Genomic DNA, 71,256 nt, shown 5'->3' with positions numbered 1-71,256 from the left:
CCCACCAGAGGGAAAGAGACTCCACACAAAAGTTATCGAGGCAGAAAAGCTGATTAAAGACAGCTCACTTCCCTGATCTGTTGGCAATACCAGCTCAAGGGGAGCCTGGAAATGGTGCTGACCATGGAGGACTCAGCCCGAGCCCCCCGGGAATCTCCCTCCCTGCAAATAAAGGACTCGGTCTGAGGTCCATGGCTCACTGGTCCAGCTAGGCCCCTGGCTCTGGGCCCCTCAGTTAGGGTGACCACATCTTTCCCAGCTCTGGGAGTCTCAGGTCCATGGATACCGAGTGCATCCAAGTGTCCCTGGTAAGGGGAAAAATGTCCTGACATCTGCATCTCTTAGAAAGTCTTTAACAAAGCCGGCCTGTGTGAGCACACACCCACCCCACTGGTTTTCATGGACCATGATTCCCACCAGGTCCCGGTGGGAGGGAATCCAAACCACTCCCATCCCTCTAAAAGGGGTCCCCTGATCACCCCAGCTCACCTTTGACCTCTGCCCTCTCCCTGCCATGGCCCTTAAATCTTAATCATATACCTAGCCATTAATACAATATGGAATCAGAGAAACCCAGGAGAGAAACTACAGAGAGGAGGAAAAGTGACCCAGACCCTCATTCCTGGTCCAGTTTCTCCCACTGTACCAGCACCTCTTGTCATTGCTTCTCTGAGCCTCCCCAAGCCAGACCGTGGGCTCCTGAAGGCCCGGCCTCCACCTGCCCCATCCCCTACAATGGACTGAAGCAACCGGGAGACTCTGCTAGTGCCCATTGAAGGACTCCCTGACCACTGTCCCACACTACCCTCCAGCGAGGACAAATGAGAAACCCAATGGACAGAGAGCGAGGTAAGCCCGGCCACCACGATCCTGACCTCCCAAACCATTAGCCCATTGTGTCCGAGGACCCAGGACGGCGTTCTTCTCCCGCCTGGCTCTCAGGAGGCCCAGACTGACCCTGTCACCTCTTAATCTTCCATGTCCAAGAGTGGGGACAGTGCCGTGGGAAATCACAAGCCTCCACACCACTGGCAGGGAAGTGAAAAGTCACTCCTTTCTGCCTGCTTCCGGGTCTGCCTCACCAAGGCCTGTACACATAAAGGGAAGTCTGGAATTCTAGTCCTAAAATGGCCAATGCACAGTGAAGGACGACGAGAACCATCTCTTACCTTTGAAGGAGAGCTGGACCCTGGGGGTGGCAAAGAGGTAGTCCTTGGTGAGGGCAGCAGGCCAGGCCCCGGTCAGCAGGGAGGCCCAGAAGAGGAGGACAGCGGCGGGCATGATGGGGTGCATCCGAGGGTGAGGGAGGCAAATGTGGCCCTCGGGATACCTGGAGACAGAATCTGCATCAGGATGGACAGACAGCTCCCACCAGAGAGACAAATGGGGTTCCCCCCCCCCGCCACCACGGGGCCAAAAGGATAATCTCCCCAGTGGGAGAGCCCCCACCAATAGGGCTGTCTTAGTCTGTCCCCTCTGGACAAAAGACCCTTTCGAGTATCCCCAGCACTCCCCAACCTGTTTATCCATCCTCACCCCAGCAAATCTAGTCCGGGGCTAAGGATCTAGGGTCTGAGTCTCTCTAGAAGGCCCCCAGTTCTCCCTATCTTCCCCACCTCGAAATAAAAGGAGGGTCTGGCCTTTTGTGAAGAAGCCCAAACCATTCTTATCAAACCAAAGGAATCAGGAGGGTACCCCTCCCCCACCCTTGACAAAAGGGGCTGTTCCCCTTCCAGCCAGGAAAGAAAAGGAAGAGAGATGGGGCCATTCCCGGCCACCTCAGCCAAGCATCTCCTCCCAACTCAAAAAACCTGGATTTGATTATTGAAGGGAGTCGGGGAGGGGATGGAGAGGAGGGAGGAAGGGAGAGAGACAAGCAGTAGCTGGGGGCGGGGGGAGGCACAGAGAGAGACAGACTGACAAAGATACCCGGCGAAATAGAAGAAGGGGAGAAAGGGGAGCAGCAGCAGAAGAAGTCAGAGCCCGAGAATGGGGGAATCGCCTCCAGCTGCAGCAAGAGAAATGCAGATCAGAGGCCAAGGAGAACTTCCAGGCTAGGTCAGACTCTCTGGGCACAGCGAGGAAGAAGATGGGCTGAAGGCGCAGGGGCCAAGGGACGGGCTCCCCCTTGCCATCGAGCACCTGTTCTTTTCCCAGAGCCATCCCAGCCAGTGCCCCAGCACAGCTTTCTCCCCGGCTCATCTCCCCCACTCCCCAAACCAGCCCCACTTCAAATCTGTGTTTTTCAAATATTGTCTCCCCAGCAGGCTGGCTGTTTGGGGAACACCGCCCACACCAGGTGTCCAAGCAGACTGCTTCCTAACCAGACTGTGCCGATTGGCAGAGGCACGGGTGCCAACTCCCTCCCCCTGTGGGGAGGGGGCACTTGGCATGGAAAGCCAGCCCAGAACTGGAGCCTGCTCAGCCCCACGTTCTCCTGGCAGGACTCCAGGGATTAGACCCTGACCCTCAGGGTGATTACAGGGAAATCTATCAAGAGGCCGGAAGGCAATTCGTGCCCCTCACTTTACAGATGAGGAAACTGAGACCCAGGAAGCAGGGTCAAATAGATAAGAAACAGCGGGGATGGGGGATTTGAACTCAGATTTTCAGATTCTACATATAATGTGCTCGCTTCACTAGTCTAGCCTTTATGCCCAGCTATTAAATGAATGAGGCGTCAGGAAGGCAGCTCCCTGCCTCCGTATCTGTTTTAATCTTCACTCAGATGGTGGGGGTCACCCACTGAATTGCTAAGTACCGAGCTGAGGACCAGGAGGGTAGGGTGGAGCACCGGAGGGCATGGCCAATGCTGGTACGGCCTCCAATAACCCGGGTCACATGTGTGTGCCCGCCTTCCCAGCCAGCACCCAGTGCCGGGTCTACCTCTTGCCAGGGAACCTTAATTCAGGAATAGGCTGCCAAAGTGCCTGTTCAGGACTGTGTGACCTCAACTAAGTCCTTTTCCTTCTTCCAGACTTAATTACCTTGTCTCATAAAACAAGGGGCTTAATAATATGGCTTCCACTCCTGCCCTTCATCCAGCTTCGGTAATGAAGTTTCTGACAAAGTGTGTCACTGAAACAGAGCCTTTTAATTAATTAAATTAATGAGATGTGAGGCATTCTACAAATGCCCCAATTCTGGTTAAGAAAACAAACAAGAGGGTTAGGCTAAATGATCATTAAGAGCTCTTTATTCTGTTGCATTCATTGGCATTGGGGTTTGTAAACCTGGGATCTGCCACTCACCAGCTCTGGGTGACTCTGGGAAAATCACTTCTCTTGGAGCCTCGGTTTCCTTCTTTGTAAAAATAGAGGATGGATAAATTGAATTCTTAAAGATCATCTATTTCAAGCTAGAAGGGGCCTTGTGTTGGCCATGCAGGTAAACCCTCTCATTTTACAGATAAAGAAACCAGGCCCCCCTAAAGCTTAAATCTGTGTGCAAGCCCTGAATTGTCAAGGTGCATAATGCTGACCTGAGTTAGAGGCCTGTCCTCTGGAGTCCTTCCTTGTGGCAGAGGGAAGGAAAGACGGAACAATAGGAACTCTGAGCCTTGGGCTCCTGCCTCTTAGATACAAAAGATTCAGAACATTATAGCTGGAAGAAAACTCTAAAACTTTAGTCCTTGGTTTTACAGGTGGAGAAACTGAGGCCCAGAGACAGAGCAGAATCGGCTTAAATTCAGGCACTGAGTTGGCAGAGTTGGGAATCCTCAAACTCCCTAAAAAATATCCCTAAAAATGACCCCTGGCTTATCAAACTCCTCTTCCCTGTTCTCTGGGACACTGCTCCCCACAAAAATACACGCAGGGAAACAAGATCTCGGTTCACCGTGAATCTATTTGCTGAAGTGGGTACCTCAAAGTCTGTCCAGAGCTGGGTGAACGAGAGACCGCCGAGCAGAAATCAAGCAGACAAATACCAGATTGGAAGTGAGGTGGGTCACTGGCTCCCTAACTGGCCACAAAGCCATCTTATACCTCAGTTTCCATGAATGTAAGCTTCCTTTCAGCAGGGATGGAAAGGGTTAAGATATACAGAAATTCTTAGAAAGATCGGAGTAGAATAGGTGAAGACTTGGGAAACAGAGAGCCCTACCACCCTTCTCCTAACCCCCAACCCACCCCTCAAAACACATACTCCTAAGCAGCTCTGTCCCTTTAAGCAGGGTGGAGGGAGGTGGGATGGGGCCACCCGTTCCAGAGCAGGGATTCTGTGTGTTTCTTTAACCTGTCAAATTGAGACAAGTTGATGAAGCTGCATTTTATCCTGGGGCTGAAGCCAGGGGCCCTCAGCAATCCTGACAGGGACACCCCTACTCCCCCACCCACTGCACTGAACAGGCTGCCTGTCCAGCCCCCACCAGCCTGGGTGGAGATAGGAGGAAGAGAGAGAGAGAGAGAGAGAGAGAGAGAGAGAGAGAGAGAGAGAGAGAGAGAGAGAGAGAGAAAGGAAGAAGGGAAAGAGGAAGAAGGAGGCATTGTCTGCTGTCCCTCTTCCTTGCTTGCTGTTTGTCTCCTATCTCCATCTTGACCCCCTTGGACCAGATCAGGCCCAGACCCATGCCTGCCCCTGCTCCAAGGCCTCCCCCGCTTCCGCTGGGCCCGTTAGGTTTCTCTAAAACCAATCCAGTTGGGTGGGCTGGGGCCAAGGATGCTCTCTCTGCTCCTGCCGCCACCGCCTGGGAGCCCGCCTGAGCCCGCTAGCTAGTGAGTGAGCGAGCGGGTGAGGGAAGGAGGGAGGGGAGGGAAGGGAAGGAGGCAGCAAACAAAGAAAAAGAGAGCTGAAGAGCTGGGGGAGAGGGGGCAGAGGGGAAAGGGGGGGCTAAGCCCAGGAGGAGGAGGCAGAATCTAACTAGGCACACACAGGGGCCAAGGACGGGACTCAACAGGATGGGCTGGCCCAGCCGGTTCCTGGAGCAGCCACCGCTGCCCCCGCCTTCTCAGGTGTGTGTTGGGGGGGGGGCAACAAGGTTAATGGGAGGAAAGGCCCAGATTTACCAGGGCACTGCCAACCTAGGAAATGCCCCATCCAGCTTGAGAAGGTTCTCTGAGCAGATCGACCAGCAGAAACTCAGAAAATCATGAACCACCACTGGGTGCCAGCCTGTCCTTTCACCCACCTCACCAGACCTCACTGGTGATAACCCAGTGCTGCTGGACTAGAAGCCTAAGATTGAACCCCTGGAGAAGTTATCTGGCTGAGACAGAGGGTAGCAGCAAAGGACAAAACCCAAGCATCTCTAACCTCGCATCCCTTCTTCCCCAACCAGTACCAAGAATCTTGATGGGGATCCAGAATTCTCCAGAGAGGCATTGCCCAGCTACGCAGGGAATTCTCCCATTCCTCCCGTACCTCCTACCTCCACCTTACCCACTCCCTCCTTCTTCAGAATCTGAAGCCCCAACTTCATACCTGAATTCCCAATTCCCTGCACTCACCCACTCCACACAGGTCCCCCTAAGCCTAGACTCTCCCCCACAGCTCTACTTTAGTCTGGAAAAGGCCCTACTCAGCCTCCTCAGCTCTAGGGACGCATTCCTACATCTGCAAAAGAATTGGAGCCTATGAAGTACTAGAGAAGCAATCTCATGTGCCTTCCTGTCCTTCCTCCCTCCACAGAACATCTTCCCAGCAATGGAACCTCAGAATTACCTTCAGTCTTCCTCTAAGCTCCCCTAAACTGATGGCAGCATCCCTAAGTTAAGTGGCCAGACACTAAGAATTCTATTGCCTCCCTATTTGTCAGGAGGGAGATTTTCCCACCAGCTTAGGGTCTTCCTCATTAACCCTTTCCTCAAACCCAAAAAACTAGGTCTCCCCATCTGCTCAGTGACCCACTACCAGCTTCTTCAAACCTCAGTTTTCCTATCTGTAACACGGAAAGAAATAGCCACTATTTCTTTAGGCTAGCCTTGGATTGTACCAGAGGATAATTTCTATACTTGTAGTTAACTGCTATTATTGAAGGTTTAGCATCTTTCTCAAATCCTCCTCTTCCCCTCCCTCCAAACCCCTCTACAATCAAATCCTTCAATCTAATCTGCCCTGGCCCCACCCAGAAAAGAAATCAGTGTGGTATAGCAGAAAAGAGTTGGTTTTGATCAGAATACTTGGGGTATAGACAAATCAATGCATCTTTTTTTTTTTTCTTAACCTCAGTTTCCTTAAATCTATAAAATGGAGCCTTTAAACTAGAAGAGCTCAAAGTCCCTTTCAGCTCTCAATTCTGTGAGAAGCACTGCTTAGACCAGCCTCACATTTCAGAGTTGGAAGGGACCTCAGAGATTAGCCGATTCTACTCGCTTTCGGCTCTTTCCTCCTCTCCCAGGCCCAAGGACATCTCTGGCCCTTCCAAGTTTCTGGGGTCTTCCAGAGATGGGTCTGGAGGTCCAGCATGTCTGAGTCTCTTCAGTTTTACCTACCCCTCTTCTGACCACCATTTCTCCCTCTGCATGTGGGCATGATGTAGGCAGGCAGGATGGAGATGGAGTTATGAAGGAGTTAATTGGCCAGCAGTGAAGCTATTTGAAGAATTAAGTGTTATTTACCCAGCCGGCCTGCTCCTTCTCCAGCCCTCCCCCATTCTTTCCTCTCCCTGACTGATAGAACAGGGGTCTGTTGAGCTGTCTGTCTGTCTCTCTTTGCTCCTTCACTCCCTCTTCTCATCTTCCTTCATCAGACTGTGGACCCTGACTTTCTCAGGAGTCCCAGACAGGAGATTTTCCTCTTCCCATTTCACAGACTGGGCCTCAAGCTGATAGCTTGAGCAAGCAAGCAAGGGCTCCTGGGTCATCTTCCCAGAGATTCTGCCATCACCACTTCACTCCTTAATCAGCTTCTTCCCCGAGGTCTGGATTGTGAGAGTCCCATTCCCTCCATGTCTGGATTCCTTCCCCACTTAGCACCCCCTCTCCCATTGATAGAAATAGCCTTGGTCTCCCCAGCCCTGGGGTCTCCCACTAATTATACAATCACAGAAATAACAAACAGGCAGATGTGGGAGCAAAATTGGCAGAGATGTTCAGGAAGTCTGTTGGGGGCAGAGTGCAGAAGGGATTCTCCCATCATTCCCACCTCCCCCCACCAATGTATACATACACACACATCATAGTGCCTAGTTCCCCCTCCTTTCTAAATTAAGTTGGGGGTTTGTGTGAGAGAGGAAATGGAGACAAGATGTTTTAGAGCTCTCTCCCCCCCCCACTACCATCTTTTTCTGATGCTTAAACTAGGTCCCTTTTCTTCCCCCCCCTCACAGAAAAGAGAAAGGGATTGCTTAGGGAGGTCCCAAGGAACTGGGCCAAAAACCCTGGGAAGTTTCACCCAATATCTCTCTGCTTCCATTGTCATCAATTTCCCCAACACTTTTTTTCTGCCCAGGTCTTCCTCACCTACCCCCCTTTCCCACTACCTAGTAAAAGCCCTAGGCAGTTTCACCCAATGTCCCCCACTTTCCATGGTCACCAATTTCCCCAATACTTTTTCTACCCAGCTCTCTCCCACACATCCACCTTTCCCACTACCATCACATTTCACAAGAGGAAACTGAGGCACAAAGTTGATTCGTTCCCCAGGAAGATGTGGGGGAGGTGGTGGGGAGTGGGAGAAGAGGTTTCACCAATAGGGAAGTGGAGGTCTGCGCTGGGGGAAAATGTTCCGCCCCTTGGGGCTCCTTTCTCTCGAAGCACGGGGCTAGCCTGGGTGGGGGAGGGGCTGTTAGAACCCACAGCCCCCAAGGTCCAGGGTAGAAAAGTTGCTGCTTCGGCACCCAATCACGCAGAGACTAAGACGCTTCTGCACCCCCCACCCCCAGCCCCAAAGTCCACGATTGAGGTCCTCAAGGAGTTAACGATGCGTCTACTCTGGTTTAAATGAGGGGCGGTTCACGTCACGCCCCCCTCAAAGGGCCCACCTGGTCGAGCCCTTCTCAGTTCACTGAGTGTTGGGCGCGCGGGGTCTGTCCCCGTCTTCCGCCTGAGCCCCGCACTCTCGCCTTTAGTCCTACCCCCCCCCCCCAAGCAGGAGTCCTGGCCCAGTACTTTCCCCAACGCGGGCCCAGAAGGGGGTTGGGGGACAGACTCAAAGGACTTCAGCAGAGTTGGAGCGGGGAGGGGGTGCAATTAGCGGCCCCCCAGTCCTGCCCACTTGGGGCTCCTGCAAGAGCCTCCCCCGTTTCTGGCCCCACTCACCTTTCCCGAGGCGCAGGCGGCGGCGACGGCGGCGGCTCCCGGGCTCGGTGTCCGGCCCTCTCAGCCCAGCCAGGGCTCCCCACCAGCCCCCCCCAGCCGAGCCCCCCGCCCTCCCCCCAGCAAGGCCCCGCCCCCGCACCTAGCGGCCCCCCCGGGCCATGCCCGCTAGGCGCCCAAGTGCTCCGGCCCGCTTCGCTCCGGGCTGGTTTCAGTGGCTGCCCCAAGAATCCATGCGGGGCGCGGGGCACTGGCTAGGGGCGCGGGGCAGAGTCAGGGACAGCGGCACGAGGCGGGCCGGCCACGGGAGCCGCCTCCCCCGGGACGGGCTGACTGCGCCCCCTGGACCGCGCGCCTGGGGCGCATTCCACCTGGGCGCGGGCGGGCGGGCGGCTGGAGCCCCAGGCGGGGCGCTGGCGGGCCACCGGGGCTCGGGCTGGGGCCGGAGCTGGGGCTGAAGTCGGAATCGGAGACGGGGCCGGGCCGGGAACGGGCCGGGGCTAGGGCTGGGGCCGGCCGCGACGCTTTCCTGCCTGGGCTGCCTGGCTGCCTAGCTGCCTGGCGAAAAGCGAGCGCACTGAGCCCGGCTCTCGGCGCGCAGGCAATTGGCCTCTCAATGCGGGAATTTGCATAGCCCGGCCCAGCCCGGCCCCACCTCCCGGGGCGGGGAGCCACCCGGCCCGGCCCGGCCCCGGCCCCGCGCTCCCCGCCCCCTCTCCACCGCCCTCTCCACCTGTCCGGCCCGGCCCTGCGCCCCGCGCACCCACCGCCGAGCAGCTCAGGGGGCCGTCGCCACAAAGGCGCCGGGTGAGGGAGGGGCGGAGTCGTGCCCTCCCCCGGGTCTGCATCGGGGGAGGGGAGCCCAGGCCCTTTTTTTTTTTTAATTAAACACACACACACACACACACACACACACACACACACACCTCAGCTTTTAAAATATATTTTAAACCACGCAAGCCCCCTGCCCGCCACCCCCGAGCTAGGGGCCTGGCCCCAGCCCCGAAACGGGGTGGCGTCCCCTCCTCCCCTCCTCCCCTCCATCCCAACCAAGCCCCCCAGCCCCGCGACCGCTTTTGTTCGGCGATAATCATCCCTTAATCTCTCCCTTCGGCTTTGTCTCCCTTATTTATATACTTGAGTCTAGTGTTTATCCAGGGTCTAAACTCCCCCGGGGAGGGTGCGGGAGGGAGGAGGGGGAGGAGCAGCGGCTGCAAGGGGAGGGGAAGAGGTGAAAAGCTGAGGGCTAGGTGTGAGAGAGGGGGGGAAAGGCGAGAAGGGGAGGAGGGAAAGAGGGAAGGAGGGAAGAAGGGAGGAGGTGAGCCGGAGGCGGAGGGGGGAAGGGGAGAGAGAAGAGAGGGAGAGAAAGGAAGATTGGAAGCAGAAAGAATGGGGAGGGAAAAAAGAGGAGATGGAAGAGACGAGAAAGGATGAGAAGAGACGAGATGAGGGAGGGAAGACGGGCAAAGACAAGAGGGGAGGAGAAGGAACGGGGAGAGTTATCGCTACCCCCTTGTCCCCCCCCCCACCTTCCTAAGGAGGAATTGGACGTATCCTTGGCGGGGGGGGGGGGGGGAGCAGCCTCCTTTTCCCTGGTTTATTCCCTCAACCCTAGTGGTTAGCAATGGGGAAGAGTAGGATTGGAAGGCTGAGGGTTTGAACCAATGCCTCCAGGGGCCGGAGGGAGGAGGATGTCCCTTGGGCTTTGGCCTGGGCCCGAAGCAGCGGGATCGAGCCTGCCTGAGGGCTCCGGTGTTCAGTAGATGGCAGTGTTCGCCCTGCTTCCTGGCAGGCCCTGGGGGGGGGGGGGGGGAAGCCATCCGGGACAGGCCAGAGGGGAATCCGGGTCGGGACTGCTCCTAGGGAGGGAAGAGCCGGAGCTCCCCTTGCGCCAAACCCAAAGAGATTTCTAAGCCCCTTCTCTGATGAGCCCTTCCCTGGCTTTGAGTCCTGGGTTCAGATTTTTCTTTTTGACCCCCTTGAGAATTTTTGTTCCTGGAGATCTCAGTTAACCCATCTGTTAAACAGATCCATGCTCTTTGGCTAGTTTCTCCAGCGGAGTCCAGGAGGAAGGGGAAAGGGGTTCTGCAGTAGAGTGAGATCGTGTGTCCGATCTCCTCTAGGGAGAGAGGGAAAGTGAGAGCAGCAGGATTGGCAAGACTCTTATGTTATTATAACCCCAAACCAGGCGGGACTCGGGCCCCTCCTGTTCAGAGCACAAAGGCCCAACCCCCCTCCCCTTCAGCCCCAACTCCTTGGCTCCAACCCCCAGTTCCCACCAAAGGGAAATTGGTTTCCCCATTCAACTCCTCCCAGAGTGAAGAGGAGACTGCTGAACTGCCCCAGAGTAAACAGCAGAATCACCTCTCCCCACTTCATTTACACTTTAGAGGTTGTGTGGGGTGTTTCCAGGAGGTTCAAGGCTCTTTTCAGGGTTTCTAGTTCATCTTTTTTGGTGCTCACCTGTCACTCAATTCTTACGGAGGCTCCAAAAATCCAGAGTATGGGCAGCAGCCCAGGAAACCTTCCGGGCAGACTGGCTAAATTAGGCTGAGGGTAACCAAAGGGATGGTTAGTTAGGGGAATGTCTACCCCAAGTTTGTGAAGACTTCCCCTGGCAAAATGGGAGGATGAGAACAATTCATTCCAAGTGCCTTGAAGGCAGCGGGGGACCTCTTGGAGCTTATTCAGACAGCAAAGATGCCCAGGTCATACACTGCACCCTGGACATTGATTGGCATCTTGCCACTAGACATGAATGGCTCTGGAAGAGAGAATGAGGCTAATGACTGTGGAATTCTGCCTCCCTTAAATCCAATTCGCTGGAAAGTCAAGACATTGTCCTCTTTGAAAATGAATAAACAGGAGAGGATGAGATGGTCCATCCAGCCTTAAGGTTGTTTGTTGTTCATGACCTAAGGACTCATCGATTCCCCATCCCAGTAGCTGAAGTAAAGAGGTGCATCTCAGTGATTAGCTCAGAGCCCCAGAGACCAGCCCTAAGCAAGAATTTGTCTAGCCATGGACCCATATCCAGCCCACGACTGAGACTGTACCTCAGATCAACTATGTTGAGTCTCTAAGATCCTATGGAAGCAACAGGATCACCTCGTCCCTTGGAAGCTTGGTTTGGGGATGAGCTGTGGGAGGAAGATAAGGAATTTTGAATACCAGCCAATCAGAATGACTGATCCTTTGCTCTGAGTCTGGTAATCTGATCTCAAACAAATAACTTCTGCTCCCTTGTGCCAATCTCAAGGTCACAATGGCACTGGGGCAGTTCTGCCCATAGAAACCTAGCATGAAGGGACTGGTCACCCATCACACCTAAGGTATTCGGGAGATATTCCCCTCTTGACACCCTCTCCAGCTCGAGGCCCTTTAAAGTGGCAGAAAGAAAACTCTGACACTTATCCCATGACACAACAATGAGCAAGGATAGCCAGACAATTTTTGACAAAGGAGAGATCACCATCCCCACCACCGTCTGCACCATTATTCCCCGTTGCCTTCATCATCACTGTTCTCTTCATTGCCACCATTCTCTGTGCTTCATTTCTCCCACTTACAAAATGGAGTCATAGTAACACCCATCTCATCTTTTCATTGAGGGAGGATGTAAGGGCTCAGGAAACCCCTAAAGGAAGCCAAAGGATCAGAGTGTGACCTAGATGTTCAAGACTCAAATAGATCTCTGATCTCATCAATATGGTAGCTCCTGGCAGGGCCAAGTATACAGATCATAGCCCAGCCTTGCCTGTTCAACCTATAAATTCACTCCAGGAGTTAGTATTAATCTTCTTTCTTTTCAACTATCCCATCTGTTCCCTACCCTTCTCCAGGTCCTTATCAGCTTTAACCTAGATTATTACAAAAATCTCATAATTGGGCTTCTCCCTTCCAATCTCTTCACTTTCCAGTTCATCTTCCACTCAGCTAACAGAATAATCCGTGAGTAGCCACATTACTTCTCTGCTCAGGAAGTTTCAATGGTTCCCTATTGTTTTTGGAATAAAATACAAACTCTTTTGTTGGACATTTAAAATCCTTAATTTCTTCTGCTTACATTTGCAGACGTATTCCATATTAGTCTCCCTCATTGTTTAATTGCATACAACTCTTCATGGTCTCGGTTGGGTTTTTTTCTTAGCAAAGACACTGGAGTGATCTACCATTTTCTTCTTCCACTAATTTTATAAATGAGGAAACTAAGGCAAACAAGATTGAGTGACTTGCCCAGGATCACACAACTGTTAAGTGTCTGAGGTCAGATTTGAACTGAGGAGGAAATCTTGACTCCAAGCTTGGAGCTCTGTGCACTATGGTGCCACCTGCCTGAACTCCTCTTGTAATACCAGCAAAACTGGCCTATTTGGTTTGCTTAGTTTAATATTCCCCACATGACACAGCTCATCTTTTCCCTCTGAACCTTTACCTTTGTACTGACTACCTCTCTGTACCTAGAATGTTCCTTTTCCTCTCTTAAGATCTTTGGCTTACATAAAGGCTCAGTTCAAATGGACTCTTCTCCAGTGGCTAGGACTTTCCCCCATAAGGCTGCCTTCTAACTACTCTGTATGTATCTTGTGTGTGCTTGTTTGCACATGTATTGTACCTCCCACTAAAATGTAATCTCTCTGAGGGCAGGAGATATTTCTGCTTTTTTCTTAGTGTCCTCAGTGCTGGGTACAATCTTCAGGCTGTTTCAGCCCCAGCAAATTCAGTAGACAGCACTCAGTCCTCCCCAGTAGATATGATCATTTCAGATCTGACACATCTTCCTGGAATAGGGGGAACAGTGGCAGCTGGAAGCTTGGGACAGTGTGAGGATTAAGGACCCCTAGGCTCTACTCTCAGTGAGATTGTCAGGGCCTGTTTTCCTGCTCTATGGGGCTGAAAGGATAATACAGCTGTAATGAAGGCTGGACCACCCCCAACCCCCAGCTCCAGCCTGGCTCTGGGGATTCCCATTGATTTTTTTTTCTTCATGGCTTCAGATGTGTAAATGATGGTGGAATGGACAGCCTCCTTCTCTCTGGTTCCACCTCTCCTTCCCTGCCCCCTTCCTTTCTGGCCTTTGAGCCCCTCTTTTTTTCTGGCAGCTGTGAAGTTCAGAGTCATGGAAATGCCACAGGGACCCCAAGGCCCTGACTAACCATCCCCCTCCCACTTCAGAGTCCTCCGAAGCCCTGAGGAGAGGTTGTAGAAAAGTAGAAAAGGGGTCACATCAGAGCTTCTGCCCTGATTGCTCCCCCAGCTCTCCCCTCCACACACAACAGGGAAGGGGAGATCTGATTTCCCCAACTGAGTGGGTGGCAGCTTCTCCAACAGACAGGACTAGAGATACCCCCCAATGACTACTAGCCCATCTCTCTAGCTTAGGGTGTTCCAGGCCCCACCTGTACTTTCTTGCCACACAAGGAGTTCTCTTGCACTTAAGCCATGAGGCTCATAAAGGGTGGAAAACCCAGGTGCCGGGGATGACCAGGCTGAAGTCCAGTTCCATTACCGGTGGTCCAGCCTTCATCTGCTGAAGGTGAAAAATTGTCAACTACCTCTCAGCTGGCCTCCTAACCTCCCCCTCCCCCATTGTTCCTAGGCTTGGGATATGAGAAAGGATTCAGCTGAAAACTTCTTTGAAATGTCCACCGAGCACACAGTGGGGCTGGGTTTTTTCCATCTCTTCCTCTGTGCTGTTATTACAGCTGGGGAGGAAATGACAGAGCCCCCATCTTTCTCTCTCTCTTTTTTAATAATATGTGAACTTTCAAAGTCTTCAGACAGGCCTTGCTGACCTGCTGCTCCCAGCAGAGACAGGAGAAAGAACTGTACTAGACTCCCGAATTCAGAGGGGAAGGACTATCTCCAAATTCCTGAGTCTCCTCTCCAAAATAGGAGAAATTACAAAAGCTCTGGGTTAAGTGAGCAGTCAAGAGCCAGAATAAAAGAAGAAGCTGTTGGGAGCTGCACAGCCCCTCTCAATACTAGCTTATTTACAGAGAGAAGTTGCTTTATCATGGTAAGAACCTATATTGAGTCCCATTTTTACAATCGGATAAACTGAGGGTTAGAGAATTTAATGACTCATGCAGGATTATGCCAGTGAGTATGGGAGACAGGATTCCAAACAGGATCGTTTTCAATTTTGTTTTTTGAGGGTTAAATTACTTGCCCAATATCACACAGCTAATAAGTCACACAGCTGAAGCCAGGTTTGAACCTGGTCCTCCTAACGCCAGGGCCGGTGCTCAAGCCCCTGTATTACCTAGCTATTCCCACCATCGTGTTCTTAACCCCATGGCTGGATAGAAAGAATTTCAGCAGCTAATTCATATATAAAGGGGAGACCAAATGCAATATATCTATCTAACAGTCATCCAGCTCTGCCTGAAGACTTCCAAGGGGGGAAAACTCACAACAAGTCAGCTCTAATTGTTAGGGAGTTTCTCTTGAGTCTCCTTGTAGCTTCTCTTTGCTCTTCCTTCCATCCACTGGGACTCAATGAAACAAATCTAGATCCTCCTTCCAGTCTTTTAGTTACCTGAAGACAGTTATGGAGTTCCCCCTTAAATCATCTCAGATTGAACATTCATGGTTCCTCCAACTGTTCCTTCAATCAAGGCCTTCACCATGATAGATGCCCTCCTCTGGAAGCTCCCTAGCTTTTTGGCATTTTTCCTAAACTAAAACACCAGAACTGAACATGATTCTCCAAACATGATCTTTCTAATGCCATGATTCTTTCCTTAAAGACTTGAAGGAGAAGAGAGAGGGCCATACATCCAGAGGAGATGAGTTAATCAGGATCATTCCTTCCTAATTCCCCAAACTCTAAGCTCTTTCCCTATTTCCTAACTTAGGATTTGAGATAAGTAATGGAAAGAGTCTTGTCCTAGAAGTTCCTTCACTGTCCTTAGCTGGCTCAATTTCAGTTCTATGTGTAAAACAGAAGATTAGACTAAGGTGACTCTCTAAAACTTCCTCCAGCTCTGATATTCTGTGATCTTTCATATGGAAATGTTGTTCTTGGCGGAGCTTTCTCTTTCCATCCTCCTGTCCCTCATGCTCAGGGGTGCTAAGTGTGATGTCCCAGGGAGTAGGGATGGGCGCCACCTGGCCATCTTCCTGAGCTTTGTTCTTCTGGGTTATGTCTCCAGGAAGAGTGCTTGCAGGATGGTCTATTAGGGACTGCTCTTGCTCTAGACACTTCAACGTGGTGAACTTCTCAGTAAGGATTATGAGTGAAGCCAGAGGAGAGTAAGAAGATCAGAAAGCCTCTGGAGCTCTGAGCTTCCCCCAGGATTATAGGATCATAGGATTTGGCACAGAATGGAACCTTAGAGATCACTAATTCCTTCAGGGTCAATCTGGAAAAAGAAGTAGCAGGTCTGAGAATTAAATGGAGCTCTCTGACTCTAAATCCAGTGTTCCTACAACTTCACATAGGGGAGGTGAGAGAGGAATGGTGGAGGGAAAAAATCCTGGCTAAGGAAAGCCAATTAGCCAGCCCTCTCTCCACAACTCAGTAAGAGAGATCCCGCTTAGCTAGGGTGGGCTAAGAAGGCTGCCTAGAAGACAGGGGACTCAAAGGGCTTCTCAGGCTTAAATAGAAAGGAGTAAAGGTATTCTAGGTCAGGCAATCAGCATGAGGAAAGGGAAGGAAGGCTGGAATGAGTCTTGCCAGAATATTTAAGAAAAAATAAATAGACCATCCTAGCTGCAATTGGGGAATTATGAAGCCTAACAGTGGAACACCATGTTGGGCCTAGGTAGACCTTAGTCAACATTGTCTAAAAGGCCTTGAATACCAAACTAGAGAATTGGAACTTCCTGCCTCAGGACCCTGGGGACACTTGAAACACTGCTTTCCAAGCAATTCAGGGAGGAGGAATTGAGAAATACTTAACCAAGTTCCAGAGTTCCCCAATCATCTTCTTCCACCTATCCCTCCCCCAACATGCATCTTGGACAGAGGAAGTAGCCAGACCAATATGTCAAGGCTCTGTAGAAAGAAATGAACACATACACACTTTATCTCTCTTCTTTGCCCCTGCTTACAGGTTGGGGCAAATCAGCTTACCAGGGGTCATTGGAGATTTCAGCTGTAGGCCCAGCTCAGTAGGCAGAAACAGGCCCTGGCCTGCCCAGCATTCTTCAATGCTCAGAGAGGGCTCATATTTCCCTGTTCTTCAGGTTTTTCTGTCTCACTGCCTTAGTTTCCCCTCCACCTTCCACATGGCAGAGCAAGCTCCACCCTTGACACCCTGAGCAACCACAGATGCTAAGATCAGGAAAGGCTTATTGGCCAGTGGTTGATATGTTTCCAACAAGGAGAAAAAGGAAGAAAAAATGAAAGAAAAACAGAGAGAGAGAGAGAGAGAGAGAGAGAGAGAGAGAGAGAGAGAGAGAGAGGAAGAGAGAGAGAGAGAGAGAAAGGAAGAAAAGGAGGGAAGAAAGGAAGGAATAAAGAAAGAAAGAAGAAAGAAAGAAAGAAAGAAAGAAAGAAAGAAAGAAAGAAGAAAAGAAAGAAAGAAAGAAAGAAAGGAAAGAAAGAAAAGAAAGAAAGAAAGAAAGAAAGAAAGAAAGAAGAAAGAAAGAAAGAAAGAAAAAGGAAAGAAAGAAAGAAAGAAAGAAAGAAAGAAAGAAAGAAAAGAAAGAAAGAAAGAAGAAAGAAAGGAAAGAAAGAAAGAAAGATAAAAGAAGAGAAAGAAAGAAAGAAAGAAAGAAGGAAGGAAGGAAGGAAGGAAGGTAGGAAAGGAGGAAGAAAGGAAGGAAGGAAAGGAAGGAGGAAGAAAAGAAGGAAAAGGAAGGAAGGAAGGAAGGAAGGAAGGAAGGAAGGAGGAGGAAGAAAGGAAGGAAGGAAAGGAAGGAGGAAGGAAGGAAAGGAAGGAGGAAGAAAGGAAGGAAGGAAAGGAAGGAGGAAGGAAGGAAGGAAGGAAGGAAGGAAGGAAGGAAGGAAGGAAGGAAGGAAGGAAGGAAGGAAGGAAGGAAGGAAGGAAGGAAGGAAGGAAGGAAGGAAGGAAGGAAAAGAAGGAGGAAAGAAGGGAGGGAGGGAGGAAAGAAGGAAGAGAAGAAGAGGAGAAAAGAAGAAAGAAGAAAGAGGAGAGCTATTGGAAAGGATAGGGGCAGATCCTTCATTCAGAACATTCTTGTAAGGAAAGATTGAGGATGTCCCACTCTCACTCTAGTTACCCTCCTGGCACCTGCTGGAGAAGACTAAGTACAGATCCTCTAGTCAAATTATTGCCCTCTTCGTGGGGAGGAAACCCATGGAGTTGATAACAGGCTCTGAAGAGCCCAATGAGCTAGAAAAGTCCTTAGAATATATGAATATAGACTATCAAATCTAGATCTGAATTAGATATAGAATGTCAAAGTTAGAAGAGAGAGCATAGAACACAGGTTGAAGGGCTCAAGTTTGATGCTCATTTTATTACTCCTTCCATTAAAAGGAGGCTGATTGCCCAGGGTTACAGAGGGAGTTGATAGTAGAGTCAGAACTAGAACTCAGATCTCATCTCCAAGTCTAATCAATCATTCAAAGAGCTTGAATTGAACTTGGAAAGAATGAAAGGATTGTCAAAGCCCTGGTAAGGAGAGACTGCATTCCAGGCACTTGGGTCAGTCAGCCAGAATTGAAGCCTTGGGTTCATGGGACAGCAAGAAAGCCAGCTTGACTGGACCATAGAGTGGGGCAAAGGGGAGTCATGATGCCTCCCTTTTATTCTAGAGCAAGTCTAGAAAGGGCTTTATTTTTAATAGTATTTTATTTTTCCAAATACATGCAAAGATAGTTTTCAACATTTACCTTTGCAAAACCTTGTATTCCAGATTATTCTCCCTCTCTCCCACTATTCCCCTTTCTCAAGACAGCAAGCAATCCATATAGATTAAACATGTGTGATTCTTCTAAACATATTTCCATATTCATCATACTGCACAAGAAAAATCAGACCAAAAGGGGGAATAAACCAGGAGAGAGAGAAAAAACAAACAAACAAGCAAACAACAAAAAAATGAAAATACTCTTCGATCTAAATTCAATCTCCATAGAGCTCTCTTTGGATGTAGATGGCACTTTCCAACCCCAATCTATTGGAATTGCCTTGAATCACCTCATTGTTGAAAAGATCCAACTCTATCAGGGTTGATCATCACATAATGGTATTGTTACTGTGTACAATGTTCTCTTGGTTCTGCTCACTTCACTCAGCATCAGTTCACATGAGTCTTTCCAGGTTTTTCTGAAATCAATCTGCTCATCATTTCTTATAGAACTTATATTCACATAGCACAACTTAGCCATTCCTGGGAGGGTCTTTAAATGCCAAACAGGTATTTGTGCTTGATCCTAGAGACAATAATAGGGACCCAGTAGAGGGAGTTTATTGAGTAAAGGAGTAAATTGTCAGCTCAATGCTTTAGCAATATCACTTTGACAGTTGCATGTGGGGTGGATTGAGAGGACAGAGACTTTAGACGATTCCTGTAATAGTCCCCAGAAGAGAGGTACTAAGATTTTGAACTAAGGTGGTAGCCATATGAGTAGAGTGAAGGGGACCTAGGTATAATGGGTGGGTTTAGTAACTGATTCCACATGAAAGAAAGGGAAAGTGAGGGGTCAAGGGTGACTTCCAGGTTGCAATCTGAGTGAATGGAAGAATGGTGTTACCTTAGGAAAGTCAGGGAAAAGAGCAAATCAGGAGAGGTGTTTGGGGGCATATTTCTAATCACCCCAGCATACTTTCTCATTGGGAGAGGGTATGGCACCCAGCCTGCAACCTGTCATGTGACTTAGAGATACTGGGAAATGAGGGGGTTTTGAGGGAAATGAGGGCAGATTTGAGGCAGAGAGGAGAGGGAAACCTTTCCCCTTTTCTTTGGAAAACTTGGTAATGGGAATAGTCCAAGCAGAGTTTAGGCAATAGGAAACCTTTCTCCCTTTAAGTTGGCTAGAGGAGAGAGTACTAAGCCTGGAGTCAGGAAGAGCTGAGTGACCCAGGACAAGTCCTTTAACACTGTTTACCTTTTTTTCTCATCTATAAAATGGGGATAATAATTACAGGCTGTTTGGGGACAAAATGAGTGATATTTGTAAGCCTTATCTATTTGCTAACTGTTATTAAAAGAAAAAGGGAGATGCTCTGCTAGATGTACAGAGCAAAACATGGGAATGAGGATGACTGGTCTTTACAAGATGATTTAAGATTTAGGAAGAGCTCTCCGTTCGATATCTCTTTTGAATGTTACCATGACCCCATCGGATAGACACAACAGGCATTTTTTATCTCATTTACACAGATGAGGAAGTCATAACTCAGGGGGTTAAGTGACTTACTTGCCCACAGAAATAGTAAGTGTCAGACCTGAGATTTGAACCAAGGTTTCTGCCTCCAAGCCCGCTTTTCGATCTTGAATGTTGATGGGGGTGGGTGGAGGGAGTGACCCTCCAGTGACCCTCAGAGCCCCTCTATATCTCTAGCCAGACTGGGACTTTGCTCCTGCTGGGAGGGAGGCAGGAGGCTGGGGGTGACCTGTGTTGGTTTTTCAGTGACCCGGGACAGAAATCGATGGCTGAGAACATCCTGTTTAGAGAGAAGCTAGGAGGGTTGGCCCCATATTCCTTCATTTCCACCTCTGCCCTGGTGGGAGGGCAGTAATAGGAGGAAGCCTGGCTAATATTATTCCTCTTCATCACCAGTCCTAGATTCCAGAAATTTTCAGTCTATCTTCCCCGATGGGATGGCTTCCAGAACTTGGTCCTTAGGAGAGGTCTGGCACTAGACACCTCCCCAGAGGAAAGAGAGACTGTGTCTTTGACTCCTGAAACATTAGTGCTGTGTTTGGCATTCAGGGCTCAAGATCAGCCTGCGGAGATGGGGGGGAAGGGCCCAGGGGGGAGGATGGTGAGAAATCTAGTCAGGCTACCTCAGGCGCCAACCCCAGACAGAGGGACAAGAGGCCTTTGTCCCCAGACCAGCCAGCTGGGGAAGATACAGCACAAATCATTATTCCAGCCAATGAGGTGGGGGTCATGGGGTGTCAGGGTTTGGCTACACATCTGGCCGGACTGACCTTAGGCTAAGTGTTTGGAGTTTAATATCTCAGAGCAGAGTGAGGGAACCCCCCCAGTGGTAGGAGGGCCCTCATGTCTGACCTCCCTCATGTGGGCTTCCTAGCTGGAGCTGGAGTTAGAGGCTCCACCTGGGGTGGAGTTGAGGAGTATGGAGACATAGTAAACCAGGTCACAGCTCATGGGAGAAGGAGGGAGAAACATGATCCAGACTCATTCTGGAGCTAGGACCAGAGCCCATTCTAGAGCCCATGCCAGAGCTTATTCTAGATCCAAATTCTGGATTATAAGAGCTCCTTCTGGAATCAAGTCTGGGGAAGAATCCAGGACGAATTCTAGGGAGAGGTAAGGGCTCAGCCTTGAATTAGGGTTAGAGCTGAGCCTAATGCTGGGGCCAGTTTCTCTAGAACTTTTTTCTCTTTCCCTTCCTTTTGAAGTCCTGATGAATTGTCCTGAATTCACAGGGTTTGCCTATTCCCCCTATATGCTAGGCCATGTATTCCTGAAGACGGTCCCTGGATTTGAAAAGAAGGGAGAAGCTGATATCAGTAAGAAGCTATCTTGTTAGATGGTAAGACTTTATAGATGATGAGGGCCATTAGCTGACAGGGGTGATTAAAGGTGGTCATGGACTCTCTATGCCATTGGACAAAGGATTGATCTTCATCATTCCATGCTACAATGCCCTGGCTCTGGTGTGGCCCTCAATTCCACCAATCTTGGGGAGGGGGAACCTGTGAGGCTTCCAGGAGAGGGTGCAGGACTTTCTCAAGTTCACATTCCACTACCCCTTCTCCCATCTTGCTACCTCAATTCTTTCAGTTCATATGGTTTGAAGTCTTAAGAGTGAGGATGGAAAGAGGGAAACTCCAGAATCCCATCAGAGCTTCTGGGGGTGGGGGGATCTGATAACTTTTAGCGCAGATGACTGTGTTCCATGCTGAGGAGCACAGATTCACTGGGATCCCATGAGGGGACTAATCAGGAAAAGAATTAAAGGCCCAAACACCTAATTTTTCCCTTTTTCTCTTTTTCCTCCCCTACCTTACCATTTCTACCTATAAGCTAAATTACAGTGTACTCCACATTTTCCTTTGAGTGAACTCATTGAATCTTCTCACTATCCCCATGACTCAAGCAGAACAGATAAAACCATCTCCATCTTACAGATTGGGAAACTGAGGCTAAGCAAGGGAAGACAGTCACTTGCTAGTAAGTAATAGAAGTCAGACTGCATCCAAATTTTCTAACTCTCTATTACTTATCAGACAAAATGAAGAACTCCTCAGTCTGAGATTTAAAGGCCTTTAGAGTACGGCTTCAACCCAACCTTTCCAGGGAACTGATATGTATGTAAATATGGAAAGGTTGGTTGAAAGAGGGGAAAGGAATGAGTACTGATATAGCACCTACTATGTGCCAGGCACTGTGTTAAGCCCTTTACAAGTGTGATCCCATTTGTTCCTCACAATAATCCTGTCAGGTAGGTGCAGGTCTCATCCTCACTCTATAGTCTGGGAAACTGGAGCAAACAGGATGAAATTACTTCCCCAATAGTAAATGTCTGAGGCCATATTTGAACTCCTGGAGATGAATCTTCCTAATTGCAGGCCTGGTACTGTAACCATTGTTCCACCTAGCTTCCCTATCCATTCTGTGGAGGGCAATCAGTTCAGCCAACAAACATTTATTAAGCACTTAATCTGGGCCAAACATTTGCTAAGTATGGGAGGTCCAAAGAAAGAAAAAATCCCACCATGGTCTTGCCCTCAAGGAGCTCATCTTTTGATAAGTGAAACAACAGGCAAAAAAAATAACTATGTATCTGCAAAATAAAGACAATGTAAAAGGGAGGAATCTTAGAGCAGTTTAGAGTTTAGAGTTCTTTCTACTTCTCCTTTCTACCTCACTTCTGTTTGCTCCACGGGGGATGAAGAGGACTGCTGCTTTCTGGCACTTTGCCTCAGTTTATAATTCTGGAAAAAAATGGAAATGAAGCCCCCTAGAAAGGATCCTGCTAAGAGACATTTGTCTGAGAGAACCAGGAATATTCCATCTTCCAAGAATTAAGGGCCCAGCCCAGGCTTGACTAGATCTGGTATGATCTAGTAAGGCAGTAACAGAGCAGGCAAGAAAAAGGTAGCAGGAAGGAGACATGGACATTTTTTTCCAGTTCCATCTCCTTGATCTTTCCAGTCCCTAATGACCTCAACCTTACCTGAAGCTCCATCCAGCAATATAAGCGTGAAGCAAAGAGGACCTGGGGCTGTTCTCCCTCTGTGTCCCCCAAAACTCAGAAGGCTGTCTCCTCTCCCTTCCTGTCTGTCCCCTCTTCCCAGCCCATAGAGAGAACTGGCCAAGGGGATCCCTGCCGCAGCCCAATGTCTGGCCGCAGCCCACTGAGGCATGCTGACCATCCGGATAGCACTTTAGAGTATTAATAACTAATAACCGTGCTTAGGCAGAAGACTAAAAATAGTCCGGACGGCCCTTTTGAGCCACCGCAGCCGCTCAGGCTCCTCTCAGATAAGCCTCTTTATTAATATTAAGTCCCATCAACAGTGGCTAATAACACTAAGAGCTTCAAGGGCTACCCTGGCTAAACAAAGCCTGTGCTTGCAACTGCCCACTCATCACCTGCTTGGCACCTCACAGGCACCGCTCAGCATGGAAGCATGAGCACCAAGGAGAGAGGATTTGGGAGGGAGGATCGCTCTTGCTGAGGGACATAGGAGGAGGGAGGGAGCCAGGCTACTCAATAACCTCACTCTGCTTAGAGTGAGAAGGGCTCTATTTCAAAAGCCAAGACAGGATGTTTATTATTCATAAAACTAGCTAGGAAGAAGTAGCATAGTTTAATGTATAGAGCACTGGATTTGGAGTCAAGAAGTCCTGGATTCAACCCTTTGACACTTCTCAGATATCTGGCCAGGGCTAAGTGTTTATGTGCCTCAGACAGACCCTATAATTTATGTACTAAGTCATAGGTAGGTTGAGGATTCCTTCCTGAGGAATTACTTTACAAGTCATTCCCAAGGAACTTAAAATCCTCATTTCATATATGACAAACTAGCAACTTAGTTTCTTCATATATGAAGAAACTAAGTTGCTAGTTTGTCTAAAGTCACAGAAAAAGAAGTGTCAGTGGTAGGATTTGAACTTAGCTCCTATTTCTTAGGAGCACTGCTTTATTCATTTCCTACTCATAAAATTAGCAAAGAGTCCATAAAATGGAAATGATTAGTTCTGGAGGGATTATGGAGAGACAGGCACAGTATATACATACATATATACATGTATATATATATATATAGTAAGTGAAGCTATGAATTGGCCCAACCACTCTGGAAAACTATTTGGAATTATGCTAAGAAAGTGATTAAAGGGGCAGCTAGATGGCACAGTGGATAAACCACCCTGGAGTCAAGAGGGCCTAGGTTCAAATATGGCCTCAGACACAATGCTTACTAGTTGTGTGACCTTGGGCAAATCCCTAGCCATATTGTGGAGGGTTCTAAATTGATTGGCCATCAGTTCAGCCAACAAACATTTGTAAAGCACTTAATATGAGCCAAGCACCTTGCTAAGTATGGGAGATCCAAAGAAGGAAACCCAATTGCCTCACAAAAAAAATAAGCAAACAAACAAAAACCAGAAAGAAGACAGTAACTAAAATGCCCATACCCTCTGAAAGAGATACTTTGTGCTAGGCATATGTCCCAAGGATATCAAGGAAAGATCCACACATGCCAAAATATTTATAGCAGCACTTTTTGTGGTAAGAATGAGCTGGAAACAAACCTCCACTAATTGAATGGATCAATAAATATGATTCTGGGGCAACTAATTGGTGTAGTGGTTAGAGCACTAGCCCTGAAGTCAGGAGGACCCAGAGTTCAAAATTGGCCTGAGACACTTAACATTTCTTAGCTGTGTGACCCTGGGCAAGTCACTTAACCCCAATTGCCCCAGCAAAAAAAAAAATAAACTATGATTCATGAATGCAATGAAATATAGCATGTAATGGAAATAGATTCAGAGTAACACAGGACAATTTATATGAACTGATACAGAATAAAGTACGCAGAACCAGAAAAACAATATACATAATGACTAAAACAATTCTCTGTACTGACTAATTATAAATGTAACAGCAACACAATCAAAGCTAAAGCTAGGAAATTTTGTTGATGAAGCTCAGTCCCAGGAAAATATAAGAAAACACATCACTCTTCTTTGCAGAGGTGGAGGATCACTGGTGTGGAATGTCACATACACTGCCAGAATCATTCCATGCATCAGTAAATTTTGCTGAATGGCTTTCTTCTTCTTTCCCAACTTTTAATTCTTTGGTAAAAAGAATGACTCTCTGGGTAGGGAAGAAATGAGATATATATTCAGAAAGAAGTTAATGTAAAGACAAAAGATATCTACCAACCTAGTCCAAACTTTACAAATACAAACTATAACATTCAGATAGACAAAGATTTTTAGTAATCCCCATGTGACATTATAACTTTTCTTTTATAATTTGTCACTGAGAGGACAGCTAGTGCCAGAAGTGGGTTTTGAATTTAGGTCTTCCTAATTCCACAAGAATCTGCTTTATTATCTTGACTCCTCCCACATAAGGTTCTATTATTGTTGTTTTCATGTTGATAGTAGATCAAATAGATAGAGTGTAGGCCAGTAGCCTCAGATACTTACTACTTAATCTCTGTTTACCTCAGTTTCTTCTTCTGTAAAATGGGGATAATTATGGCACCTGTCTCACAGGGTAGTTGTGAGGATCAAATGAGATCATTCTAAAGTACTTAGCAGAGTGCATGGCATATAGTAGGTGCTATGTAAATGCTAGATATTATTATTATTATCATAGTCAATGTGTATATTCCTTTTTTGTTTATTCTTTCTTCACTCAATATCATTTCATATGTCTTCCCGTATTTCTTTGTAATCTCCAAATTTGTGGCTCCTAGAGGCATCATAATATCCCTTTAACAGGCATCTACCACTTTGTCCATGGACTCAGAAGGACCCAATTTTCCACAGGAAAGATGAATCATCCCCCCAAAAAGCCTGCCTCCTCCTCCCTGTCATGAAAGTGCCAAGGAGAAAAGCCCAGGTGCTGGGCTTGCTTTCAAGACTGCTGGCACCATGGTGGACTCCGGAGGGGAAACTCTGATAGGCCAGAGCCCGGGGCCTAGACTTAATTATTTTCAACGTGGTGCTAATCAGGTCATTCCTTGTGAAAAGAATAGATCCGAGATCCCAGGAAGGGGACACTGGTAGGTGATGAAGGCAAGTTTGGAGGGAATGAGGGCAGATGATTCGGGAAAATGTGGAAGGAAATGGAAGTAATTAGGAGCAGGGCAGGGTCTGGTGGGGTAGAGAAGTGGGGGACCCATCTGTACTGATTGGTAGCCCCATTATACAGATAATAACAATAGCAGGCATTTATACAGGCCTGGAGGTTTGCAAAACACTTCACCTAAATTATCTTAGTGCAGTAAAAAAGAGCTGCTATTATTCCAATTACAGATAAGGAAACTGAGTTCAAAGTTCCCAAAGAACTTCATGTACATGACCTCACTTTACTCTCAATACAACCTAGGTACCATAAGGTCTTACCATGCCTATTTTACAGATAAGAAAACTGAGGTTGAAAAGAAATCCTAAGTGCCTTAGGGTTTTCCAACATTCTCTATACTCCAGTTACCTCTCCAGATAAGGAAAACGACTCCAGAAGAGTAAATTAGGAGGCACCATGGAGTAGTACAGCCAAAAGAACTCTGGCTTAGGACTCGAGGGATTTGGGTTTGTAGACCTGACTTTGGCCCCAAATTCTTTGTTCCTTTTAGCTAAGTTTCATTTACTCTCTGGGCCTCAGTTTTCCCTTCTGTAAGATAAGTTGGATTTGACCACAAGAATCATAGATTTAGGTCTGGAGGGGACTTTAGAAGGTTTAGTCCAATGAGGAAACCAAGCTGAGAGGGGGAACCTTGCCCAAATACCTTGGGTAATAAAGGGCAGAATGATCATCCAACATATCTTTTCTTGGTGAAACAAATCAGTTAAGTGACTTGTTCAGGGTCACACAGCTAGTAAATGTCTGAGTCTGGATTTGAACTCAGAACCACCTGAACTTCAGGCCCAGTGCTCTATTCACTGCACCACCACCCAGCTGTCCCCTCAGCTAACATTTACCAGGCATTGTGTTAAGTGCTGGGACTGTATTAAGCAAATACTTGCACCTAGATTCTCTGGTCCAAATCTTGTACCTTTTCACTATTCCCACACAGTCTCCCATGATCTCCACGATCTCTTTGGACTCTGGTTTTGAAGGTTTACATTTTAAGGACTTTCTCAGCCTTTCTGTTTGTTTGTTTTCCAGACTTGCCCAAAGTCACATAAAACATGGGGCAGAGCTGACCAGCAGCCCAACACTCACCTGTTTTCCTGCTGAGTCCAAATCAGCCACTTAATTATTAGCTTTCCTAAACATTTCTGTGTGCCCAGCCCTGGTTCAGCACCTCAGGAAGGAGCAGCCAGGAGAGAGCACAAGACAGATGGGGGGGAATGTAGGTTCTACTAGAGAGTTCCCAACTAAGGGAGACAGGACTTGCCTCGAGAGACTATGGGTGGGTTTGGGCGCCCTAGGAAGGAGAGCAATGGGGAGGCAAGGACTGCTTCCTCGAGGAGGTTACCATTGAGCTGGGTCTTTCAGGGCACACCAGAGGAGGAGGACATATTGGAGTTGGGATAAGGAACTGCATTTAGAAATGGAGGTTTGGGTTCATTATCAAAGGGCTAAATTGTTAAAGGTAGAATGTCAGGGGAAAGTATTTTTCGGAGAAAGAAGAGGTCACAAGCATTAAACCAGGATATAAAGGTCTTTTTCTGCAGGTTCCCCTCTAGCTTTTCTCTATCTCCCCCCAAATCCTTCTGCTTTTCATCTCAGCTTTGAGGGGGAGGCCAAAAGGATGCCACAGTGGTCCCAGGGAGGCAGTGGTTGGCAGCGATCTATCAGGGGCAGGGATGTATGAAGCCCTCCAGTCGGCTCAGCGGGGTGGCAGCCGAGAAATCTAATTGAATTGTACTAACATCATTAATCCGCAGGGCCCCAGAGGAGGGAGGCATCTAAATTGGCATCAGGATACATGCCGAATCACTCCTGCCGTTTAAGTGGTTACAGCCCTCTCTCGTTACAAATGAGGGCATTCTGGCTGGGGGCCAGGGCGCTTGAGTTCTGCTCCTCGCTGGGCCTCTAGATCGCTGGGCCGCTTTGTGTCATGAGCCTACCCTCTCTGCACCTCTGGGTTCTCTGCTCTTTGCTGAGAAGGGGATGGGGAGCCTGGGAGGACTGGGCTGGAGGGAGGGAGGAAGGGGGGGAGGCACAAGGCAGAGCTCGAAGTTGGTTTGGGTTTTGTTGATGGGGATTTTATTTCCAAACAACTCTGGGGAGTGCTGGGCAAAGCATTGTGGTTTGGTCAGGGGGGTTCAACTTGAGGAACTTGGCTGCCCTTAACAATAACCTCATTGAATGCGTTTAGGAGCCTCTGGGGTGCCCTGACCCCAGTATGGGCAGAAACCTGGTCTCTGGCTCCTGAATGAACTCTTCCGGAGGATCTCCCTCCCTTTTCCCTTATTAGAAGAGCTTGACAAAACACTTTATTTATTAACATTTATCTATCAACAAGGTAAGTATAAGGTAGGTGCTATTATTATTCTTATTTTACAGATGGGGAAATCAAGTCACAGGTAGCTTGTAATTTAGGGCTACACAACTAGTAAATTTGAACTCACATCTTTCTGACCCCGTTGCATCTCTTAGCTGCCCATCTCTATACTCCTTCATCCCCATGCTTAGGAAGGAGAATAAAGAGCCCTGTGCAGAGACATAGTAAGACTTAGGGAGGTGCAGCCACCTTGGGAAATGGTACCACCAACCCTACCCCTGACTCCCCCCAGGCGCCAGGGGAGCCCTGTCCTAGATTAATGAGGCGAATGTTTTCTTCCGGAAAGAGGCCACAACAATGAGGTGGAGAACTCAGCAGGTAGTGCGTGCTCTGTTATGAGAGGTAATGTCAGAAACCCAATGACCAATGGCCAGGGGTGTTACAGAGAATATTCCTTCTCAAGCAAAGATTCGGAATAGATGTACTCCTCTATAAGCCTTTCTCTTGAGCTGGAAGTATAATTCAGTCAAAAGAATGCTGAATTTTGGGGTCCAAGGTCCTGGATTCAAATCTCAGCTCTACTACCTCATTAGTTGAGTGACCTTGGGCAAAGGATTCCATTGCTATGGGTCTCACTTTATTCATCTGTGAAATGATGGTTTGGGGGTAGACTGGAAGACCTCTCAGTTCCCTTCCAACTTTAAATTTTGTGATCCAATGATCCTGCATCCACACCCTTGGCTACATTTCCCTCTAAAGTTGCTTTGTTCTTGGCAGCAAAAAAGGTGTTCTCCCCCCCACCCTCACCCCCACCCATCTTTCTGTTTTGGCCCTGGAAGGGATAGGGCCCATGCCATATTTTCCCAAACTTCTCCCAGTGCCCATATAGGAGCCACATTCCAGTGTCTGGGTGAGAGCCTCAGGGGGACGAGGGACCCCATTCTCCTAATCCGGCTCTCAGCCTCTCAGAGACCCATTCAGGTCAGGCTCAAGTCCAGCATCCAAGATCAGGGTTCTGAGCTTTGGTTCTGGCCAAGTTCTTTCTACCCCCAAAGCCCACAAGGCAGAGACCCCACCCTCCCCTTTTGAGTGACTAGTTGTTTAGTCTTGAATACTAAGGCAAGCTCTAACAGGGCCTTTATTTCCCAGGAGGAAGGGAGAAAGAACAGGGAGATCAAGGGATAAAGAGAGTGAAGGAAAGGAGGAGACGAGAATGGTTTTATATCTACAAATCAGAAATGCCTTCATGGGACTCCAAGGGTCATCTAGACCATCCTCCTGCTTCCATGAGTTAAACCTCCCAAACATGTCAGTACTAGTGGGGTAGAAGAGACATTCCTGTTGCTAAAAGCTCTCTTAGCAGAGCAAAAAGAGAGGTGGACAGAGTGTGGATACCTGGGCTTAAGTCCCAGCTCTGCCATTGACTATGTGATCTTTCCCCTTCTAGACCTTAACTTTTCCTGTCTGTAAAATGAGAGCTTTGAACTCATTACTCTCTAAAGGCCCCTTTTTTGGGTTTCTGATTCTACAGCCAATGGAATCCAGTGACTCCCCTTAATGTTACACATGAGGAAACTTAAGATCCAAGCATATGACTGGAGCCATACAGCGAGGAGGTAGCGGATTTGGGGACTTGAGTCCGGGTCTCTTGAATTGTAACCTAGTCATCTTTCTATGATACTATGATACCTTTCTCTATGGGGACCAAGACAGGTCTCTAAAAGTGCTCTCAAGCTTCTGAATAATGGTGGTCTTTCAGTGCAATCTTCACATTGTACTTTGTAAATTCCCTTCATCGACGCACCCACCCTCTCTCTCTTCTGACTTTGGAAAAAACTGAGGTCCAGAATAAGAACTAGCCCCACTCCAGGGTGGGGGTGGGCTGGAGATGGAGGACAAGGGACCCAGAAGGGAGCAGCTCAGCCAGCCAGTTCTGAATCCCAGTGTCTCCATACCTGTTCCAGAAGAAGTTCCCTATACCCCTTCTAGTCTTGGGAACATATTCCTCGTCTCAGTCAAGTGAGCTCAAGGTAGAACCAATCCTTCGGTTCTATTCTAGCATTCCCCATTATAAGAATTTGTGTCCCAGCAGGTTTGGGGGCAGGAGACTCAGGCTTCCATTCTGGCTCAGCTGGTGACTAGCTATGGGAAGACACTTTTCTTTACCTCCTTTCCTGAGAAGAAAGAGTTTTAGGGTTAGAATGACCTCAGAGGCTACCCAATTTCAACTTGTCTCTGATCAAGAATCCTCCCTAGAACTTGTTGGGACTGTTGTAGGGGATGATTCTTGCTTAAATGTAGGATGGACCAGGTAACCTCTGACACTGAGAGTCTGGGGTCCCTCATAAGTGCTCTACAGTACTACTCGAAGACCTCCAATATACACATATATATATATATATATATATATATATATATATATATATATATATGTTCCTTTGTGATTTCCAACCATTGGTCATTGAACTTTTTTTCATCAAACATCTCTTAAGCATCTATTCCCTCAAGGAGGGAAGACATACAAGACTCAGTCCTATTCCTTATAGTCTTGTTGTGGGTGGAGGAACAAATCCTAGCAATAATGTACAATATCACTTCTCAGGCAAATGAAGAGCTTAAACTAAATGGTCTCTAAGGTAACATCCAAGTCTAAATCCCATAGTCCTTTTGTCTATATGGCAGAGCTTATGAGGAAGTTCTCCCAACTCAAGCCAGGTAGGAATACTGCGTCTCAGCCTGCCCACGCTCTCCTCCTCTTTCTCAAAGATGCCATAGACAGTGAAAGCATTGTCTGTCTTGCCAGGGACATCTTCTTCCTTCTTATTGACTGGATTTGTCCCTATTTCGATTTGTGGCAGAGGATTGGGCCACCTCTGCAAAAAAGGGGATGAAAGGCATTTTCTCAGCTTTCCTCCAAGGCCAATTTTAGTCATTGTAATAATACAGCCTTAATTATGTCAGCTTTGAGATTCTTTCCATTTCAAGGTTATATTATATATAGACCCCTTTCCTAATTCTGCTTACTTTGCTCTCTATCCACTTATATATTCTTCTTCTTGTGCCTCTCAGCATTCTTCCTATCATTGTTTCTGACTGAATGATAATAACTCATTGCATCCATGTGTATCTTTCTGGGTATCATACTGATGCTAGCCTTTAGAGAGCTCCATAGTCTGACTAATCTCCCTTTTGAGCTTTTCCTTATTTTTTCCTTCATGTACTTATATTCCAGGAAAACTAGATTTCTTTATTTCTTTTTTCCCCTGAGGCAATTGGGGCTAAGTAACTTGCCCAAGGTCACACAGCTAGGATGTATTAAGTGTCTGAGGTCAGATTTGAACTCCTGACTTCAAGGCTGGCGCTCTATCTACTTCGCCACCTAGTTGCCCCATGGACTTCTTTCCATAACCAATTTCTGCTTTTGTCCTATCTTAATCCTTAGGATATGATAGCAGCCCCAGGCTCCATTAGTTGCCATCATCCTACTCTTTATTCAGAATTCAGGTACTAGTTCCTCCTCAAAGCCTTGTCTGATCTCTCAGCAGATATTTCTGACTATAAATATAAATTCATATTCCAAACTTCTTCCCTCTTGCTGGTCCCTTTCAGGAGAACCCAGGAGATGGATGTTCAACCAAAGATTGCATCTCAAGGGCACCTCCAAGGGGTAGGAATAACAGGCCTTTCAAGGAGCCTAAGAAGGTCAATTTAGATGTGGGGACAGGTGAAGGAGAACTATGGAGTTGGAATTCCTGAGCTAAATCCTAGCTTCTTCCTTTGGCCAAGAAGATGGGCAGCTACATTGTCCCGAGGTGAGGGTGTGGGGATAAAGCACCAGAAGACCTGAGTTCAAATTTGCCCTTAGACATTTACTAGCTGTGTGACCCTAAGCAAGTCACTTAACCTCTATTTGCCTCATTTACTTCAACTATAAAATGGGGGTAATAATAACAAACCTCCCAGGGCTATTTTGAGAATCAAATAAGATAATGGTAGGAACTTAATAAATGCTTGTTTTCTTCCTTGTCTTAACTCTTTTATTCTGACTATGAGATCTTAAGCCTGCTCCTAATTTCCCCTTCATTTGTTAATTGCACCACTATCTCAATCATTTAATGCTCCAGATCTTTGATTCTTCCCTGTGCAGAGGCCTTCACATCTGATCAAGTCATTGGCCAAATTTTGTCCTTTCTACTTTCCCAACATCTGGCATCCCTCTCCTTTCCCCTCTTTCCCATGCTTTACCATCCTAATTCAGGACTGATCACCTCTTGGGCTTGGATTCTTTTATTCTATTTATTTAAATATTTTATTGATATATTTGTTTTTACTTCACTTTCATTTCAAAGCACTGAATAAAATAATCCATAAAGTGCTTAGCTTATCACATCATAGGCACTTAATAAATGCTTGTTTCCTCCCTCTTCTTCCTCCTTCCTCTCCTACTGAACTAGCTATTCTTGTAACAAGAAATTTTAAAAAGAAAGGGAAAAAAAACCCACTTCAGCAAAAATAGCCAACATATCAAGCAAGTTTTACAGTGTGTGCAATGTTCCACACCCACAGTTCCACCTCTGCCGAGAAGAGAATGAAGGGCACTTTCTCAACTTCCTTCAAAAGCCAGCTTTAGTCACTGAATTGTACATCTTTCAATTATGTCAGCTTTTAGATTCTTTCCATTATATGATGTAATCGATGTGCATGGATCCCTTTCCTGATTCTGTTCACTTCTCTCTGCATCCACTCATGTAAGTCTTTTAATGCTTCTCAGAATTTTTTCTATTCATTGTTTCAGATTGGATGTTAATATATATCTCTTTGCATCCACATGCCCTTTCTAGTTACTATGTTTTGTTGCCTGATGCTGACCTTTAGAAAGCTCCAAAATCTGACTACCTACCTTTTGAAGCCTTCCCTGGTCTTCTTCATGTACTTATGTTCCAGGCAAATTGTACTGCTTTCCATGGTCAGTTCTACTTTTGTCCCATCTTAATTCTTAAGATAGACTAGCACATACCTCATTCTCTCAACCCCTGCTCCAGCCGCATCAGTTGCCATCATCCCTATTCTTTATTTGAAACCCAGGTATCATCTCCTTCTTGAAGCCTTATTTAAATCTCTCAGCAGAAAATGTGCTCTTTCCTCAGTCTTTCTTAGAATACTCTGATTTGCTTCTTTGTCTCCACTATCATGAATTGTTTATGTAAATTCCAATTACCCCTTAATAGACTGTAATATCCCAGAAGAAAAGTACAGCTAGTCAATCTTTTTATTTCCAAATGGGCACGATGCTCGGATACATCAGGTTCTTTTTTCCAAAAAAAAGCATATTATTTTTCCAAATACATGCAAAAATAGTTTTCAACGTTCAGCTTTGCAAAACCTTGTGCTATAAATTTTTCTCCCTCTCTTTCCTCCCCAAAACTGTAAGCAATAGGTTAAATATGAACAATTCTCTAAACATATGTCCATATTTATCATGCTATGCAAGAAAAATCAGTTCAAAGGGGGAAAACCACAAGAAGGGGGGGGAGCAAACAAACAACAACCAAAAAAAGTGAAAATGTTATACTTTGATCCACATTTAGTATCCTTAGTTCTCTCTCTGGATCCAATTGTCTTGAATCACCTCACTGTTGAAAAGAGCCATCTCCATTATAATTGATTATCACATAATCTTGTTACTATGCACAACGTTCTCTTGGTTCTGCTCATTTCACTCAGTATCCATTCATGTAAGTCTTTCCAGACTTTCTGAAATTAGTTTGCTCATCATTTCTTATAGAACAATAATATTCCACTACATTCATGTCAACTTATTCAACCATTCCCCAACTGATGGGCATCCCCTCAAATTTCCAGTGTTTTGTCACTACAAGAAGGGATCTATGAACATTTTTAACTAACCCCCCTCAAAAAAATGGTGAAAATACTATACTTCAATTCACATTCAGTCTCTGTTATTCTCTCTCTGGATGTAGATGGCATTTCCCAACCAAAATTTATTGGAACTGATACATTAGGTTCTTAATGGATGTTTGTTGAATGGCTCTTGGAGTAGGACACAGGATGTGTAGTCAGGATGTCCTGTGTTCTAATCCTGCCTTGGACACCACTACCTGTGTGGTCCTGGGCAAGGCCCTCAACCTTTCTCAACTTCGTTTTCTTCATCTGTAAAGCAGTGGTAATACTAGCCCCTGCTTCATAGCTGTGAGGATTGAATGTATATTCAAAAAGGTTTGTGAATCCTATATAAATACTTGTGATCACTATTCAGATCTGGAAGGAATCTTACGAGACCAGTGCAGTCCCCTTATTTTAGAAATTAGGAGTCAGGGCCAAAGTCACATAGTTAAATGGTCTGTGGCTAAGTTAAGTCTTGAATCAGGTGCACTTTAATTCTTTCTTCCCTATACTAAACTAAACCCCAAAGGCCTCCCAGCCCATCTCCCTGTCATCACTCTGCCTCTACTTTTCTCCCTTTCCACTACTTAGCTCAATGGTGGCCAAGCCCTGACAGCCTTCTCCTTTATTAGGAGGACTCAGGACAGTCTAGCTCTTTCCCATATTTCTCTTTCCCCATCTGTCTGTCAAACTAAACTGTGGGTATCCTGATAAATGGAGATAATCCCCAGGGCCCAGGGGTTCCCCCATAACATCAGGAAGGAGGAGTGGAAGAGAAGGCTGGGCCCAGAAGTTGCTGTGGCCTCAGGATAAAAATCTCCCTATCAGGTCCATCCCTCCCTTTTCCTAAGCAGAAAAATGCTTCCCTTCAGGGTAAGATTGGGCTGGGCTGGGTTAGAATGGTGGGGGGGGGGAGTTGGCAGGAGGAAGGAAGGAGGGGTAGAGGTGGGAAGGGTGGAATCCTGTACTGAAGGGTGGGGAGGAGGGAGCCAGCGGGATAATGTCCAAGGAAAGGGTACATCTGCCCCCCTCTCCCATCTCCTCCTGGAGCCTCCCTTTCCCTTCTTGAACTTCCCTCCCCTTTTCTGAGTTTTTATTTTTCCCAGAGAGTTTTCAACCTCTCAATGAATGTGAGTCCCAATTTATCATAGAGTCCTTATCACCTAATTGAGCCCCTCATCACTTCAATGAGCTTCCTAGGCCTTTAATGAACATCCATCCTCAATCTTCATTGAGTCCATGTTCTGGCCCCGGAACCCTTCCCCAGTACCTGTGCCCACTGAGCTCCTTCTTCCCTCCCACTCTCCCACCCCCATCAAAACCTGCTCTCTGCTCAAAAGCCCTAGGAGAAGAATCTGATGAAGGAATTCACACTGAGGCGTTAATGTGCTATCTCTCCCAAGGGTGTGTGCACTTTAACAGCTGGGAAGGCCTTACCCTACAGGAACTGTAGTCTGATGGGGGAGTCTCAGGCAAAGACTAACCCAGAGAGAAAGAGAGAGGGTGGAAGAGATGTCAGTTGCCTGTCAGATCCCAGGCACTCCCTTGGCCCTGGATGGCTTTGGGGGAGGAGTGGCCTTTCTGGTAAATGTCATGGACCCATGGACCCATGGACCCATAGACTAAAGGAGACTAGGAGCTACCCTGACCCCCCAGATGGCCACCCATTTGGCATGGAGGCTGCTTATTCTGATAAACTGGCCCGAGGGAGGGGATGACTGGGCTGAGGTAGGTTTGTTGGGTAGTGTAGGGTTTTTTCGGCCTCCACTCAGCTGCTGCTCAGATCTTGGCTGAAGCTGCTTCTCGCATCTTAGAATAATAAACCAACATTAAGAAGGCATTTGTCACTGAGGAAAGGAGGCAGCCGGGGCCCAGATGTCATAAACATGTGTGAGGGGCCAAGCCTGATGGGAAGGAATTTAAAGGGGCAGGGGAACTAGTTAAAGTGAGGGGGTGAAGGAAAGAAGGGAGGGAGGGGAGGAGGGGATGAAGAGGAAAGGATGGGCAGTTCTCTGCTTTTCTTCCTGCAAAGGGTGGGTGGTCCAGTGGTTAAGGAGCTGAGGAACGCTGCTTCTGCTCAGCCTCACTGTTACCCATCCATCCCCATCCCCCCAGTCTGCCTTGTTCTCCCCAACTGCACAATGGGGACATCTGGTTCTTGGGTTGGAAGGGAAAGGAAAGTCTGGCTTGCTTCTTCAGAAACACATGTCTATTCTTCTCTGGGGGTGGCGGGCAAGCAGGGCCATAGGCTTCTTTTGATAACTTTATTGATAGTCAATAAGGGACTCCAGACCTCCCTTCCAAAGCCCTCAGGCCACCAACAATATTCCCCTCCCCTGGAGTCTTTGGATGCCAGTTTTAGGATTTAGAATCTTAGAGAAAAGCCCTGAGCTCTGGTATAAAGAGGACTTAGGGGTTTCTTAGACAGGATTTAAATCCTCCCTCTAGCACTTACTACCTATGTGATCCTAGGGCACTGCTTTGTCAGTTTCCTGATTAGTAAAATGAGGGGCTTGGCATCCATGTTCTTCCAAGGTTTAATGTTGTTCGTTTGGATCTGACTCTCCTTGACACTATTCCGGGATTTGTTTTTGTTGTTTTTGAAAGGTACTAGAGTGTTTTGCCATTTCCTTCTCCAACTCATTTTACAGATGAGGAAACTGAGGCAGACAGGATTAAGTGTCTTGCCTAGGGTCACCCAGCTAATGTCTGAGGCCAGATTTAAATTGACAGACGTGAGTCTTCCTGACTTCAGACTTAGTTTGATTCACTGAACCACCAAAGTATTACAAATTCTAGTTCTCTGAGCTTCTGATCTAGACCAACTTTACTTATTTTTCAGGTGAGGAACTGAGGATCAGATGAGGAAGCACATGACAAGACATGGAAGAAGTCACACAAGTATAAAGTAGCAGAGATAATTAAGGGGAGACTTGATTTAAAATAAACAATTATGATATAAAGGAGAATGTAAGGAGCAAAAGGGAGGTGCAAAAGGTTTTGGGAAAATCTGAGGAGGGAAAAAGCACTTTGGGCTGGTTATAGAGAACTTCATGGAGGAAGCAGCATCTGAGTAGGTAGAGAAGCTAGGGTAGTTCATTCCTAGTCTGAGAAATAGTGTGAACAAAGACAGGAAGATTGAGACTGAAGAGAGAAGAACAGAGTCTTGGGGGATAGTTATCAGTACAGTTCAGTGGAATGGTCAAGAATAAGAAGTGTCAAATGAGGATCATGTCACCCCAACTATACAGGTTCTAGAGGAAGTCTGAGGCCCACTAGCCTTCAGATAGAGGATGAGAAAACTTCAGGAAGAGGGGGAGGAAGAAGCTTAAAAAATATCATGGATTTGAAGAAGCCATAATAAAAGAGGAAAACATAGCTGGGAGTGGAAGAGGGGGGAGAAATGGGAAGAACAATAGACCCTTGGGGGTTGCTGGGGTTGGGAATAGAGGGAAGTCAACTCAGAAGAGAATAGCACATACATTCTCCATTTCAGCCCAAATGGCCCTCTAACTTTCCCTAAATATGGCATCAATCTCCCACCTTCAGGCCTTTTTGTGGCTGTCTTCCCATGCCTCAATGCCTTCATCTCTGCCTATGAGAATCCTACAAGTTCTTCCAAGTTCCTCTTACATGAAGCCCTTTGATCCCACTACAAGTCCATAAATTACTGTATACATATTTATTTACTTGTATCTGTGAAAATTATTTCCCTGGATACAATGTCAGCTCCTAGAAGTCGGGGACTGGTTTTATTTTTTTCTTTGACTGGGGTTGGGAATAGAGGGAAGTCAACTCAGAAGAGAATAGCACATACATTCTCCATTTCAGCCCAAATGGCCCTCTAACTTTCCCTAAATATGGCATCAATCTCCCACCTTCAGGCCTTTTTGTGGCTGTCTTCCCATGCCTCAATGCCTTCATCTCTGCCTATGAGAATCCTACAAGTTCTTCCAAGTTCCTCTTACATGAAGCCCTTTGATCCCACTACAAGTCCATAAATTACTGTATACATATTTATTTACTTGTATCTGTGAAAATTATTTCCCTGGATACAATGTCAGCTCCTAGAAGTCGGGGACTGGTTTTATTTTTTTCTTTGACTCTGTAACCCAACTCCTAGCTGTGACATAATAAATATTTGTTCATTGATTGAATTAGAACAGTACTTCTTGTTATGGCATATGAAGGTAATGGAATATTATTGTTCTATAAGAAATGATCAGCAGGATGATTTCAGAAAAGCCTGGAGATACTTACATGAACTGATGCTGAGTGAAATGAGCAGAACCAGGAGAACATTGTACACAATAACAAGTAGATTATGTGATGATCAACTGTGATGGAGTTGGCTCTTCTCAACAATGAGGTGAACAATAAGAGAAATCCCCTAATTCCAATAGACTTGTAATGAAAAGTGCCATCATATCCAGAGAGAGAACAATGAAGGCTGAAAGTACATAGTATTTTAACCTTTTTGTTGTTTTTTGTTGATTTGCTTGTTTTTTGGTGTGTGTGTGTCTGTTTTTTCCCTTTTGATCTGATTTTTTATTATTTTTTTTTTTTTTTTGCTTAACATGATGAATATGGAAATATGTTTAGAAGAACTGCACATGTTTAACCTATATCAAATTGCTTGCTGTCTTGGGGAAGGGAGTGGGAGGAGGAGAGGGAGAAAAAATTGGAACAGAAGGTTTTGCAAAGATGAATGTTGAAAACTATCTTTTCAAGTATTTGGAAAAAGAAAATACTATTTTAAAAAAGGAAGGAAAAAAAAAACACTTACATGAACTGACGCTGAATGAAGTGAGTAGAACCAGGAGAACATTGTACACAGTGACAAGATTATGTGATGATCAACTGTGATGTACTTGGCTCTTCTCAACAATGTGGTAATTCAAGTTAATTCCAATCGCATACAGAGAGAGAACTGTGGAGAGTAAATGTGGATGAAGTATTGTATTTTCACCTTTTTGTTTGTTTGTTTTCTTTCCTGTGGATTCCCCTCTCCCTTTGGTCTGATTTTTCTTGCATAACATGAAAAATATGTAAATATATTTTAAAAGATTGTACATATTTAACCAATATCAGATTGCTTACTATCTTGGGGAGGGGAGGAGAAAGAAAAAATTACAACATAAATTCTTTAGTCTTTTTTTGAAGCCGTTATAGTTGTTCTCTTCTGAAAATCTTTTATTGACATTCAAGTTTTTTTTAAGAATAATAGCCTTTAAAAAAAATACATGCAAAGACAGTTCATAAAACCATGTGTTCCAATTTTTTCTCCCTCCCTTTTCCCCATCCCCCTCTCCTAGGCAGCAAGTAACTTAATATAGGTTAAACATGTGCAATTCTTCTAAACATATTTCTATTGATGTTCTTTTAAAAAAATCCATCACAGTCAATTCCCAGTGACTATCTCAACCCAATCCTCCCTTATGGGGTAGTAGTTAAGCAAAGCAAACCCACGTATATTACCTATGTATGAACATCTCTCTCTGCACTTATTACAATCACTACCTCTGTATAGAAGATGTTTCATTGTCAGTCCTGTGCATCGATTAGAGTTCTGAAGTCTTCCCTCAATGTTTTCCTTCATATTACTGTTGTCATTATGTAAATGATGCTCCTGGCTCTTCTCATTCAACTAGACATCACTTCATAGAAGTGTTCTCAGATTTCTTTGAATGCTTCCTATTTGTCAATTCTTGTGTTGCAATCATGCTCTATTAGATCTATATCTCTGTTCAACTCTTCCCCCTAATCAATGGGCATCTGCTTTCATTCCAGTTCTTTTTGAGTACAAAAAAAAAAATTCTTGGCCTGGCACAATCTGGCTGTAACTTACATTTACAGACTTATTTGAAAGTGATTCCCCTTCACAAACTCAACATTACAGAGGAATTGCATGGCTGGAGCTGTTCCCAGATCTGATCCTACATTCTCCCAACTCTATGTATTTTCAAAGACCTCCCCCATCTCCACCTCCTGGCTTTCCTGGCTCCCTTCAAGTCCTAATTAAAATCCTATCTTTTACAAGAAGCCTTTTCCAATCCCTCTTAATACTAGTGCATTCTTTTATTTTTTATTTTTTTGTTTATTCTATAGCTTTTTTGATTATATTTATTTGTTTGTTGTCATTCCTTCCCTTCCCCCACCCCTTCCCCATTTGATTGTAAGGTCCTTGAGGTTGAGAACTCTTTTTGTATCCCCAGCACTTAATACAGTACCTGGTACATAGTAGACGCTTAATAAATGTATATCAACTGTGTGACTGACTATATGTGGAATGGATTTTTTCCTCTTCATTTTTTGGAATCCTCTTCTTTCAAGGCCTAATTCAGGAATCAAAGCCTTTGAGCAATCAATGTATTTTTGCTTAGTTGTTTTGTATTAAGACTGGGAATACAAGGAAAGGCAAAAAACAAATAGCTCCTTCCCTCAGGGAGCTTATTTTATTATGAGGGAGACAATATATGCCTAAATAAATTTATACAAGATATATACAAAATTGTTGTTCAGTAACTCTTGGAAATCCTTTGAATCATAGCAATATTGACCATAGGGTTTTTTCCCCAGATACTGGAGAGGTTTACCTTTTCATCTCCACGAGATTAAGGCAAGCAGAGGTTATACAGTTAGTGAGTGTCTCTCCTTTGCTCCTGGCACTCTCTTCTATGTCCTAGTTATGTTTGTGCCAGGTCTCTCTCCACTCTCCCATTGGACTGTAAGCCCTTTAAAGACAGGGCCTATGCTGTTTTTATTTTTATATCTCCAGCATTTTGCACATAGTAGGTGCTTTGTTGCATTGAATCATGGGAGGGTAGGTGTGGGCTGGGCCTCTGCTGGCCCTCTATTCTAAGCTGTAAATAAGCTGATTCCCATTCTGGGAAGCCATTTGTCTATCCTCTGGCCAAGTCCATGTGACTGTTCCCTGGGATCAGACAAGCTTGGAATGTCCAGGGGCTTGATGTTGGAGAGGAAAGCCTCCAAGCCCTGTCTGTATACACTTCTGAGAGTATAGATTCAGCCCTAGAGACACATTACCCAGCCTATCCATGTGACTTGGCTGTGAAAAATATGTCCAACCCTATCTCTGTTCTTTCCCTACGACTCCAAGCTGAAGGTTACATTTCAGAGAAGGGGCCAAGAAGGGCTTTCCTAAGGATCCCTATTTAGTGCCGAAGGGATACCTCAGTTCAGAGCAAAGAACATGGACTGAGGAAGGCTCTGGCCTGAGTTCTTCCTCCTTCCTCAATTTCAATTCAACAAGCATCTTTTTAATAACAGCTCCAGTATCTGCTGGGATTGGCACATGCAACCAAGTGTACAATATAGCAAAAGGAATGCTGGATTTGCTATCACGAAACTGGGACCCAGTGGTTCCACTTGCTAGCTGGGTGACCAAAGTCAAGTCCATCAGTCTCCCTAAACTTCAGTTTCTTCATCTATTAAAAGAGGATAATAAGGGGGCAGCCAGGTGGCTCAGTGGATAGAGCACCAGCCCTGAAGTCAGGAGGACCTGAGTTCAAATCTGGTCTCAGACATTTAACACTTCCTGGTTATGTGACCCTGGGCAAGTCATTTAACCCCAATTGCCTCAGAAAAAAAAAAAAAAAAAAAAAAGGATAATAATGTGCACATTACTCACCTCAAGGGCAGCTAGGTGGTGCAGTGGATACAGCACTAGGTCTGAATCCAGAAAACTCTTTATAAGTTCAAATCCAGCCTCAGACACTGATTAGCTATGTGATCCTGGGCCAGTCACATCACCCTGGACACCTCAGTTTCCTCATCTGTAAAATGAGCTGGAAAAGGAAATGGAAATCCACTCCAATATTTGCCAAGAAAGCTTTAAATAGAGTCATGAAAAACCAGACATGACTGAAATGACTGCACAACACTAGTACTTACCTCAAAGGGTTACAGAGATATTTAGACTAGATACTCTCTAAAGATACTTTCAATTCTCAATCTTCTGATCCTATGATGTGCCTGCATTTCAATTCTTTCATCTGTAAAATGAGGATAATAAAAGAGAACATGAAGACTGTAAAGAACTAAGCAAATGTTATAAACAAAGGATTAATTGTGTGAATCTTGTTTCTTCAATTAGACAGTGATTTCCTTAAGGGCATGAGCCAGGTCTTCTCCAGTTATCATCACCACTACTACCGACACCATCACCATCAGCACCATCAGCACCATTACCACCAGCACCACCTTCATTATCCACTGGAGAGCCATCTTAGTGCAGTGAAAGAAACACTGGATTTGGAAATAGAGTAGCTGGGTTCAAAGCTAGATATTGTTATTATTATCCATGTAATCTAAGATATATCCTGTCACTTCTGGCTTCAGTTTACAAATCTGTTAAATAAAGGGGTTTGTGGGAAAGGAATAAGCATAACTACCATTTACATAGTGCTTACTATGTGCTTACTATGCTAAGCACTTTACAATTATTTCACTTGGTCTTCACAATAACCCTGCAAAATAGGTGCTTGTTATTATTACTATCTCCATTTTACAGATCAGGAAACTGATGCAGAGAGAAGTTAAGTTGCTTGCCTGGGGTTACGCAGCTGCTAAGTGATAAAATCCTATTTGAACTCAGGCTTTCCTGATTCTAAGCCCAGCAGTCTATCCAAATGATCCACATGAAATACCAAAAGATGGAGTATTATCATGTGTAAGGAATAGAGAGGATCCCAGTTTGACTGGATTACAAGATATGGGAGGGTAGTAATGTCCAATAAGACTGGAATCATAGGTTGGGCTTGTGAAGAGATTTAAAAGCTCCAAAGAGTTTCTATTTTCTCCTGGAGAGGAAAGGAAGTCACTGGAGTTTATTGAGTAGAAGAATCAGAGCATTGATACTTGGGAAAATTACTTTTAGTAGCAATGAATAGGATGGACTGAAGTGATGAGTCTTGAGACAAGAAGACTGATTAGAAGGAAGGTCTCAGGCTGACCTAGCAGTGTCAAATCAAGTCAACAAGCATTTAGTGTGACTGAATGGTACATAGTTAGTGTTTAATAAACGTGTGTTGATTGAGTGATTGATTAACTTGAGACCTTTTATCAGAAGGGGCCATCTTCAGTACTGAGAGGTCAGAAAGGGCTTGGTAATTAAAAAAAAAAGAAAGATTCCAGTTTTCCTGGATCCTCTTCAGAGAGGGGAACTCCCGCCTCCTCTTGGCTCCCTTCTCTGTGCCCCAGGCTGGGCTCTGCAGGGTGGGGTAAGGGGTGCTGCTGACTCATTGCTTGGCCTTCTCTTTCACAGAAGGCCCTGGGGGGATAAGGGAGAGGAGGATATAAGCTGTGAGTGCCTGCCTCTGTCTCCCTAGGGCGAAGGTGTTAGGGAACTAGTCATTTGCCCCCTTGGCCCCCTCTCTGAGGCACCATCCCCACCCCACCTGAACCTATGGAACAAGGCCTTCTCCAGATCAATTTACAAATGAGGAAAGTGAGGCAAAGAGCATTAAATGACTTGCTCAGCTAGTTCACATTTGAACTCAAGTCTTTCTGACTCCAGGCTGGGCACTCTTTTCACTGGACCATCTAGCTGTCCCAATCTGGCATACAGTAAGTATTTTAAAACTGGCTCTTAAATAAAAAGTCAGATAGAAGGAATGAGCTCTTATGAAAAGAGGGGAGGAGGTAGTCTTTTTCTGCCTGCTCCAGATTGGCCTATTTATCTAGGAACATTCAATATCCTATCTTCTCTGGGCTCAGAAGCCAGATGTCCAGGCTTCAGGCATCAGGTACCAGTGGTTCCTTCTCCTATTCCCTCCAGAGAAGGTTGTCTTTAGACTTCTATATCTCCACTTGCAGTAGGACATTGTAGTGACTGAAACCGAATCCTAGCACCTCTCCTATTTTCCCACTTATACCTTTGCTAACCAGGAATGCCTTCTTTGTTGATCCGGAAAACGGAGATCTGAGAGCGGAAAGGATTAACTGCTGAAAGTCATATAGTGAGTCACTAGTTCTCTTGAATCCCAACCTATAGTCGGAATCCAGGAATAGTGCAGAAATCATATTGTCTCTTCCCCTTTCTTTCCTTCCCCTCTATCTTCCTTCCCCAATAAAGGTATCTTAGTAGGATATAAACTACTGGCTCTTCCCTTAAGCAAGTGTCATGGTCTCATTTTCCCCATCTCTATAATGGGGCTGCCTTAGAGGTAGAGGTGTTTTGGAATGGCCACTGATCTTGGAGTCAGAAGAACAGGGTTCAGGACCCACTTACTAGCTATCTGCATACCTTTGAAGAAATCCATTTGCTTCTTGAGCCTTCATCTCCTCATCTGTAGAGGATAATTTCTTTTTGTTTTAAATTCAGTTTAATTTTATTTTCAGTTTTGAATTCTCTTTTCCTACTCACTCTCTCCTACCTATTGAGAAGGCAAGAAAAACAAAACTAATAACAAATATGTATAGTCAGCTAAAAAGAAAAATTCCTGCTTTGACCATGTCCAAAAAACACAAAAACCCAAAAAGAAAAGAAAACATGCTTTGGACTATTCTCTAAATCCATTGGTTCTCTATCTTGGTAGAATGTCTCATCATCAATGCTTTGGAATTGTGATGGATCATTGTGTTGATCAGAGTTCCTAAGTCTTTCAAAGCTAATTATGGTTATAATATTGTATGAAAGGCTCTCTGGTTCAGCTCTGCATCCGTTCAAATAAGTCTTTCCAGGTTTCTCTGTACTCATGCCCTTTATGGTATATGTTTTGCAAGATTGAAATATGTATAACCTATCTCAGAGAGAGGGGAGATGAGAGAGGGAGAAAGAATATTAGGAATTCAAAGTTTTTTTTTTTTTAATTGTTGTTGTTTTATTTTTAATGAACTCATGCCCTTCATCATTTCTTGTATCACGTTCACATATGGTAATTTGTTCCACCATAAACCTGATTTCTCTGGATTAGGTAGGTACTTCCCAGACTAAATACACTCCCTCTGCCAATTTCTCATCTGTTAAATAGGAATAATAAGATCATAGATTGAAATGGAAGGAGCCTTTAAGTCATCCATGGCTCTCTGGTTAAACAGGAGGGTTAAGTAACTTGTTCAAAGTATTTAGGTTAAGTGACATTTAAACACATATCTCTGACTCCAAATCCAGCATGCTGGCTGCTAAATTGTGCTACTTACTTAACAAGCTGTTGTGAGGAAAGCTCATTGTAAAATGTAAGGTGTCTTAGAAACCGAAATTGCTATTGTTAATCCAATTCACCAGCACAAATGTGTGTAGAGCCCCATTGAGATGAAGGTAATGACCCAAGGAAGCTCAGTTTGGCAAAACATAAATGAATGACCTTCTGACCAAAGTCCCTGCTCTTCACCTTTTTTCTAAGGGGCGATTGCTTCTCCTCTGCTAGAGGCCCCAAGAAAGGCAAGAAACTGGAGTTATTTTGGGTAAAGACCTCCCTTTTCCACCCCCAAGTAGGAGGTGAGGTAACCCGAGTTTCAGTCCCAGCTCTGCTACTAATTCCTTAAATAACATGGAGCAAAATTCTTTCCCCAGTCTGGATCTCAGTTTCTCCTTTTCAAAATGAGAGAGATCACATGATTTCTAGAATGATTGAACCTGTGGAGAAAGCATAAAACAGAATTTTAGAGCTGGAAGGGACCTTAGAGACCATATAACCCAACCCCCTCATTTTGCAGATGGGTAAACTGAGATTCCCAAAAAGGAAAGGGATTGCACAGGAGTCTCACAGGGAGTTAATGGCAGACTGAGACCATGGGTGTACATAAAACCTGGGATGGCATGTGATTATGGGTGGGATCAGAAGCCCTTTCTAACTACAAAAGTCTTGCTCTTTGAGATTTTGCTCATTAGCTAGAGTTCAGAGTCTGCTTGCCCTGTTTGTGCTTTGGAATTCCCTTTGCATAAGAGAACTCATAACCTCTGCAGAGCTCCCCCTTGGTTTCCTGGAGCTCTCTCCGGTTTGGGGCTGATGCAGAGGCCCACCCCAAATTCTGCCTGGAAGCGCAGCTGAAACTCAACACTGGCTTGGCCTGAAATTCGAGTGAAACTGGGCCCCGGTGGCGGCAGCAGCGGCGGTGGGGAAGCTGGCTGGGTTTCCAGGCCTGGAACAGCCCCTTGGGGGTCTGTGATGAGCCCCCGCCTGTTCTCCACCTCGCCAGGGTACTCCTGTTCTCCAGAGGCCTGGAGGCAAATGTGTTTCTGCAAACCCTAGCATGCCCTGGCAGCCTGAACACCCAGCGCCAGTCCCCAGAGAGCAGCTAGGAAGTGGGGGCTGGGCTTACGGAAGGAATGGGTGGCCCCGACTGCAGCACCAGCCTCAGAACAGCTTCTCTACTGAGTCTAGTAGCCCCATGCTTGGAGAAGGATCCAGGGGTCCTAGATGTTCTACTGTGCCTCGGAAGTGGCTGTGAGAACCTGGCCAGTATTTTGATTTCTTTGGGCCCCATTTTGGAGTGAGAATCTTCCCAGTAATTATTGAGTGATGCTTCTTCCCACCTTTTTTCCCACCCTTTCCCTGTCAAGAGTCACAGATGGGTAAACTGAGGCAAGAAGTAGGGCAGAGATACCAAAGGAGGATCTTTACAGGTCTGGACACCAGGCTAGGGATGCATGCTACACACACATTAACACTGACCCCTCCCCCAGCTCCTCCATCCCATCCTATTCTCTCCAGATGTGAGACAGACTGCTTTCCTGACAGCCACTGACACCCACCCTTCCCTTCCTCTGCCCAGCAGACCCTCCCCCCACCTCTCCAGCCCCATTTCTCTTTCCTTCTTTATTTCTCTTATTTCCTCCCTCACCCCAGGAGTTTGAATGGGGAGAGCCTGATGTCAATCCCTGATGCTGTGAGATCCTGGGCACCGGACACTAATTCCTACACTTTCCTGTGAGTCTTCGGAAACTGCATCATTTTCCCACCTGCTTTGGGTCTCTGTTTTCTCACCCACAGAGTGGATGAAAACTTGGCTAACAGGGACTGGCGCATAGAGGATTAGGGGGTTTTCAGTCACAGGAGGTGCGCGGGCGTCAGGGACGCTGATTTGGAAGGAGCCTGGGCCGTGAAGAGTTAAAGGGCCCGTTCTGTTGTTCCCCGCTGCCTCCAGCCACGGGGCACTGCGGTGCGGAGAGGAGAGGGCCAGGGCTTAGAAGACTCTGGTGGGAAGGAATCTGAGAGGGAAAGACCCACAGCACCTGCAAGCAAAATGTTCAGGACATAAGCCTGCACAAGCTGTGGATGGGGGCCAGGAAATTCCTTCTCTCCCAAAGCCGCCAGACTCCAGGGTAAGCTTGAGCCCAGGCAGAGGGGCAGATCCTTGAAGGCGTTAGAGCGCCGAGCCTGTGGCGTCTGTGCGGTGCTCACCCCGGCATCCTGGGCTCAGCAGCCCCGCGCGGGCAGTCCATCACAACCGGGGACAGTTATGGGAGGGAATAAATTGTCTCCCAGATAGGGACAATAGCCAGGCAAGGATGGGGTGGGGGAAGGGGACGCGCTGTGATGTCTGGGGCTAGGAGAGGATCCCAGGAGTGAGGAAGCACCCTGTCCATCATCCCCATGTCGCAACCTGGGACAAAGCCCGGTTCGCCTCGCGCCAGTTTCGGCTCTCTGTCCCTGGAGGAGACCTGCCCGGGCCCTGCGTACATTCTGGCCCCTCGGCCCAGGCGATCTGGAGTTTTGCTTGAGAAGAGGGGCCTATTTATGACAGAGAACTCCGGACGGATCTGTGCTTCCTGCCAGCCCCGGTCTGTCCCTTCCATTAAAACTCCCCCAGGAGAGGCTGGCCCGCCGGGGTCCCCGCGTGGGCAGGTGTTGGAGGCTGGCTTCCTGTCTGGGGCTCAGGCCAGCGGGAGGGTCCTGGCAGCCCTCCTCCTCCTCCCTCCTCCTCGTCCCTCCTCCCCAGCCCGGCTCCGCCGAGGGTCTGCTTCTGGATTTCAGAGGTCCGGCTCTGGTTTCTGAATTGTGATCCCCGAGCTGGTTGGACATTAATTATATTTTCTTAGAAATCAAAATCTCTCCCTGGCCCCCTGCAAAACGCCCGCCTCCCCGCGCTCCCGGCGTCTGGTTTCCATCAACTCGGAAACTTATCCAGCTAGAAACGGTCCCACCCGAAGCCCAGGGGGAGGACTGCGCGGCCCCCTCCGCTGCTCCGGCCCTTCCCTCCCCGCGCGCCCGCATCCTCGGAAGGGGCGACCCCCGTCAGGGCCCGCGGCGGGCACGCGGGCGCTCGTGGTCCCGGCAGCCGCCCCGCGCCGCTGAAAGACCCGCCCGACGTCCCCGCGCGCCCTGGAGCGGCCCGCCAGCCCCCGGGAGCAGAGGTCCCCGTGGCCCGCGGCGCGGCTCCGCACTCGGGCCCGCCGCATTTTTGTGCCCTGATTCATCCCCCCCGACACGCTCGCTGGAGCACGCACACACACGCTTCCCCGCTGCCGCCTCCCCCTCACTCACTCACACTCACAGTCGCTGGCACGCAGGGCCCACGGCGCTCGGGGAACGCTGCCGGGAGGCCTAGCGCGTTGCCATGGGAACAGCGGGAGCTGCTGTAATGAACACCAGATCTGGGATTACGGATCTCCCGCTTCCCTCCCTCCCGTCCTCATTCCCCTCCATCCCCCTCCCGCTCCCTCAGCCGCCGAGGATGCTTCTCCGGAGCCCAGACTTCTGCTGGGCCCAACAAGGGCTCCCGGCTCCGTCCCGGGCACGGGGTGTCTCAGGGGGCCACCTCAGCTGCCCCCCGGGCTCCGCCCAGAGAGCCCCTCATCTCTTCCCAAACACAGCTGCTTGTTCCCGAGGGGCGGCGGACAGAACGGCCGGGCAGGACGGGTCCTCGCTAACCAGCCAGGGGCACGGCCGCCTCCCGTCCAGGGCCAGACTCCCATTCTGCCAATGAGATTATCCCCAAGGCCCCTGCCTCTAGCTCTGACTCTGACGTCCGAGCTTCTCATTTCCAACATTGTGATTTTGTGTTCCAAGGTGTCCCCCGTTCTGACATCCGGTGTTCTAAGATGGCCCTTAGCTCTGACTTTCTAAGATACCTCCTAGCTCTGACTCCGATTTCTAGAGTATCCCCTGAGTTCTAAGGTCCCTCCAGCTCGGACGTCTTCTGTTCCGTGTTTGAAGATCTCTGCCAGTTCTATGAAGCCTGGGCAGCAGAGGGGCCTGATGTTGAGAACATGTTGGGTGATTTGATCTGGTCACAGATCTGGGGTCGAGCTGTGTCTTTCCTGAATGATCTTGTGAATTATGCTGTTCACAGTTCCAAGTATCTGCCCATAACTGAATTGACTTTCATATTCCGTATAAGCTATCTATGTTGGGCCCTTAGTTTTTGGACATTAGCCATGGCGAGGTATTGTTGACTCGGACCAGTGACAAGGTCATGATGTTAATTAGATAAAGGCAGGTTTCGATCCTTGTCCGGTGAATGCTTGTCCAGTGAGCTTCATCCAGCTTTTTGGTGCCAGATGAGCCCTTGTCTGGTCACAGTGAAAAGACCCTCTATTAGAAATGAAGATGGGGGCTATTCCAGGTGTGAGGGATAGCATCAGCACAGTTCTCTGAGCACCTCCTGGATTCCCTCTGTCCCAGAAAATCTTCTCTTTGTCTGAGTCCTTGGAGAGGGAAGCCCGTGGCTTTCAAACGGAGAGAGCTGAGAGCTGCAGAACCTCGCTGACCACATATTCAGGCCTGCAAGCGTCTTCCCTAGAGTCCAAGGCACACTGCTGACCTCAGCTTTCTAAACCATGAAGTAATATTTGTGAGTCATCCCTAGAAAATGGGGAGAAGCTGAGTCACAGAGAGAGGCTTCCACCAGTGAAGAACAATTGTCCCCTAGGGAATTGGAGCTTGACCTGAAGGCTCCAGGAAAAAAGCCCTGTCCTGAACCTAGCTAGGAAGGGGGTGAGGGGAGGGGGGGGCAAGAAGGAAGTCTTAGCAAAGACAAGTCAGATCAGGACAGTGTTCAAGAGTGAAAGGAAATTCCAGGAGAACTTGACTGTATTAATTTCAGAAGCTCAAAAGTTCATGGTGAACAGGGCATGGTACAATGGGGAGGGGATGGTATCAGATCACCACATCCACCGTGAGAAGGAAGCCAACCCCTCCAGAACAATACCTGGGTATTATATTCATACCCTCCAGGAACTATACCCTAATCCGACCTCCTGCATGTACCTGCACTCACGCCCCAAACTGCACGTCCCTATTCCCTTTCCAGGTTAATTGGGGGGCAAGGGATACTCCCTACCTAGACCCCCACCACACTCACACTAATGTGTTTTATCTTTCTAGACCCTTCAAGCTCATGCAGTCCAGGTGGGATGAGGGCTCAGCCTAATTCCCAAAGGACAGTAGCCAGATCCATTCAGACAATTATCTAGCAACAGGGACACCAGCACAGTTCCCATCCAAGCCCGAGCACCCACTTCCCTGAAGCCTGTTTTTCATTATGGGCTGGCAAGACAAGGATTCTTGGGTTCTATTTCTAACTTTACTGTCTGTGGATAACGATGATGGTAAAAGTGATGCTAGTGATATTGATGATGATAATATTAAAATAAATAGTGATAGCCAAGAAGAGGATACTACTGCTATTGATGGTGATGAGGATGTGTTGAAATGGTGATAAAGCCAACCAATCATCATTACCTTCTCCTTTTTGTCTCTACTTAATTAACTGTTCCACCTCAAGCTCTACTTAATCTCATCATTCTCCTGGAAGCACTGGTTTAATGATTGGGATCCTACCATTGTCCACTATTTTCGAAAAATCTCTGACTTGGGCTTTAAGCTTTTGCTGACCATTAGACCATGAGTTCCTTCCTTCATTAGCCTGTGATCTCCTTAAAATCAGGGATTGCTTTTTAATTTTTTGGTTTGTTTTACCAGTGTTTAATGCAGTGACTGGCATATACTAAGTGCTTAATAAATGCTTATTGACTAACTGATTTTGCTCAGTTTTGGGAGCTCCAGCTCCTCTTTATAAAACAGTCCAAGGGGCCTTGTCTTTGGCCCTTTGGTTGCCATCTTTTACTACTTTCTGCAATTGTTGAGCCTCAAATTGAGGCTCCCACCCCCCCCAACCTTTGTGGCTCCTCAACCCACTTGCCTTCCTGAACTCCATGATCAACTACATTCTGGTCCCCAATACTTTCTTCCTTTCTTCTGCCCCTGCCCCAATCCCTGTATGCCCCAGGCTAACATCCACTCCCTTTCCCCTTCTGCTCTGCCACACATTCCAAAGCCTGAGAGTGGGGGTCACCTCCACAACTTGTTTACAGGCAAAGAAAATCTACAAATTAAGAAATAATATACCAGGGAAGGTTATTAGAAACATATAAAAGGAAACTTGTCTGACCCAGACTGAATGGTGCCTGAGCTTTCTAACTAAACCCTTAGCTAACCTTCCCCGTGCCTAGTGAGGCCTTCCAGGTCCTAAGACTTCAGCATCTGGCTCCCACCTGGCTCCCATAAGAGAATGGAGCTCATCCTCCCAGAACACTCCCGTGACAATTTGAGAATTCACTTCCCTGGGCTTTTGGTACCAAGCTCCCTGGTCCGTTCTATTATCTCAAGCTCCCTCTCATGCAATCAGGAAGCCTCCTAAAGGCATGACAGGTTGGGGGGTATTCCACCCACGTGCCTGCCTAATCACAAATTCTCTAGCTTCCCATCCCAACTGAAGGAAAGACAATGAGATATAAATAGATCTCATCATCTCAAAAATAGAATGTCACCACCCCCAAGAATATCCAGAGATAAGCACACCCCTTCACATGGACATTTCAGTACTAGAACCTCCCAGTCCTAGAGGCTGAAGGGATTTTAGTACTCTTCAAGTCCAACCCCCTTCTTTTCTAAACAGTTTGAGGCCCAGGGAAAAGAAGTGATTGGCTGAAAGTTACCTGGCTGGGAATTAATAGAAAAAGAATTTGAACCCAAATTCTCTCTATATCTATTGCATGGCAACAGTGTGAGTACAAAGTTAGCCTTTAATGTAGCTTGCTGCCCTAAAACCTGGCCGCTGAGAGTATGGCAGTAATTACAGGCTCTGGAAGCCAACTGTGCTCAGTCTGGGGCACCGACAACTTACCCTGTATCAGCCGTCTAGTCTGTGGCCTTCAGGGATAAGGGGAAGGAGGACAAGGACCCAAGTTCCTCAGAGATCTTTGTGCAAATCAAATTTCTCCTGACCAGCTGGCACAGGAGTAAGACCCGGAGGCTAAACATTTGGCATTCTGCTGCCAACAGGAAGTGTGGCCCAGTAGGGAGAACAATAGCCATGGACACAGATGACCTGGCTTTGTGGCCTGGCTTAAATGTTTATTAGCTATGAGACACTGGACAAATCATTACCTTTCCTCATTGTTCTCATTTATAAAATAGGTATAATAATATTGTACAATTTTCACTGCTTGAATTTAGGAAAGAAAATGCTATGTAAATTTTAGAGTACTGTAGATATTCTTAAGGAGGTAGATCTGATTCCCACCTGACTCTTTCGGGAACTTTTATGCTCTTAAAAATCATTAAGGATCATCTGCCTCCCCTGCCCCATACAGTTAGGGTTTTTTGTTTTGTTTTGTTTTGTTTTTGTTTTTGTTTTGTTTACAGGAGTTTTATCTGTTGATGTTTACTATGTTAGAAATAAAATATCTTAGTATTATTATTAAAATAGTTTTGACACCATGGACCCCCCAAAAAGAGACTCTGGGATCATCAAGAACCCTGGACCATATTATAAAAATCATTGGACTATAGTAGAAAGAATCCTGTCATGAGAACTAGGAAACCCACGCCATAGTCCCAGCTCTGCCCAAAATAAGCTCTGTGACCTTAGGAAAGACTACCTTCATAGAGCACAGAGTATAACTCACAGTTAAATAAGAAGTCTATTCTATGGCGTGGTCCATTCAGTGGAAGAAGTCCGAAGGCCTGTGTTCAAATACTGTCTCTAATGATTCTGATCTTGATGACTTCAGGGATAACAATCACCGCCCCCCCCCCCATTTCCTGTCTATAAAACTGGGGCTTTGGACCAGGCAGCCCCTCAGGTCATTTCTGGCTCCATATCTGTGAGCTTGTGACAGTCATCTAGCTTCTGATAGAAGAAATTATGGTGAATTCACTAGCTTTCAAAGTTGTTCATTTTGCTATTAAATCAACCTAAAGGTTAAGCAAATTTTTCTTATACCAGGGATTCTTAACTTGAGGTTCATGAGTCCATGGGATAGATTTCAGGCTCAGTGGATATAGATGGAGGAAAAATTAATCTTATTTTCACTAACCTCTGGTTTCTTTTGTAACCTTATATATGTGATTTGTTTAAAAATATTGTTCCAAGAAGGGGTCCCTAGTCTTCGCTAGACAAACCAAAGGGGTTGGTGGTACAAAATAGCCTAAGACCCCCTGCCTTAGTTACACAGAGCCTAAATCTGCCTCTCTGCAATCATTCCCCTTTGTTCCTACTTCTGGCTTTTGGAGACAGGCAGAACAAGTGGAATCCCTCATCTTTGTGACAGCCCTTCATATACTGGAAGACAGCTATTACGGCCTGCCTGAGTCCCTTCCCCTCTTTTCACCTGGTATCATCATCAGTGAAATGAGAAAATGGGCCACCCCTTGGGATGCTTTTCCAGGGCAGAGGACGCTGGCTGAGAACACACCTCTCTCACCTCTTGTGAAGGTCACCGGGGAGTCAGAACAGGGCACGATCCAGGAGGACGGAGGTGTAGGGGATGAGGGGGTGTGTGGACAGGGGGGAGGAAATTAACCCTGGCAATACGACATCAGCCCCCCTTTCTGTTGGGAGCTTCCTTGCATTCTCAGCTTCTTCCCCTGATGCTGCATCCCAACTTCCCCTGCTTAGCCTCCAGAAACCTGTCTTTCTAACATTCTCCTCCCCACAGAGACATGTCACCATGGCAACTAGCCAGCCAGGGATCAGGAACCAGAGGAGGCAGCTCCCTCAGGGGAAGAAATGTAGCATCCCCGAGATCACATCCCTGAATAGAAGGCCAGGTTGCTGCACTTCCCAGCCTGTCTCCTTGCCTCCCCTTTCTATCTCTGCAGTCCAAACTGCACGTCCTGCCATGGAATCTTCCTGCTGTGCTGTGTTTGCCATGTCACTCCCCGATTAAAAACTTTCAGTAGTTTTCCATGGCTAAGTGAGATAAAGTTGAAACTCCTGAATTTGGTGTTCAGTGAGTGCACCTGGCATCGAAGGCTCTCCCCAGTCTCCAACATGCCTTTTCAGACTTAAAACAAAGAAAGAAACTTAACCCTCTGATACTTTCCACACCCTCCCTGTTCTGGTCCAGTGAAGTACTGATTGTTCCATGCTCTTTCTCAGACTTACTCCCTATGCTTGGAAACAGACCAGTCTCCATCTCTGCCTGTTGAAATCCATCTTGAGGATCCAACTCTCTCTCTGACTCTTTCAAGCAGCCTTCTCTGACACCTCAAACAAAAGCTCTTCTCTCAGATGCACTTTGTCCATATCGCTCCTTTGTCTGACATGGGGAACAGAGTCATCTTCTCTATCTTTCCCAGGCTTTGTATATAATAGGAACTTAATATATGTTGGGCAATCAGGGTGGGACTGGGCATATGGAGCCAGATGGACTCCCTTTGAGGAACACCTGATACAATGATGGAGTGACACTCCATAATAGCATTGGGCGCATCTAGGGGAATGAACGTGGGCCCTTCTCCACTGGATCTTTGGATCTGGACATACAACAAGATCACCCATGTGCACATGAGATGGATCCTCTGCTCATACCCAAAGGGACAGAGGTCTAATCCAGACTAATTGACTAAGCATTCATTGCAAGGTTCAGTGTAAAGTCCTGGATTTGAAGAGACAAAAACCAAACAGTTCAGTCCCTGCCCTCAAGAAGCTTTCCTTCTGTGGAGTGTAGCTGATGGTGAAATAAAAAATACTGACAGAAGCGGCATTAGGGTATAGACACCACATGCGCATCCCAAACCCACACACTAGTGAGTCTGCATGGGCTCACAGAAGCACATGGATGTATGCAAGCATATTTTTGGTTCATCATTGCACAAATCACCAGGTACATACACACCCTCTCGTGCCTGAATCCAAGAATATGGAGGAGCTCCCTCACTCACATATACCTGGTCAGACATAATCACACACTCTCTGTCCCATGCTACAACCTCCCACATGCTTGGCTGCCCTTGTACGGGCTTCTCCAAATGCACTCATGCACAAGTCTCCCAGGCTCACAACATAAGCACAGGAACATATCACACTCATGAGTGCATGCTCTCTGTGCAAGTGCTACAAGACTTTATTCATAACCACATACTCGTGCACAAGTACACAAGTGCACACACATGCTCACAGATGTGTAAATGCAAGAACCTCACACTCATGAGTGCATGCCCCTATGCAAGTGCTACAAGCCACATGCCCTTTGTACATAGCCACGTACTCTTGTGCACAAGTACACAAGTGTACACACACAAGTGTATTCACACTGGGACAAAAGTCTACAGTGTACCCTTCATGACTGAAGAGCTGCACAGGGACAGCCTTCCCCCATTGCAGACTTCATACTCAGTCGCACGCACGCAGGTTCAAAGACACGTTCATGCTCACACACCCGTCCACACAGACTCACTCACGTACAGTCTCTGCGTGAGCCCCGTCCTGGCTTTCCAGGCCTCCCATCCCCGAGCCGGAGCTGACACGTTCCGTCTCTATGGCTCTCCATGGCATTTCCGTGTGATGGTTAAAGGTTTCCCGGCTCCCAGAGCGGCTCATTAAATAGGTTAAACATGACGATTTGATTTACTTTCTTTCCTCCTCTGAAACAGAGTTTCCTGCCAGGGCCTCCCCCCACCCCCATGTCTGACGGCTGGTTATTGCACGGGGCCCTGGGGCCTCCCTCAGTGGGACTTGGGGCTCATTCATCAGTGAGACTCTGGCTAAGCCAATCCATTACCTGGAACAGGCATGGAAGGGGACCGGGAGCCCTGGAGGCATGAAGGCTGTTTGGGGGCCAGAGAGAGCCCCGGAGCCGAGTTCTCTGTGTGGCCTCGGAGTTCTGTAGATTAATAGGATTTTGAGCTGTAAGGGCCATTAGGACACACGATACGGAATGTCTGAGTTAGGAAGAGTCTTCCTTATCCAAACCTCTCATTTTACAGATGAGAAAACTGAGGCTCAAGAGGAAAAAAAATAAGATTTAGCCAAAGTTCCCCCACAACTGGGGAAGTCATCCTGAGTTCCGCCTGCCATTGAGCTTCAATGACTTGGGAAGAGAGAGGAAGGCTGAGACTTTGTTTCAATCCAACACACTTTCGAGTCAAGACGTCAGGCATAATGTCTCTGGGCCCCTTTGAAAACAAAAGACGGAGTTCCAGCGGGGAGCAAATAGCTATGGCACAATCCCAACGCAGAGTCTTGTGATCTTCCAACCCAAGCTGCTGGAGCGGGGATGACTGGCTGGGCTGGGGGGGTTATGTCCCCTTGGCCCTCTTGCCCATATTTCTACAGAGGACCTCTTACGCCTTGAAGAACAGACAGAGCAGAAGATCTCGCTTTCCAGATTGGATAAATAGAGACCAAGGAATCCATCCTTTGCTCTAGATGGGAGAGGGGAGTCCCATCAGAGAAATCATTATCTTGGGTCCCAGACTGTCCATGTGTGAAATGAGGAGATGGGAAGTAGAGCAGTGAATAATGAAGGTTCTAGAGAAAGCGCTAGCTATGGGGTGATTCTCACCTTGGGCCCTTCACACTGATTAGTACACAAAGGAGTCCAAATGTGGGCCATACACCATCGTCCTGACCTCTCTGGCCATGGGACCCAAATGGCTCCGGGTGAGCTTGCCCAGCCCTCCCTCACTTCACTTCAACTCACTTGCATGTCTTGGAATCCCCTCCCTGATGTCATGGTCCTCTCTTTGAGAATAAGGGACAAACAACAACATTTCAATAACTAGGTAATAAGATCGGCCATGTTCAGAGTCCTGTTCTGGGTGCTCTGGGAACTACAGTTTTGTGGGGACATAAACCTTGCCCTAATAGAGCTTCCAGTCTAGTGGACCCCAAACACAGATAATTATAATACAATATCATATATGATGACTAGGTGGTACAGTGGATAGGATACAGATCCTGGACTCAAGAGGACCTGAATTCAAATTCAATCTCAGACACATACTAACTGTGACAAGTTACTTAACTCTGCCTCCCCTAAAATAAAATTTAAAAATATATGCATGAGAGGTGTAAGTGCTGAATGGAGCTTAGGAGAAAGAGAAGAATGAGAAGTAATATTTGAGTTAGATTGTGAAGGATAACTAGAAACTTTTAAGTAGCAAAGAAGGAAAGCAGGGGCATTCCCACCCGGAGAACAGCATGGCCAAAGGTGTGGAGGCAGGAAAGGACAGTTTCGGATTAGCCAGAACATGGACTATTTGTGGAGATCAGAGTGAAGAGGATGAGTGACATCAGATTGTGGAGGACGTTATCAGGAAGAAGAATTTGGACCTTATTTGGTACAAATTGGGAAGCCATTATTGGGTTTTTCCTAAGGGAGGGACATGACTCTGTCTACACCTCAGGAAAATTTATCAGTTTGGACCTTATTTGGTACAGAATGGGAAGTTATTGGGTTTTTCCCAAGGGAGGGACATGACTACATCTACATCTCAGGAAAATTTGTCAGGAAGCATGAGGAGGATGGAGGAGAGCGGAGAATCTGGAAACGGGGGAGAAAAGGACTCTGCCATAGGTTTTGGTGGTTTTTTTTGGCAGGTCGGCGGGCAGTTGGAGTGTGCCCGGTCCTCCGTGCTTCAGACCCTGTATCCCGAGACTCTCCTGGATGGACAGGATCATGTCCTACACTCCTATAATCTCCTGGCTCACACAGCACTTAGTATCCCAGAGGCCAGAAATGGTTTTCTCTGAAGCTAAGGTGGTAAAATTATCTAGACATGCTAAAAGCTAAATGAATTGTAATTAATTGTAATTTAACAGCCTCTGAATCAAACAAGTAACACTCAGAGGGTGGAAGAATGCCAGCCTTTGGGGGATCCCCACAGGGGGAGCTGGGTACATGAATGAATCAATCTTGACAGATAGTATTTCCCATCCCCTCAGGTGACTAGTCTCATGCTCAGAAATGTGGGGAGGTGGCAGAGGATGAGCAGATCTTATGCCCTGCCCTCTGGAAGCTTACAGTCTGGGGAAAATAGGAGCAGGAGCTCATGTAATAAGGATCATAAGAAAGGTAAAGACCTAAAGCCGGAGTTGTTCAGAGGCTGGAGAAATCACATTTGCCATGGGAAGATCAGGAAGGTTTTTTAAAGAGCTTGAGTTTAAAGATGAATTTGGAAGGTAAGCAGGGGCCTAGGAAGCCCCCAGGAGGGCCTGGGAACGGGTGCAGTGGTTAGAGTGTGTAGCCCGGAGTCAGGAAGCACCTGAGTTCAAAGAGGCTCAGACAAATCATTTAACCCTGTTTGTTTCAGTTCCTTCACCTGTGAAATGAACCGGTGAGGAAAACGGCCAACAACTTCAATATTTTTGCCAAGAAAATTCCAAATGGGATCAAGAAGAGGTGGAACCAGAATGGTTAAATAACAAAAGTGATAGGATTGAAGAATTGACCCCAGGTCAACTTCGTTTATGCTGAGTGCAGAGCCAAATCAGGGGGTGTATCCTAGAACCGACTCCGTCTCCGGACTAATCAAGGAGCCCTGGCCTCCAGCCCTGGGCTCCTTCCTGTGTAGAGCAGACTGTCTGGGGTCATTAATGGGCCTGTGACCCTTGGGGTTCATCATCTCTCTCTTCTCCAAACCATCTGCACACTGCTGCCAAATTGGTAACCCAGAAGCAGGAGGAATTTGTTGTTTCACCCATTCATTCTGTAGGCTTAGATTATTTAGTTTCCAATTAATTTTTGGTCTATTTTCCTTTGGCCTTTCATTGCATGTGATTTTTATTGCATCATGACCAAGCAGAAGGAACTTTAGAGATCCTCCAGTCCCCTCTCATTTTAGAAATAAAGGTCACACAGGGAGTAAGTGGACTGGGACTCCAAATCCACCTCACTTTCCATTATAATCTACTTCCTAGTCACCCCTTCCCTCCTCTTCTCAAAAATCCTCAGTGGCTCCCTATTGTCTCTAGAGCAAAATACAGACTTCTCAGCCTAGCGTTTAAAACCCTTTATTAAATGGCTCCGGACTTCCTTTCCTCTTCCTCCCCTCCTCCACCTTGCACCCCCATGCCTTTGGCCAGGCTGTTCCTTACATTGCAATGCACTGACTCTGTCTCTTAGATACCCCAGCTTCCTTCAAGCTTCAGAAGCTTTTCCTGTCCCCTGAATCACCGGGTTCTTCCTCACTAATATCTGTTTTACCTTTGTTTGCACATTGCGCCCTCCCAGTAGACCCTAAGTCCAGCGCCCAGCACACACTAGGTCTGAATAAAGGACCCTTGAATTGAAATGACCCATAACCCTCGCTTGGGGATCCTCCTGAGTATCTGCCCCAGTTCGATGATCAGAGGAGCCCTTTGCAAAGGGCCATATAAATGCGAGCCCGGGATTGTCTTCCAGAAACGAAGGGGCCGATGGCAAGCCGCTGCAATGCCCCCCTGGGCACAAAGCCTGCTTTCAGCTGCTCTTCTCTCTCAGCCTCGAGGCTGGGCTTTCACAGAAGCTCTTCCACGTCTTCACTCTCCCATCATCTGAACGAACTCACTAGGAGAGACATTCTACACGTCCCCTTCCATTCCCACGCATCCCCCACCCCACCCCCACCGTGTGGGGAAATTGAGGAGAGAGCCCTAGGTTTGAGCCTGCCCTCCCCCCACATCAGGGAAAACCACAAAACATCAGCACTTATTAGCTGTAGGACCCCGACATCCCCGGCCCGCCCTAAATCCGAGTCCCCTTTTCTTTCTCCCTCGGTGTTATTTTCCTTAACAAGGGCGCTTCCCACTGGTGCTCACTAACGCCAGGCTTGGGCTCGCTGAAGCTCGGTGAGCGGCAGACCTCGGACTCGAACCCCAGCCTCCTGGCCGGCCCGAACAGCAGTAGCGCCCGAAGGGAGGAGGAGCACGTGACTTGCCCAGAGCGGCCCGGGGAAGCGGTGCCAGAGCTGGGACTCGAAGGGCACCGAGTGCAGGGCACCACATTGCTCCGGGAGCTGTGTCTCCCTCCTCCTCCCACCCCACCCCCCAATGTCCCAGGGCTGCTGAGGAGGAGGAAGGGGGCAACGGCAGCGGGGGGGAGCGGGAGGGAGGCTGCGGGGGTCCTCCCAGCCAGCAACTGCTCTTCAGGACTGGGAGGCACAAGGCTCCTGCCCCCGATGGAAAGGGGTGGCGGGGGGCGGAGTGTGTGCTCGCCAGAAGCGGATCGCAGACAGGGATGGGGGCGGGAGCTGTCTCCCACCGAGAATTTTTGGTTTTTAATTCTCACAGAAGTGCTCAAAAGTCTGAGGTTCCTCATTCTAGTTCTTACCAGGCTTGCCTTTTGCTGGCCCTAAACCAGGACCTGTCCCCCTTTATCCTCCCCTGGGCCAGGGCTCCAGAGCATCCTTCATTATCCTGGAGAAACCCTCTCTTGCACCTGGAAGGCTGCCCCTCCCCCTCTTCCCCCCCTTTCCCTCCTTTCCTTCTTCCCTCCCTCCCATCCTCTCTCTCTCTCCCTTTTTCTCTTTCTCCCCTAGTCTCCATCTCCTTTTTTTCTTCCTCTATATTTCTCTCCCTCTTCTCCTTCTCTTTTCTCTCTCCCTCTCACTCCCTCCTCTGTCTTCCTTTTCTTCTTTCTTTTTTCCTCTCTCCTTTTTTCTTTCTTCCCCCTCTCTCACTCTCTTTTCTCTTTTTTCCCTTTACTCTTTCTCTTCCCCCTTCTCCCCCTGTCTCCCTGCTCTCTTTTCTCTCTCTCTTCTTCTCCTTCCTTTCCCTGTCTCCCTCTTTCCCCTTTCTCTTCCTTCTCTTTCTCTCTTCTCCCTCCCCCACTCCCTTCCTCCCTTTCTCTTTCTCTTCTTCCCCTTTATCTCTTTCTCCCTCATGCCTTCTCTCCTTTCTTAGTCTTTCCTCTCCTCTGTCTCTTTTCTTTCCTCTGCCTTTCTCCTTTCTCTTGTCCTCCCCCCGCTTTTTTTATTAAGCCTTTTTAAAACCAGCCCTCTTTCCCAAAGCAGGAAATTGCCTTTTGCCAAGATTAAATGGGCCTGAACGGGGCCAACGGGGAAAAGCAGAGTAGAGTTCTCAGTTCCCAATCCCCAACCCCCAAGCAGGGAAGGTGGGCCTGAGAAGAGTGTCAGGGTGAGGAGAGGCATGTGGGCCCCAGGGGCAGCTACAGTGGGGCCCCAACCCTAGGAGAATATGCCCAGAGCTTATCTGGGACAGATCTAGGGAGAACTGGGGAAATATTTCCTACACCAAGGGAAAACAAGAAAGTCAATAGTTGCTACCCTGGGGTAAGTCTGGGAAATGGACCTGGGCTGACAAATCCCTCCTCCTAGAGGAAACCTTCCCTGACTAATTTTACCAAATGATGATTTAAAATTGGAAAGGACCTGAGAGACCAATAGTCCAACCTATTCATTTGAAGGGAAAATGTGTAACTTAATATTTTTTGTTTGTATATCAGCCTCAAATTTTTGTAATCTGTCCCTCCCATCTTCTCTCTTCATCAAACTCTCTTATAGTGAAGAGAAGAAAAAAGCAGTTCAGTTAAATCCCTCAATCAAGAGAAATAGTTTGGTACAATGGAAGAAACGTTACCCGAGGCCCTGAGTTCGGATGCCGTCTCTCTAACCCTTATTATCTATGGGATCTTGGATAAATCACTGGAACTCTGGGCCTCTTATTTTCTCATTTGTGAAATGAGGGAATTGGACTCTGAGTTTCCTTCCAGCATTGAGTTGATGAGCCCACAATCAACAGTCTCTGATTCTCTGCAATATTTCATGCCCGTCTCCGCAAAGAGGGAGAAGCAATACGCCTTGCTCATCACTCCATAGCTTGGGGAATACAACCTAAGACTTCTTTGTCTCCAAAATTATTGTTCTTTCTATTACTTCACGCTACAATCTTTTTTCCTCTTCTGAATACCAGTGAATAGAGGTAAGTTCTGAAGAGTCTGCCTATGTCCCCCAGTGGGAGCCTACGTGAGAGGAAGGTGAGGGTTTGGATGGAAAAGACTTTCAAGATCATTTTAACACTGAAGTGGTTTAAATGAAGGATCTCCTCAGTGGCAGGGGGATGGATGACCTCTAGGTAGCCCCTTCCATCTGGGGAAATTCAGAGGTTGCCCCAAACAGAGGCCAGGGGACTTCTCTCAGACACCTGATTCTATTCCAGGAGTGGGGAGTGGGACACGACCCTGGGGGTGGGGGTGGGAAAGGAAATGGGTAATGGGTAGGTGAGAGAGAAGGCCTGTCAGAGATTAGGACCTGCTGATGAGACAGGAAATGAACAGTAGGATGGTACCCAAGACCAGTGGTGGGGCCTGGGGGAGCTGGGGGAGGGCCCAGGGTCACTCCTGGTGCTAATGACCTGGAAACAGAGCTGAGATGTGAGATGGGTGGAAGGTGAGGACAGGAAGGTAGGAGGTTCAGTGGGGCTGAGAAACCACAGACCAAGGGTCAGTCTGTGGGTCGGAGGCTCCCAGCTCATGGCTGAGCTCCCATGTCAATAGGACTTTTAAGATTTACAAAGCAATTTCCTTACAATAAACCTGCCAGGTAGGTAGAACAAGTGTTAATTCTCCCCATTTTAGAGACTAAGCAGCTAAGAAGCTAAGGCTCAGAGAGTTTTAAAGCAACCAGTGGACAGAGAAATCCACCTGGGATTAGACAACCTGGCTTTTGGCTCAGTTTTGCCTCTTACTGCCTATGAGAGCTGACCTTCAAGGTCATTCCAAGCTCTAAATTCTGTGCTCTCTTGATATATGTCTTGCCCAAGGCCACATAGCTGATAGGCAGGTTAAATGAAATCCAGGTCTTCTAGAAGTATATATCTCGTCACATAGACTCCATGTCCCCAAAGGGCAGAACCTCCTTTGTCTCTGTATTTATGTCTAGCATGGCAGGTAGCACATATTCAGTAGGCATTTAATAATTGTTTGTTGATGGATTGATTCTGGTTTTAAACCCCATGTTCCTTCCACTGTAGCAGGAAGGGCTGGGTCTTTGGAGAAGGGATTCTAGAAGAATAAAGCTAGGGAATATCTATAATGTGGGTCTCTTTTCCAAGTAGTAGAGGGAAGAATGCAGAAAGAATAGCTTTGGACGTTTGGCTGGGATGACTTCATCAGGGCAACGTGGTGTACTCTGGGACTTAGGAAGGCCTAAGCTAGTTACATGGTGTAGAGGAAAGAGACTAAACTTTTGCTAGACAGAGACAAACTTCTTCCCTCTCTGGGCCTATTTCCTCATCTATGAAATGAGAAAGTTGGATGAGAGTCAAGGTTCAAACCCCTCATGGTACCCATGAACTTGTTTTTTAAAAATATTTTGATAACTATATTTCAATATAATTGGTTTCCTTTGTATTGCCTGTATTTTATTTCATGCAATTAAAATGGTTTTCTGAGAAGGGATCCGTTCATCAGAGTGCGGACTGGGGTCCATGACCCATAAATGAGAAGAAGAAACGCCATCTTAGACAGTTTCTAAAATTCCTCTCTGCTCTATCATTCTGTTCTATTATTGGCTTGGGAAGCCGAGGCTTGAGCAGATGCCAAAGGGATGATGATGTTAGGCTATTTCCCCCTTTCTTTGCAATCCTTCCCGGCAAACTAGCCCTGCAATACTTTACCCTCTCCCATTCCCCACCAAGGGTGGCAGATGGAAGGCAGGTGCCCAGGCCAGCATGGTTCAAAGCTGAGGCTTGGTCTTCCTGGTTCAGCCTCTGCCTTGGAACTGATGGAGGTCCTAGACTGTCCAGATGGCTTCTGATCGTCCTTTAGCCTGTTGATGGGTCCCGTGGGCCACGGTGCTGGAGAACGGCCACATCTGGCATTCCCGCAGATGTGGGCTCTGGAACCCACAGCCCCCTGGGTCATCAAAGCCCAGACCTCAGCTGGCCCAGATGGAAAAAGGGAGGGATGGGGGAGTGGTCAGGATGCATTACTGGCCCCAGAGGAGGTGAGCAAGATTACATAAATCTGGAGAGTCATGGAGGAACCGGGAGAATATGTTAACAATCAATGGCAGCCAGATCGCCAATATCTGCCTATGTAGATGGGGGTGGGGGGGACAAAGAAAATGTTTGACCCAAGCTCGATTCGTTTGGTCTTGAAACTTCTTCAACTGGGTCATCAGTTTATGCCAGGGTTAAACCAAACTGAAGGGTTGCTTCTTCCGAGGCAAATCATTTCCCCCTTGCTGAGCCTCTATTTCTTTGCTTATAAAATGGGAATGATCAGAAGGGCCACTGAAGCAAATGTATGTTTTAGTGATTACTTTATTAAAGTAAGTTAATCTATTTTTAAAATCGGAAATAATTTGGCAGTTGTGGTTTACTTTTTATTTTATTTAAATGTTGGAGTTTTGATGTTTTAAAAATTAAAAAAGGGGGCAGCTACTGGCACAGTGGACAGAAGTCAGGAGGACTAGCTGTGTGACCCTGGGCAAGTCACTTAACTCCAATTGCCTCAGAAAAAAATAATAAAGAATTTTATAACTTTTAAAGTTCAGTAAAGATGATTTTAGCTATGTTTCCAACATTAAATTGACCTGTAACTCTGGGCAAGACAGGTTCAAGACTACTCAGCCTTGATTGCTCCATCTGTAAAATGGATATAACATCTTCCTTCGCCTCTATCTCTTCCAGAGCTTTTCTCTCTCTCTGGTGCATTTTTCTAAGAGGAATAGCAGAGGCAAATAAGCATAGCATTAGAGCTAGAAGGAGTCTTGGAGACTATCTAGAAGAGAGAAGATCCCTCATTTTCCAATGGAGGAAACTGAGGTATTGAGAAAAGTGAATCACACAGGTAAAGAAGACTTTTTTTTTTTTTTTTTTTTTTTTTGGAGAAATTAAATAATTAAATTCAATACACATTTATTAAGTACCTTTTGTGGTGGATATAAAGATAAAAAAGCAATGTAGGCCTGACCCTGAAGGAGCTTCCAACCTAACTTAGGTAAGGAAGGGTACAGATATGACTATGGAATCGAGGAGAGAAAGGCAAAAATGAGGTCTGGACAAACTGCTTTGAGAAGGTGAGATCACCGCAGGTGGTGAGGGTGATGGAGTGAGAAGGGTGATGTCAGGGAAGGTTTGGAGTTGTTGACACTGAACTGAGCCTGAAAGCATTCTGGTGGGTGGGCAGGGACCAACAACGAACCCTTCCAGGTATGATGGGGATACAGAGGTAAAGGTGAATTAAATATGACTTCTCTTTCTCTTAAACAACTTTTTTTTTAACCAGAAAGCTCCCCCCTCTTGCAACTTTTCCAGCCCCCAAACCCACTTGCTATTCCCTTTCATGGAGGGAAACTGGCCAGCCTGGCCACTGTGCCAAACAGGAGAAAGAGCATCCTTCCCAGCTCTGCGCCCACCCAGAGCTCCAGGGTGTTGGCACTGGCAGGAACAGGATGTACTTATTCAGCACAAGCAAGTTTAAAGGATCCTGGCCAGCAGCTTTCTCGGGCCTATTTGGACATATAAGAGAGAAATAATAAGTTGTTTTAAGTGGGGGGAGGGGGCCCTGGCCTGGGGATCAGGACACCTGATTTCTAATCCCAGCTCTAGTACACATGCCAAATATATATGGTCCTGGATGCATCCTTTCTATTCTCTAGGACTGGTCCTCTCCCACCCCCACGCCCCTAGCTCCAGTGCTTTCTCTTGGTCTCCTGGAGGTCTATAATGTTCTTTCAGTGAGCATTCCCTAAGGGGACCAGACACCTCCCTCCTCCAGCCTCCTCATCTCCTCAGAATGGTTGACACTTCCCTAAAGCCTTTACTTTTAGCAGGAAACAGCTGGGGACCATGGAGATCATGGAGGCTGTGGGGACCTGGGAAGGCTGGATTCCTTATCTAATGAACAAGAGCTGAATTCAGCTCTTCCTCTCTGTCTCCCTCCACCTTCTTTGGTCTTTTTTCCATTTCTGTCATCCCTAGCTCATTTATCATCATCATCCACCTCTTCTTCTCTCTTCTTCCTCCTCTTCCCCCTCCTTCTCCTTCTCCTCTTTCTTCTTCTCCTTCTTGTTGTTGTTGCTGCTGTTGCTTCTGCTGCTGTTATTGTTATTTCTTCTTTCTTCTTGCTTTCTGTTTGTTTCCTGCTCACTTCTATCTGTCTGTTTTATTTTTCTCTGTCTCTCCTTGCTTCTCTCTCTGCCTCAGTGTGCCTCTCTGTTGGAGCCTCTTTCCTTCCATCCTTGGCCAGGGATTAGGAGTAAAGAAACAGGAGTGGGGAGATCCCAGCCCTGACCCTGCTCAGTGACTGAATCTGAAGCCCTCACTGCCTTAGGACCTATTGGGGGTGTATGAAATTTTTATTTACTATGTCTTGCTTTTACCAAATTCTCTAAGAAAACTAGCTCAGCTTTCTCTAACCACTGAGCTCTCCAAGATCTCATACACCATACCCAACAGAAGTCAAGGCCATGCAGCCCATTCTGGTTATCTTTGGGGTGTGCATGATCCTCTGACACCTTGGGACAAGGCAACAAGTGTTAGTTTTTCTGATAGCTCCTGGGGAACATCTCACCAGTTAGAAAGGTGTTAGATTCAATAAGCAGAATGAAAAACACATTTTTGGACAGGGACACTATAAGAAATTGTTTTGTTTGTCCATGCACGTGTTACAAGATTTTAGGTTTTCTCTCTTTCTTTTGTAGAGGTGAGGGGGAGGCAAAATCAATGTGTATTGATTGAAAATTTTGAATTGAATAATTTTTTTAATTGAATAATTGAAAAAAATTTAATTAAAAAACAGATCCTCAAATACTTACCCACAATCCAATTTCCCCACTGCCTCCATTTTTTGCTCTCTAGTGTTTGGAGAGAGAAGAGGCTATAACTGTGGTGTTGGGAGTCCCCTCCCCTGCATATGTTCACATATAGATGAGGACCAGTGTAATTTCAGAAGGCCACACACACACACACACACACACACACACACACACACACACACTCCCTGGCTCCTGAGCTTGCCCCTGCCTAGGAAACTCTAGGAACGAAGCTGTCTGGCATACATCTCCCATACAATTTCTTTGGCTCATGCCTCACTCAGAGAAATCCTGGGAATACCATTATTTGGCTCCTTTAGATAAAAGGGCCCTCCGTTCCTCTGCTTACATCAGCCAAACGGATCTGTGATACCATTCAAATGGGTCTTCCCTCAGACAGGACAGATGGAAACCCTTCTAAGCTCGTCCATCCTGTGAGGTTCTCATCTGTGCCTTCTTGTAAGGTCACTATGGAGGGTCCACCCAACCTACTGGGGCTTCTCCTACTCTGGACATGAGATGGAGTACCATCGCTTATCCTTCACTCTTATTACATGAGCAGAGCAGCCTCAATTATTTTCTGATCATATTTTTTGGGTGATATTCTTCTCATTACTTCTACAATATTTCCCACATAACCAGCCTATGCCCACCATGTGCTCTCTGCTGCATGCCATATAACTTCTTTTTTTCCATTTTCATTCTTTTTTTCTAATTTTGTACTTATTTTGATCTCTAATAAGTTGGCAGTCTGACTGTTCATAGCCAGCTGACCCAGAAATGACTACCACAATACAAAGAGTTCTTAGCTCTTTGCAAGCACTTAGGCTAACAAGACATTGAATATAGGAAATATTTTATTTTTAGGGGGAAAGAAAAGAAAGAACTCATATCTGAGTTCCAAGATAGTCAAGGAAATGCTTCCACCTTTATCACAGGAAAAGTACTCAGAGAGAATGTATGTATACTTGCCCCCAACACTGGACCTCTACCATCCACATGATTTACAGTACCAGGGTGAAACTAGGTTTGGATTATTCTTTGGTGCTGATTTTTCTAATACCAGAAAGAGCAAGATAGTTCAGTGGGTAGTTCCTTCATGTTGTGGCTCTGAACCTTGTTGCTTTGCAAGGCAATTGCTTACTAAGCCGATTTGTCTATTCACTCTTACTTCTTGCCAAGTTGCTTTTGTTTAGTTCATCACTTCTATACCTGGTGATATCTTCCCCAGGATCTATCTGGGCTTTGCCCTAAGGTGTCAGGGGATGGTGCACAACAACAACAACAATAGCCAATATGGGAATCATGCACTTGGCTGCTGTTGGATCCGGTTTCTCTGTCTGTCTGGTAGTCAGACTCATGGTGCTACAGCCTGAAAGTGTCTCTGTCTCTCTCTGTCTCTTTTTGTGTCTCTTTGGCTTTGCAATTATTTCAGTGTCTTTGTGGTTCATGCTCCTTGATGCATAGGGGCTCCACAAAGAACTGGCCTCTCCTCATGGCAGTGTAAAACCTAGAATTTCCCCCTACACACACATTTTCTTGCTGACAGGCTGCTCCCTTCTATCAGGGCACAGTCTAAGAGTCTCCTGGGAACAAAGGCTTATTTGTATGCTCACTAAAAAGCTGACACCATCCTCTAGTATCACAGGATGCTAGAGGGTGGGGATCCCAGTCAATTGGTGCTTCTCCAGTCCTGTGGCTAGCAAACTCCCACCTCCCCTTGTACCCGAGTCATTTATTGTCATGAGAAAACAACAAAGCCTTTCCCCAGTTCCTATTTCCCTCTTTCATTCTCACTCAGCTGTGTACCACAGTACCCCAGTCTCTCTCTTCCACGCCTTCTTCTTTCATTGCACCCCCAGTCTATCATTAAACACTCTCCTCTTCCACTTAGACCTATTACTTTTCCATTCTTTCTAACTTCTTAAACTCAAGAAATCACATATAGCGTTCCTGGAAGATAACTCCTCTCTCTCTCTCTCTCTCTCTCTCTCTCTCTCTCTCTCTCTCTCTCTCTCTCTCTCTCTCTCTCTCTCTCTCTCTCCTCTTTTCTCTCTCTCTTTTGCTTTTTCTCTCCCCTCCTCCCTCTCTTTTCCCCTCCATCTCTCTTTTTCTTATCCTTACCCCTTCCCTCCTCTTCCTCCTTTTCTCTCTTTATATACATATATGAATAATATACATATATGTGCATGTGCATATATTTATATATGTATGTATATATTATCAAATGGAATAACATTTGTAAAGCACTTATATATTTGTCACTTAGTAGATAATAAATGCTTATTCCTTTATTTCCTTTGCTACCCTCTCTAAGATTGGGAGCTGCAGGATCTTGTCATACTTCCCAATGCATGAGTCCTCAGTGCCATTTCTAGACCGTCCCTCTATTATAATCCCTCAGCTCTCTCTCTTTTTTTATGGTCACTCAATCCATCTACATCACTATCTGAAGGCTTGTTGTAAACATTACCTGCATCCTCAGGGAGTTCAGTACCTGGATCAGTCTTCCCCTCCTCCCCTCATATACAAGCTGATATCTCCCCACATACCCTTTTTCTGCCAGTTCATCAATAGCCAGGTATTAAGCATTTATTAAATAGTGCCAAGCACTATGCTAAGTGTTGGGGATACAAAAGGCAAAAACAATCCCTGTTTTCAAGAAACTTACATTCTGATAGGAGAGATAAAAGGTTCATACAAGATCTCTATAGAGCAGATGGAAGGCAATCTGAGAAGGGAAGTTGCTAGTGGTTGGAGGAATGAGAAAGATCTCTTACAGAAGATGGTATTTGAGCTGAATCCAAAAGGAAGCTAGAGAAGCTAAGAGACAGAAATAAGGGGCAGAACATTTCAAACATGGGGGGAGCCAGATGGGAAATGGAGCATTGTGTTTGAAAAACTGTATGTAGGCCAGAATTACTGGATCATAGTGTGTGTAGAGGAATAAAGTATAGATAGGAAGATTAGAAATGTAATAAGGAAGGGCTAGGTCATAAAGAGTTTTAAATGCCAGACAGAGTCGATGTTTGATCCTGGCCTAGGGAATCACTGGAACTTACTGGGTAGGAGAGTGACATGGTTTAGAAAACTCATTTCCATCATGTGAGAGGAGCTTGAATTAGGGGAAGACTTGAAGCAGGGAGACCATTTAGGAAGCTATTGTAATAATCCAAGTGAGAGGTGATGAAGGCTTCACCTAGTGTGTGAGAAGGAGATATAGAAGAGAAATGCTGTAAAGAACAAAACAAGATTTAGTAATGGATCAGATCAGTTTTCTTAATTTCCATGCCTTCCTCCACCTCAGTCACTTACAGGAATGTTCAGATCTTAGATTCACCATCACCCAACACAATAACAATTCCTTAATCCTGAACTTGGAAACTCCTTTTTTTCTGATCCTATTTGTTTTCCATAACTCCCTCTATTCTTCCTCATTTTGATCTCTGTTTCCTCTTCCCCTTACTGTTTTCTCAGGCTCTCTTTTGGTCTGATTTTCCTCCTTTTACAATCTTGGACCAGTTTGAGAACACATTGTCTGACACCCTTAAATCCTTTGCCTTGTGCTGTAGCAATTCACTTTTTACCAGGTCCCAGTCATAGATTACCTCCCTACCTTCCCTTCATCTATCCATCATTGTTAGAAAATCCCGCTGAATGCCAATGGAGGAAGTCACGTAACTGTGTTGACTTAGCCCACTGTAAATGTATGTTCTCCAACCTCAACTGAGTCCTCACTGCTACATTACAAACCTTTTGTTCTTCTTTGAATGACTCTTTACCCTCTTCCTCTCCGCAGCTATTCCAAACTGTCTCTTCTAACCTCAAGCCACCACCCCCTCCCTGTTCCTTGTCAGCAGAACCTGCCTCCTACTTTTACTGAGAAAATGGAGCCCATCCCTTATGAGCTCTCTTACCCCATACATCAAAATCCCTTGGCGTCCCTATTCCCACCTCTCCCCACCTCCATGGACATTCTCTCCTCCCTTCCTCTAATCTGTGAGGGACAACCAGCCCTTCACCTTGCGGAGCTCAACTCCCCTACTCATGCCTTTGATCCCATCCCCTCTCCTTTCCTCTGGGAGCTCGCCCCTTCAATCATTCTCTCTCTCTCAAATGAGCTAATGTATGTAAAGTGGTTTGCCAACATTAAAGCCTATATTAATGTCAGTTGTTGTCATGGGAGTCCTCCTCCGTTTCATCCTCCTCCTCCTTATTGCATTCAATCTTTCCTTATCTGCTGGCTCCTTCCTGGCTGCCTACAAACATTCCCAGGTCTCCCACATCCTTTTTGTTTTTAATCTCTTCTTTTGACCAGCCCCTCAAGATATTGTTCTCTATCTCTTTCCCCTTTCACAGCCAAACTCCCAGAAAAAGGAATCTATACAAGTTGCCTCCACTTCCTCACCTCCCACTCACTTCTCAGTCTCTTGTAATCTGGCTTCTAAACC

At 46.6% G+C, this 71,256-nt stretch overlaps 1 protein-coding gene and 1 long non-coding RNA gene across 5 annotated transcripts in view; both read right to left on the bottom strand.

The window, feature by feature from the left end:
• SEMA3F (semaphorin 3F) overlaps positions 1-8,793 on the bottom strand; it is a 64,834-nt gene extending 56,041 nt beyond the window's left edge. For both annotated transcript variants that reach the window (XM_074283306.1, XM_074283307.1), the window contains exons 1-2: positions 8,199-8,793; positions 1,170-1,330 (exon numbers count right to left, since the gene is read on the bottom strand). In XM_074283306.1, coding sequence (XP_074139407.1) covers positions 1,170-1,293 — 124 coding nt within the window. In that variant the 5' untranslated portion in view covers positions 1,294-1,330; positions 8,199-8,793. The remainder of the gene's footprint in view (positions 1-1,169; positions 1,331-8,198) is intronic.
• A 15,509-nt stretch (positions 8,794-24,302) lies between these two features.
• On the bottom strand, positions 24,303-52,080 carry LOC141551557 (uncharacterized). Of its 3 annotated transcripts, none has more exons than XR_012484901.1 (7): positions 51,945-52,080; positions 48,889-49,621; positions 44,119-45,450; positions 41,766-41,866; positions 41,503-41,659; positions 38,638-38,781; positions 24,303-24,637 (listed from the first exon to the last, which is right to left on the bottom strand). It is a non-coding gene; the product is annotated as an uncharacterized LOC141551557 (long non-coding RNA). The 3 variants fall into 3 exon arrangements; XR_012484903.1 differs by having other exon boundaries at positions 45,206-45,450; XR_012484902.1 differs by lacking the exon at positions 24,303-24,637 and adding an exon at positions 29,920-30,121.
• Between the last annotated feature and the right edge of the window lie 19,176 nt (positions 52,081-71,256).

This window comes from Sminthopsis crassicaudata, chromosome 1 (assembly GCF_048593235.1).
Source record: "Sminthopsis crassicaudata isolate SCR6 chromosome 1, ASM4859323v1, whole genome shotgun sequence".
Taxonomy (NCBI): Eukaryota; Metazoa; Chordata; class Mammalia; order Dasyuromorphia; family Dasyuridae; genus Sminthopsis; species Sminthopsis crassicaudata.
This window is presented reverse-complemented; position numbering and strand designations above follow the sequence as displayed.